At 43.1% G+C, this 52,453-nt stretch overlaps 1 protein-coding gene across 4 annotated transcripts; it reads left to right on the top strand.

Annotated features, from left to right (window-relative positions):
- The first annotated feature begins 7,527 nt into the window (after positions 1-7,527).
- LOC129640320 (four and a half LIM domains protein 1) lies at positions 7,528-48,979 on the top strand. Of its 4 annotated transcripts, XM_055565566.1 has the most exons (7): positions 37,169-37,324; positions 44,406-44,587; positions 44,744-44,918; positions 45,508-45,677; positions 46,106-46,292; positions 46,861-47,060; positions 47,415-48,979. In XM_055565566.1, the coding sequence occupies exons 1-7, from the start codon at positions 37,303-37,305 to the stop codon at positions 47,496-47,498; spliced, it is 1,020 nt and encodes a 339-aa protein (XP_055421541.1). In that variant the 5' UTR covers positions 37,169-37,302; the 3' UTR covers positions 47,499-48,979. The 4 variants fall into 4 exon arrangements, with proteins under 4 accessions (XP_055421539.1, XP_055421541.1, XP_055421538.1 ...); XM_055565564.1 differs by lacking the exons at positions 37,169-37,324; positions 46,861-47,060 and adding an exon at positions 7,528-7,576; XM_055565563.1 differs by lacking the exon at positions 46,861-47,060.
- The last annotated feature ends 3,474 nt before the right edge of the window (positions 48,980-52,453 follow it).

Genomic DNA, 52,453 nt, shown 5'->3' on the forward strand with positions numbered 1-52,453 from the left:
GCATATGATAGTTACTATTATGTGTATATGGTACATATATTTATACTGTATAATTGTACTGATTACACAACTATCTTCCCTGGTGGCTCAGATGGTCAAGCATCTGCCTACAGTGCGGGAGACCCAGGTTCAGTCCCTGGGTTGGGAAGATCTCCTGGAAAAGGAAATGGCAACCCACTCCAGTATTCTTGCCTGGAAAATCCCATGGATGGAGGAGCCTGGTAGGCTCCAGTCCATGGGGTTGCAAAGAGTCGGACACGACTGAGCAACTTCACTTTCACACAACTATAGACTAGCATTTATCAAAGTGGTGTCCTTGGACCAGCAGCATCAGCATTACCTGGGAGCTTGTTGAAAATGCAGATCCATGGGCCCCATTTCAGACCCACTGAATCAGAAGCACTGGGGATGCAGCTCAACACTTTGTGTTTCAGTAACCCTCTCCCCCGGAGAAGGCAATGGCACCCCACTCCAGTACTTTTCCCTAGAAAATCCCATGGACAGAGGAGCCTGGTAGGCTGTAGTCCATGGGGTCGCTAGAGTCAGACACGACTGAGCGACTTCCCTTTCACTTTTCACTTTCATGCATTGGAGAAGGAAATGGCAACCCACTCCAGTGTTCTTGCCTGGAGAATCCCAGGGACGGGGCAGCCTGGTGGGCTGCCATCTCTGGGGTCACACAGAGTCGGACATGACTGAAGCGACTTAGCAGTAGCAGCAGCAACAGTAGTAACCCTCTCCCCCAGGAGACTGGGACAATTTTTCTTAAACTTGGCTCCACATTACATTCATCTGGGGGACCATGAGGGCCACTCAGAAGTTACTAGTTGCTTTGGCTTCCCAGGTGCAGCCAATTTGAGAATCTCACTGATTTAGGGAAGGTGACATGCATCAAAGCACCTTTTACTCTGCAGTGGTAACAAAGCTCAGAGGCATGGAGTCAACCAAAGCTGAAGTTGAGTGTGGAGGGATGGGGAAAAGTAGATTTGAATATGACTGGGAGGCCTTGAGTTTCATGCTAGAAATTTGGCGTTTAGATTGAAGGAGAGGAAAGTTTGGAGGAACGGGAGTGATCCATTCAAGGTGGTACATTTGAACAGTTATTCTAGCAGCTCTATGAAGACAGGAAGTGAAGTGAAGTGAAGTCGCTCAGTCGTGTCCGACTCTTTTGAGAGCCCATGAACTGTAGCCTGCCAGGCTCCTCTGTCCATGGGATTTTCCAGGCAAGAGTACTGGAGTGGGTTGCCATTTCCTTCTCCAGGAGATCTTCCCGACCCAGGGATCGAACCGAGGTCTCCCGCATTGTAGGCAGATGCTTTACCGTCTGAGCCATAGGAAGCCTGGTGAAGTAAGTAGTCTAGGTCTGAAGTAATCATGAACCAAATTAGGATTGTAGAAATGTGATTATAAGGAAGAAAAGGTATGAAAGCTCTTTGTAGGACAAATGGCTAGGATTCAGTGATAGCTCTGTGGGGAGAAGGTAGGGTTAGAACTAAGCCTTTGGCTCAGGAATTTCTCTTGTTCTGGGATAACCTGGGCCCTGCAGAGGCAGCTCTCAGAATTGTCAGGTTTTATGCATCTGTACTCATCCTTTGTCCATCATTGCTTTGATTTTGGAGTTCTAATTGGGTAGGTATTCCCCAATGAGTTATAAAAAAACACAAATTATAGTCACCCAGAAAGCTACCCATGATCATCATGGTGGGGTGGGAGGGGGGAATCCTGTTTCTCTTGACAAAAGAATGCTTGGAGTTGTGGGAAAGTCGTAAACTTGGCAGTGACTAATTCAAGCCTATCAGTCAATTAAGTGAATTTTTATTCTATCGTTTGTTTTATTTGGGAACTGTTGTAATAGTCATTGAAAGGACATCAGTCTTCATATTTTTAAAACAAAAATACCATTGAACATTAGGGCAAAGGACAGGATCTCAAGGTTTTACCTTTTAACTTGAGCAAATATTTGCTGCTCCGTTTTTTTTGCTGGATTTCGCCATTTGTTGTTCTCTTTTGGTGGTGGTGGTTGTGGTGATGGGTTTTTTGGCATTGTTCCTACTTGTTCCTCATGCCTCATAATTTTAGTTTATTCTGTTATCGATGACTTTTGTATTCCTAAGTATTCTTAATGTTTTATTTGTTTTTCTACGTTTCTTTAGTCTTATAAAGCTCATTAGCCAGCAGTTATGTAAAAGCATATGAGGAAAATACCTATAGTGTGTTTTTTTAACCTTAGACCCCCCCTTCACCCATTTCCCCAACCCCTGTTCTTTGTATATATGAGCTTTTTAAAATAAAAATTTTAGATTGTGTATATGAGAAATCATACAGTATTTGTCTTTGTCTAATTTCACTTACATGATGCCCCAGAGGTCCATCCATGTTGTTGCAAGTGGCAAGATTTCCTTCTTTTTATGTCTAAGTAGCATTCCATTGTATATACGTGTACTACATCTTCTTTATCCATTAATCTATTGATGGGTAAGAGGGTTGTTTCCATATCTTGGCTATTGTAAGTAGTGCTGCAATGAATGGGGGTGCAGATTATCTTTGGGCTTTTCTTTGGATAAATACCAAGAAATATAATTGCTAGATTATAGCATAGTTCTGTTTTTAATTTTTAGAGGAATCTCCATACTGTTTTCTGTAGTGGCTGCGCCAATTTACATTCCCACCAACAGTGTAAGAATGTTCCTTTTGTTCTACATCCTTGCCAACACTTGTTATTTGTAGTGTTTAGATGATAGCCATTCTGCGGGTGTGAGGTGATTTTGTGGTTTGGGTTCACATTTCCCTGATGTTGAACCAGGGAAATTAGTGATGTTGAAGCATCGTTTCATGTACCTGTTGGCCATGTGTTTGTGTTCTTTGGGAAAATGTGTATTCACTTCCACTGCCCATTTGTTAATTGGATTATTTATTTTGCCATTGAGTTGTATGAGTTCTTTGTATATTTTGGATACTAGTTCCTTATCAGATATATGATTTGCAAATATTTTTCTCTCATTCCATAGGTTGCCTTTTCACTTTGTTGATCATTTTCTTTGCTGCACAGGTGCTTTTTTATTTTATATAGTCCCACTTGATTATTTTTGCTTTTGTTGCAAATTTTAGTATGCCAATTAAAAAGGAATGAATATATTTTTATTTTTCATCCACCCTTTGTGACCAAAAACTCTGTAAATTTGCATCCAGAAATGGCCTGTCGAAAGAGCTCCTTAGTGCTTATTTGGGGCCTGGTGGACACACTGCTTACCTTTCCTCTTTTATTAGTATACACGTTGTGCCATGTCTGGAAGGAAAGACCTTTTATTACTAGTTGGAAACCAGTACAAGCAAATTCTATATTTAAAAAGGTTCCATATATTCCAATGCAATATTTTTAAATGGCTTACTACTCTAACTTTGGAAAAGTTGTGCATAAAAGTCTAAGGATGAATCTAGCAGGATCACAACTTAAAATGTATAATATATCTAATAGATATCTTTTAAAAATATAACCTCTCTTTTGCCAGGTTGAATAAAGAGAAAACATTTCTCTTTCCAATTTCTGAAGAATATTATATCATATAAAGTAAATGTAGAAACTTGTGTGGAATAGATAATCTTCCAGACATAGAGTGTATTATATTCAATCTAAGGACACAAAATTGGATTTTATTTTATTTCTATAACATAATATCCTTTTGGTTTTTGTTTATGTATTAAGTTAATGTGTTGGTAAAGATTTGATTATGATGTTATAGATCTTGATTATGTTGAAATTATTAAAATGAGGCATCTTTTATCTTAACTGTTTGTTTATACCAACACATAATTTTACTGGGTAAGAGCCGCTTTATCAGTTCTTCTGAGGAAGGAAAGAAGCCAGTGGCCATCTCATTTGTATTTCTTATTGCATATAATGGTAACATTTCAAATGTGTTTTAGACGTGTGTATGCTGATGTCTTGACAACCGTAACAGTGTAAGCATTTGAATCAAAGCAGGATAAATAAGTCTAAGCTGCTGCCTGGTACCATCACAAGCATACCTAATTAAGAAGGTATTTGGGGTTCACTGCTCTTTGGTTTCTAAGGTAGGAGAGAATATTTGGAAGGATATGATTAAGGAATGGTTACCATGACAATTGAGGAGACAGTGATTCTATGGAGTTCATTCATTTTGACTGATTCAACTGGTCTTTAGGTTCATTCAGACAGCTGCTGTTTCTGGATCTTATGTTTCCATATAATTCACTGAGTTGATTAGTGATTTGGGGATCATTTATGCTTGGCTGTCCATAGTGATAGGATCATCAGTATCTGTAACCAAAATACCCTTGTTAAACCTGAAGGAGAATGATTGTGTATGTTGAATGTCACTAGAATGTAGCTTCTGGCTTCTGGAATAACATAAATAGTTTGTCTAACTTCACTTATTAATTCTGTCAGGGTGGGATAAGATTAACGTGATTTATTTGAAAGCATGACTGACCCTAAAGTGTTTGGGTTTTATTTTGGATTACTTCGCTGTCATCACATTTTACCCAGTATGTTTGGCCGCTGTCCTGTTTTTACTCTTTGACTTGCGCAATATCATCAACACAATTTGTGTTATGTCTGGTCAGGGCCACAGTTGCACACTGCAGATTGAAAAGTATACACAACACTATCGCCATGAGTGCCTTTATCCCCCCAACCCCAACTAAATGTTCAGGGCACTAGCCCTGACAATAAAGTGAAATGGAGATACAGATGCTGTTAAAATCTTGCTGTACATTTTTATCTTTCTTTGTGGGGTAGTTCTTGAAGGTGAAACCATCAACTCTGCAACCCAAGACTCCTCTGGCAGGGGACCAAGTTGGACCCCGGTGCAGAGAGTTCTGTGTGCTCAGCCTTTGGGCCTTTCTCTCTACTGCCCTCTGGAGGGTGTCAGGGAACATAACACTCAAGGACTCAAGAGAGCCGGTGACTTGGTGTGGTTACTGGAAAACAAGTTCTCTGGCCCCACAAGGCTCCTTAGAGCCTGAGCTTGTAGAGGTAGGGAGCAGACAGAGAGAAGGCAGGGAAGGTACTGGCAGTGTTGGGATCTTAGGGAGGAAGCTATTCTGGTTGTTTAGAGAATGGGATTCCTTCAAATAGAGCCCACTACATATCGAATCTATCTCTAGGAAAAACTGGTTCCAACAAAGTGAGTAAAATGGACTAGTATCATAAAGCTAGACTGTGATGGATTCAGATTCAAAGTTTAGGTTGGGTTGGATCTATGTAGGGGTATGCTTGGGGCCAACTGTCTGTGGCAGAATATGAAATTATTATCCAAGTTTGATAACATTTCATTCTCTGACTGCTGTAATCATCGTGATAAATATATATGTGTATGAGTGAGGCCCTGGTTAAGTGCTTTACATGCCCTGCCATCTTGCCAGTGTCCAGTCCCTCTGTGAGGTCACTTATCATGAGGCTAGACTGTGATGGATTCAGATTCAAAGTTTAGGTTGGGTTGGATCTATGTAGGGGTATGCTTGGGGCCAACTGTCTGTGGCAGAATATGAAATTATTATCCAAGTTTGATTATATTTCATTCTCTGCCTGCTGTGATCATCGTGATAAATATATATGTGATGTTCACTGAGTACCTTGTGTGAGTGAGGCCCTGGTTAAGGGCTTTACATGCCCTGCCATCTTGCCAGCATCCAGTCCCTCTGTGATGTCACTTACCATTATGAGGTTCCCAGAGGTTGTACAGCTGATATGAGGCGGGGCCAGCACATGAACCCAGCCAGTCTGACTCCGGCGCCCTTGCTGTGAACAGCTGTGCCATGCTGCATTCTTCCCACAGCTGCATGAAAGGGTGTGGCACCTTTTAGAAACAGTGAGTTCCGTATGATTGGGGTGCGGGTGGTGGGAGATGAGGCTGAGCCAAGCCTTTTGTACATACATACCATGCTAAGTCCTGGGAGGTAGAAAAGAAATCAGGGATTCTTGTCCCTGTCCCCAAGAAATCGGGGATTTCTGTCCCTGTCACCAAGACACTTAAAGTCCTGTAAGACAAATGAGGTAGAACATGGAACCAATGAGACATTGTTCATATGATAGAACAAGAAAATATTGTCTCTCCTTAAGTGTAGGTGGGAAGGGGACTAGAAGGCATTTCTTTGAAGTCAGTCAATTTAAGCATTCACTTTTGAAAGTTAACAAATTTGTCTTTAGATCTGGGGCTTTAGATCTGGGGCTTTAGATCTGGCAGACAAGACCCCTGTCCCTATCATCAGCAGACTTGTCCATACCGAATTTGAAGAGTTGTCTTCAACAGTTGTCATTAAGGTCTCTAAATAGATGAACCCATTAGCCTGTTGAACTAACTGGATTTATTTTCCCATTCATTAACATTAAAAAGAAAATCTCTAACCACTGCTTGTTTGATGATCGGCTTGAAACAAGTTGGTTGTGGAGGGTGGGGAGTTTTGAGCCTGGTTATAATCTTTGGTTTTTGTTTGCCTTATTTCATTCAATGGATGCTTCATGAGTGCCTCCTGTGTGCCAGGTACTGTTCTAGGTGTGGGAATGGAGGAGTGAACAGAACAGGTGGGCCTGAGTTGGTGGGGAGGAGGGCCTTCTCTCAGGGAGCTGTCTTTTCCTTCAAATTCTTTCACTCATGTACATTTCACAGTTGACATAAAAGAGCCTTTGGTGTGGGTTTTAGGATTTCACATGTTGGGGAAGATACAGTGATCACACTTCCTTTCTCCTTAGCCCCAGCCAGTCCTTTCTGAATAATGGGGGGCGGGTAAGGTGGTGATGTCAGCGCTGCCTGTGGGGAGGCCTGGAGGGTGTGGAGAGGGCAGCATGTCAGAGTGTACCATCTTTGTGTGTCAGTGGGAAAAGCACAGGGCACACCTGTTTCCTAGTCAGGCAGAACCATCCATGCGGGGATGAGCCTGCCCACCAGCCTGCTGCCTAATCCTGTTGTTGATTGGAGATAACTTTAGCACTCACAAAGCACCTCATCTCCATGGCAACACCTCTAAATATTCCTCTGGTGACTTGTGCTCTACATTCTGTCTGGCTCTGAGCTCTCCTGTGGCAAAATATGCTAGAGATGTTAAAAAGGGGGGGGGGGGACTCAACTAATAAATCTATTCTAAATGACTGAGTCATTTGTTTTGATTACCCGGGTGATTGCCAAATGTTAATTTAAAACTGAAATAGGCCATGAGCTCACTCTGCTAACAATGCTGAGTGTTTGAGCTAATACAGCTTGATAATGAGGGGGCCAGATCCATTGCCGGTGCAAATGTTATATGATAAACAGACATTTGGGGAAATATGCAGAACATCTTGGCAGTTTTCCTTAACTTCAAGAGTTGTAAATATAGAGAAGAAGGTGTTACCGTGAGCCATTTCAAAGGAAGTTAACTTTTGGATCGTGAGGGTTTTTTTTTTTTGTTTTTTTTTTTAAGAAACTTCTAGCTTTTCTCCTGAAAAGGTAACTTGACCTCTTGCTTCTCATTTTTTCCTAACTTAGGCACATCAGAGGTGGTTGTTAGCGGTGTCCCGCCCTCACCGAATACATCCCGTTCTGCACACATCCACTGTGAGGTAAGTTTTCCCAATTGCCACACATTATTACACCAGTCTCCACCTTCTGGTGTGTGGCATTTGCGTCAACACTGTCCAGAGATCTTTATCTGTGTGGTAGATTTTAAGCGCGTTTGTTGTAATTGAGCTGACCAATGTCACTGCTTACCCTAGATGCGAGGTCTCTGGGGATTGCCTTTTCAAGGGTGAAAACATCTCATTTGCTTTTAATTTGGGGGCATGAGAAGTGAATGTGCCAAGCACAGCAGAGTAGAAGGTCGGCCTGAGGCTACAGATCTGCCTCTGGCACCCTGTGGACAGTAGGGAACAGGAAAGCTGCGTGGAGCAGCTCCTGGGCCGCCCAGTCAGCTGTCAGGACTCTTCAGGCCTGGGGTGAGCTGAGCCAAGGTGTGGGGCAGCCGCTCACAGTCTACCAATTAGGAGCATTTCCGTGGGGTCACCTTAATGTGGGTTGGCAGATCATCTTCTGACTAGGACTGAAGTTCTGAGCACAGCCGCGTGGGTGTGAGCAGCCGGGCAAGGCCAGTCCTTCCATTTCACATACCCTGGAGAGGCATCCTCCATCCGCCTAGTCCTAGTAGCTTCGGCAGCTTCTGGAGACTCTGTGATGATGCCAGGTTACTCTTTTCTGTCTTTTTTGAGAGATAGGGGATGTTCACCTTTGCAAAAACTGGAAGAAGGGACTCTGCAAGACAGTTCATCTAGACACAGTGTACGGAGCCGCAGTCTTGCTGCTCTTTGGGCCCCAGTCTCCTTGTGTTTATAAGAGTGGTAGTAACATTTGCTGGCACCAGACCACTCAGAATTTCTAGTTGCATCCATTCAAAAGGTTGCTGCATTTCTGCCTTCCCCTCCACCCCGCCCCATTCCATGCTCTGTCCCACATGCAGTGTAGGGCCTGTCATTTCAGTTAGGGTAGTGGCCTTTGTTACATCTATTTGATACAGAATTCTCCAGAGATTTTTTAAAATATAAATTTATTTATTTTAATTGGAGGCTAATTACAATATTGTATTGGTTTTGCCACACATCAACAGGAATCCGCCACGGGTGTACACATGTTCCCATCCTGAACCCCCCTCCCACCTCCCTCCCCGTACCATACCTCTGGGTCATCCCAGTGCACCAGCCCCAAGCACCCTGTATCATGCATCAAACCTGGACTGGAGATTAGTTTCACATGTGATAATTTACATGTTTCGATGCCATTCTCCCAAATCATCCCACCCTTGCCCTCTCCCACAAAGAGTCCAAAAGACTGTTCTATACATCTGTGTCTCTTTTGCTGTCTCGCATACAGGGTTATCGTTACCATCTTTCTAAATTCCATATATATGTGTTAGTATACTGTATTGGTGTTTTTCTTTCTGACTTACTTCACTCTGTATAATAGGCTCCAGTTTGATCCACCTCATTAGAACTGATTCAAATGCATTCTTTTTAACGGCTGAGTAATACTCCATTGTGTATATGTACCAAAGCTTTCTTATCCATTCATCTGCTGATGGGCATCTAGGTTGCTTCCATGTCCTGGCTATTATAAACAGTGCTGCGATGAACATTGGGGTACACGTGTCTTTCAATTCTGGTTTCCTCGGTGTGTATGCCCAGCAGTGGGATTGCTGGGTCATATGGCTGTTCTATTTCCAGTTTTTTAAGGAATCTCCACACTGTTCTCCATAGTGGCTGTACTAGTTTGCATTCCCACCAACAGTGTAAGAGGGTTCCCTTTTCTCCACACCCTTTCCAGCATTTATTGCTTGTAGACTTTTGGATAGCAGCCATTCTGACTGGCGTGGAATGGTACCTCATTGTGGTTTTGATTTGTATTTTTCTGATAATGAGTGATGTTGAGCATCTTTTCATGTGTTTGTTAGCCATCTGTATGTCTTATTTGGAGAAATGTCTGTTTAGTTCTTTGTCCCATTTTTTTATTGGGTCATTTATTTTTCTGGAATTGAGCTGCAGGAGTTGCTTGTATATTTTTGAGATTAACTCTTTGTCCATTGCTTCATTTGCTATTATTTTCTCCCATTCTGAAGGCTGTCTTTTCACCTTGCGTAGAGTTTCCTTTGTTGTGCAGAAGCTTTTAATTTTAATTAGGTTCCATTTGTTTATTTTTGCTTTTATTTCCAATATTCTGGGAGGTGGGTCATAAAGGATCCTGCTGTGACTTATGTTGGAGAGTGTTTTGCCTATGTTCTCCTCCATGAGTTTTACAGTTTCTGGTATTATGTTTAGATCTTTAATACATTTAGAGTTTATTTTTGTGTATGATGTTAGAAAGTGTTCTAGTTTCATTCTTTTACAAGTGGTTGACTTGTAAAAACTGACTGAAGTGGTTGACTTCATTGATATTCCTTAAGTATTTTATTCTTTTCGTTGCAGTGGTGAATGGAATTGTTTTCTTAATTTCTCTTTCTGTTTTCTCATTGTTAGTGTATAGGAATGCAAGGGATTTCTGTGTGTTGATTTTATATCCTGCAACTTTACTATATTCATTGATTAGCTCTAGTAATTTTCTTGTGGAGTAGTTAGGCTTTTCTATGTAGAGGATCATGTCATCTGCAAACAGTGAGAGTTTTACTTCTTCTTTTCCAGTCTGGATTCCTTTTATTTCTTTTTCTGCTCTGATTGCTGTGGCCAAAACTTCCAAAACTATGTTGAATATTAGTGGTGAGAGTGGGCACCCTTGTCTTGTTCCTGACTTTAGGGGAAATGCTTTCAATGTTTCACCACTGAGGATAATGTTTGCTGTGGGTTTGTCCTATATAACTTTTATTATGTTGAGGTATGTTCCTTCTATTCCTGCTTTCTGGAGAGTTTTTATCATAAATGGATGTTGAATTTTGTCAAAGGCTTTCTCTGCATCTATTGAGATAATCATATGGCTTTTATTTTTCAATTTGTTAATGTGGTGTATTACATTGATTGATTTGTGGATATTGAAGAATCCTTGCATCCTGGGATAAAGCCCACTTTGTCATGCTGTATGATCTTTTTAATGTGTTGTTGGATTCTCTTTGCTAGAATTTTGTTAAGGATTTTTGCATCTGTGTTCATCAGTGATATTGGCCTGTAGTTTTCTTTTTTTGTGGCATCTTTGTCAGGTTTTGGTATTAGGGTGATGGTGGCCTCATAGAATGAGTTTGGAAGTTTACCTTCCTCTGCAATTTTCTGGAAGAGTTTGAGCAGGATAGCTGTTAGCTCTTCTCTAAATTTTTGGTAGAATTCAGCTATGAAGCCGTCTGGACCTGGGCTTTTGTTTGCTGGAAGATTTCTGATTACAGTTTCAATTTCCGTGCTTGTGATGGGTCTGTTAAGATTTTCTATTTCTTCCTGGTTCAGTTTTGGGAAGTTGTACTTTTCTAAGAATTTATCCATTTCTTCCACGTTGTCCATTTTATTGGCATATAATTGCTGATAGTAGTCTCTTATGATCCTTTGTATTTCTGTGTTGTCTGTTGTGATCTCTCCATTTTCATTTATAATTATATTGATTTGGTTTTTCTCCCTTTGTTTCTTGATGAGTCTGGCTAATGGTTTGTCAATTTTATTTATCCTCTCAAAGATCCAGCTTTTGGCTTTTTTGATTTTTGCTATGGTCTCTTTTTGTTTCTTTTGCATTTATTTCTGCCCTAATTTTTAAGATTTCTTTCCTTCTACTAACCCTGGGGTTCTTCATTTCTTCCTTTTCTAGTTGCTTTAGGTGTAGAGTTAGATTATTTGTCTTTTTTCTCGTTTCTTGAGGTATGCCTGTATTGCTATGAACCTTCCCCTTAGCACTGCTTTTACAGTGCCCCACAGGTTTTGGGTTGTTGTGTTTTCGTTTTCATTCATTTCTATGCATATTTTGATTTCTTTTTTGATTTCCTCTGTGATTTGTTGGTTATTCAGCAGCGTGTTGTTCAGCCTCCATATGTTGGAATTTTTAATAATTTTTTTAATGTAATTGAGATCTAATCTTACTGTCTTGTGGTCAGAAAAGATGCTTGGAATGATTTCAATTATTTTGAATTTACCAAGGCTAGATTTATGGCCCAGGGTGTGATCTGTCCTGGAGAAGGTTCTGTGTTCACTTGAGAAAAAGGTGAAATTTATTGTTTTGGGATGAAATGTCCCTAGATATCAATTAGGTCTAGCTGGTCTGTTGTATCATTTAAAGTTTGTGTTTCCTTGTTAATTTTCTGTTTAGTTGATCTATCCATGGGTGTGAGTGGGGTATTAAAGTCTCCCACTGTTATTGTGTTATTGTTAATTTCCCCTTTCATACTTGTTAACATTTGTCTTACATATTGTGGTGCTCCTATGTGGGGTGCATATATATTTATAATTGTTATATCTTCTTCTTGGATCGATCCTTTGATCATTATGCAGTATCCATCTTTGTCTCTTTTCACAGCCTTTGTTTTAAAGTCTATTTTATCTGATATGAGTATTGCTACTCCTGCTTTTTTTTGGTCTCTATTCACGTGGAATATCTTTTTCCAGCCCTTCACTTTCAGGCTGTATGTGTCCCTTGTTTTGAGGTGGGTCTCTTGTAGACAACATATATAGGGGTCTTGTTTTTGTATCCATTCAGCCAGTCTTTGTCTTTTGGTTGGGGCATTCAACCCATTTACATTTAAGGTAATTATTGATAAGTATAGTCCCGTTGCCACTTACTTTGTTGTTTTGGGTTTGAGTTGATACCCCCTTTCTGTGTTTTCTGTCTAGAGAAGATCCTTTAGCATTTGTTGGAGAGCTGGTTTGGTGGTGCTGAATTCTCTCAGCTTGTGCTTGTCTATAAAGCTTTTGATTTCTCCTTCATATTTGAAGGAGATCCTTGCTGGGTACAGTAATCTGGGCTGTAGGTTGTTTTCTTTCATCACTTTAAGTATGTACTGCCATTCCCTCCTGGCCTGAAGAGTTTCTATTGAAAGATCAGCTGTTATCCTTACGGGAATCCCCTTGTGTGTTATTTGTTGTTTTTCCCTTGCTGCTTTTAATATTTGTCAGACATTTTTAAATATATTAAACCCTAGATAGAAAATATGAACCCTGGCACCCCACTGCAGTACTCTTGCCTGGAAAATCCCATGGATGGAGGAGCCTGGTAGGCTGTAGTCCATGGGGTCGCTGAGTCGGACACGACTGAGCGACTTCACTCTCACTTTTCACTTTCATGTATTGGAGAAGGCAGTGGCAACCCACTCCAGTGTTCTTGCTTGGAGAATCCCAGGGACAGGGAAGCCTGGTGGGCTGCCGTCTATGGGGTCGCACAAAGTCGGACACGACTGAAGCGACTTAGCTTAGCTTAGCTTAAAGATATTAAACCCTAAAGAGTGAACAAGTAGGACAGCTTTTTAGAAATGTTTAATCTGAATTTGATCAATTTCATTAGTTTAGTGGTAGTCAGAGATCCTTCCCTGTTTCTCTCAGCTGCCAGCTATGATCACCTCTTCCATTTTAAGGTTAAAGTCCTGGCTTTACTATCAGCCCCAGCCTTTATCCAGAAGGGTTGTTTTCAAAAATTTTTTTAAATGATAAAATCCTGTCCTCAAATATAGCTTTAGGTCTTACCACAGTCAGTTCGGTCGTGTCCGACTCTTTGCGACCCCATGAATCGCAGCACGCCAGGCCTCCCTGTCCATCACCAACTCCCAGAGCTCACTAAAACTCATGTCCATCGAGTCAGTGATGCCATCCAGCCATCTCATCCTCTGTCGTCCCCTTCTCCTCCTGCCCCCAGTCCCTCCCAGCATCAGTCTTTTCCAATGAGTCAACTCTTCGCATGAGGTGGACAAAGTATTGGAGTTCCAGCTTTAGCATCATTCCTTCCAAAGAACACCCAGGACTGATCTCCTTTATGATGGACTGGTTGGATCTCCTTGCAGTCCAAGGGACTCTCAAGAGTCTTCTCCAACACCACAGTTCAAAAGCATCAATTCTTCAGCGCTTAGCCTTCTTCACAGTCCAACTCTCACATCCATACATGACCACTGGAAAAACCATAGCCTTGACTAGGTGGACCTTTGTTGGCAAAGTAATGTCTCTGCTTTTTAATATGCTGTCTAGGTTGGTCATAACTTTGCTTCCAATGAGTAAGCGTCTTTTAATTTCATGGCTGCAGTCACCATCTGCAGTGATTTTGGAGCCCCCAAAAATAAAGTCTGCCACTGTTTCCACTGTTTCCCCATCTATTTCCCATGAAGTGATGGGACCAGATGCCATGATCTTCGTTTTCTGAATGTTGAGCTTTAAGCCAACTTTTTCACTCTCCTCTTTCACTTTCAAGAGGCTTTTTAGTTCCTCTTTACTTTCTGCCATAACGGTGGTGTCATCTGCATATCTGAGGTTATTGAGATTTCTCCTGGCAATCTTGATTCCAGCTTGTGCTTCTTCCAGCCCAGCGTATCTCATGATGTACTCTGCATAGAAGTTAAATAAGCAGGGTGACAATATGCAGCCTTGACGTACTCCTTTTCCTATTTGGAACCAGTCTGTTGTTCCATGTCCAGTTCTAACTGTTGCTTCCTGACCTGCATATGGGTTTCTCAAGAGGCAGGTCAGGTGGTCTGGTATTTCCATCTCTTTCAGAATTTTCCACAGTTTATTGTGATCCACACTGTCAAAGGCTTTGGCATAGTCAATAAAGCAGAAATAGATGTTTTTCTGGAACTCTCTTGCTTTTTCCATGATCTAGCAGATGTTGGCAATTTGATCTCTGGTTCCTCTGCCTTTTCTAAAACCAGCTTGAACATCTGGAAGTTCACGGTTCACGTTTTGCTGAAGCCTGGCTTGGAGAATTTTGAGCATTACTTTCCTAGCGTGTGAGATGAGTGCAATTGTGTGGTAGTTTGAGCATTCTTTGGCATTGCCTTTCTTTGGGATTGGAATGAAAACTGACCTTTTCCAGTCCTGTGGCCACTGCTGAGTTTTCCAACTTTGCTGGCATATTGAGTGCAGCACTTTCACAGCATCATCTTTCAGGATTTGAAATAGCTCAACTGGAATTCCATCACCTCCACTAGCTTTGTTTGTAGTGATGCTTTCTAAGGCCCACTTGACGTCACATTCCAGGATGTCTGGCTCTAGGTGAGTGATCACACCATCGTGATTATCTTGGTCATGAAGATCTTTTTTGTACAGTTCTTCTGTGTATTCTTGCCACCTCTTCTTAATATCTTCTGCTTCTGTTAGGTCCATACCATTTCTGTCCTTTATTGAGCCCATCTTTGCATGAAATGTTCCCTTGGTATCTCTAATTTTCTTGAAGAGATCCCTAGTCTTTCCCATTCTGTTGTTTTCCTCTATTTCTTTGCATTGATCACTGAGGAAGGCTTTCTTGTGTCTTCTTGCTGTTCTTTGGAACTCTGCATTCAGATGCTTGTATCTTTCCTTTTCTCCTTTGCTTTTCGCTTCTCTTCTTTTCACAGCTATTTGTAAGGCCTCTGCAGACAGCCATTTTGCTTTTTTGCATTTCTTTTCCATGGGGATGGTCTTGATCCCTGTCTCCTGTACAATGTCATGAATCTCCATCCATAATTCATCAGGCACTCTATCAGATCTAGTCCCTTAAATCTATTTCTCAATTCCACTGTATAATCATAAGGGATTTGATTTAGGTCATACCTGAATGGTCTAGTGGTTTTCCCCACTTTCTTCTGTTTAAATCTGAATTTGGCAATAAGGAGCTCATGATCTGAGCCACAGTCAGCTCCCAGTCTTGTTTTTGCTGACTTGTATACAGCTTCTCCATCTTTGGCTGCAAAGAATATAATCAATCTGATTTCGGTGTTGACCATCTGGTGATGTCCATGTGTAGAGTCTTCACTTGTGTTGTTGGAAGAGGGTGTTTGCTATGACCAGTGTGTTCTCTTGGCAAAACTCTATTAGTCTTTGCCCTGCTTCATTCCATATTCCAAGGCCAAATTTGCCTGTTACCCCAGGTGTTTCTTGACTTCCTACTTTTGCATTCCAGTCCCCTATAATGAAAAGGACATGTTTTTTGGGTATTAGTTCTAGAAGGTCTTGTAGGTCTTCATAGAACCATTCAACTTCAGCTTCTTCAGCATTACTGGTTGGGGCATAGACTTGGATTACCGTGATATTGAATGGTTTGCCTTGGAAACAAACAGAGATCATTCTGTCGTTTTTGCGACTGCATCCAAGTACTGCATTTCGGACTCGTTTGTTGACCATGATGGCTACTCCATTTCTTCTAAGGATTCCTGCCCGCAGTAGTAGATATAATGGTCATCTGAGTTAAATTCACCCATTCCAGTCCATTTTAGTTCGCTGATTCCTAGAATGTCGATGTTCACTCTTGCCATCTCCTGTTTGACCACTTCCAATTTGCCTTGATTCATGGACCTGACATTCCAGGTTCCTATGCAGTATTTCTCTTTACAGCATCGGACCTTGCTTCTATCACCAGTCACATCCACAGTAGAGAACACCAAACCAGAACTGCCTTGGCTCAAGTAGGAGGCTGCAACTCTTCTCCTCCAAGGAGCCCTAGGGCAGTTGAAAAGCTCTGTTTAAGGAGCCAAGGTTTTTGCTCTGTGCCCTTTCACAGGTCTTACTTTTATTTTTCCACAGAAACAAACACTGGATTGTTTACGGACATACACAGAAAAGCTAAAAACATCCTCCCATCAACTGAGTTGGAAATGCTGGCCAGGTGAAACTTGGCCTGTCAGATACATTTTTTGCTCTTACCACTTCCACTGTAGTTTGCAGCCCTGACAAACTTTGTCAGTAAGAAAACTTCAGTAGAAACTATGTGTACAAGACTGTATTCTTAAAATGGAACATTTTAGTTTAAGTCCTGTGAAGGCATATTTGAAGTGGTTTTCTGATATTAACAATACCCCTAATGACATCTTTGCCTAAAACTTAACATCTTTGGGTTTTCTTTGAGAGCAGTGAACTTCTCAAGTGAGTTAATGAAATAGAATCCATTAAGTTCTGCTTCACTGTGCAAATCTGTGGCATTGATTTTAAAGTAATAGCTCAACAGTCACGATGCTGTGGTGTCTTATGATGTGTTGATGTGTTTTCCTTTCTTTATTCATTCATTCAGCCCTTCTATGGACTAGATGAGGAATATAAGAGTGAGCAAAACAAAAAGAATGATACATTTTGGTTTAATAGTCTTCAAGGGTAGGACATCCCTAGATTATTTTCCCTTGTGCAAATGAGGAAGCTGAAGCTTGATTTTCCTTTTTAAAATAAATTGCCCAGCATTGAGTAGACCAGTATGGGTTCAGGGGTGCAAACCAAAGTCCCCATCTCCAGTTTGCTCCTTGAGCCGGTGAATTATGTCACCTCCATATGAGCATGTGCAGCTGTGTCTGGGACCCAAATGCCCCCAAAATGAAAACAAATGTGACTGTATTTCACATTCTTGTTTTTAAAAGTTATTTGGAAAAACTGGACAGTTAAGGAAAATGGACTTTGCAATTTCCACATGAGGATATATTTTGTGTTTCTTTAATGATAATGTATCCTGTTTTATGTTTAGCACAGAATTTTTCACAGGTAAGCTTTATAATTGAAGAACTTGAATTTGTTCCCTTTGGCTGCCCAATAGGTATGGAATTACTTGGAACAAAAACTTGAATACAATGTAATTCTTAATGCATACTTGAGCTGGGTATTCTATGTATTAGTTTTTGTAGTAGAGATTATTTTGTCAATTAAGGAAACATTAATTTCACTTCTAGGAAATATTTGTATCATTGACATATGGTCACTTTCATTATCGATTTGGCAGTTTTTAATATTCACAAAACAAAATTTGTAAGAGTAGTAGTCATGGTGATTTGATTCGTACCATGTCTATTCATGTGACCGCTCTTCTTGGTGCACTAGTAGTAAGCAGGAAAAGCAGCCCAGATGGGTCACACAGGCTTAAAGACTTTGGAAATCTTCTGTCTAGAGCCAGGGTCTCAAGCTGGTGGGCTGGATCTGGCACACAGAGGTGTTCTTTTAAAATTTTAAGTGAATTGCCAATCATTTAGAAATTGAGAGATTTCACATTTTTTTAAAAAAATCCAGATTTTCATCTTCTCTTGAAATATCAGAAGATCTGGCAGCATTGAGCCTGCATTCCTGTTGAGCAATGCTAGGCTGGAGCCAAATAGCTGCTGTATCTTTAGATAGAACATGAGCTCTGAAACTTGCCACAGTGTCCACCACTCTGTTATCTCCTTGACACTAAGGACAAGGGTCGGGTGCCATTATCTGAATGTCTTACTATTTTGTAAGACCTGCTTGGCTTTTACACACATGTGACTTTTCAACCCCAGGTCTATTGCACTATTGCGACTACAAAGTTAGAGCCATCCTTCCTCTCAAAATAGCAGTGTGTGAATTTTCAAGTGCATACTAGGGATGCTCATTTGAAGGGAATACCTTAAAAGGGTTGAGGGTAAACATCTGATAGGAGGGATAACTTCTGATGGGACCTGATTCAGAGCAGGAGCATCAGTACCACGTCTTTGTTTTGGCATGTGAACTTTTAGTTGTGGATCTCACTCTGTGACTGGGGATCGAACCCAGGCCCCCTGCACTGGGCAAGTGAATTCCTAGCCACTGGACCACGAGGAAGCCCCAGCTTTTATTTTGTATCTTGTTTTTTAAACTAAGGGCTTCTGTTGAAAGAGAGAGATATGTTAAAGGTCACAAATCATGAAGTAGAAATTGAAGCTTTGAATTTTATAATTACAGGATATATTTATGAGACTCTTATAGAAACTTATAAAGAAGACCACAGAAAATAGTGTAATTATCAAATCCCTGGAAATATGATAACCTTGTAAACCATACAATGATCAAACTCTGGGGACTGCCCTGGTGGTCCAGTGGTTGGGACTCCATGCTTACACTGCTGTGGCCCCAGGTTCAATCCCTGGTTGGGGAATTAAGATCCTGCAAACTGTGCCACATGGCCACACAAATAAATTGATAGATTTCAGAAAGGAAGAGATCAATGGAATCAAATGTATAAAAATGGACTGACAGAGTAGATCTTAAGTATTCTCACCACACAGAGACGAGGTGGTAACTGAGGTGGTGACTATATTAACTTGATAGCAATAGTCTTTTCACAGGGTATGCATGTCAAGCCATCACGTTGTATTGTATACCTTAAATATGTACAGTTTTTGTAATTATGCTTCAGTAGAGCTGGGGCAAAATATTGAAAAGGGAAACAGGCCAGGAAAAGTTCATAGTAAATATGAAAGGATAATTGGTTTCCATATTGTGCACGGAGTTCATATAGATTGTAAGGCCTGGCATATCAGAGAGTCTCCATCTCTGTTGGCTAAATGAATTCTCCAGTAGGGAGATGGGTAAAAGACATTCACGTTCTATTGCAAAGTAAATGAACACATGGAAAAATGTTCAGCATCACAGATGTGCAAAGATGAGCATATTCAAATAGCAACGAGGTACATTTCTCATCTGTTAAGTAAACAAAAACAAAAAGAAAACCTGATGCTACTATGGTTACCTTGGAACCAGTAAACACTTACTCATTGCTGGTAACATTGTAAGTTGGTAAAAAGCTTTTTTGGAACATTATTTGGCAATATATGGCAAAAGTCACAAAGATTGGTACCCCTTGATCCAGTAATCCTATCTGGGGGAAATGTGTCCTAAGAAACAAGCTGTTCTAAGAAAAGAAAAAAGCTGTATGTTATGGATATTCATCACAGTGTTGTTTATAAGGACAAAAATTAGAATTTAAACATCCAACATTAGAGAAATGGTTCATTTATTCAACAAATAGTTTTAGATAAATAATTATGATACTTCTAAGTAGTGGAATTCCATGTATCTGTTTAAAATTTTGACACTTGCAAAACAGTATGAAAGAATTTGTATAATACAACCTGATTAAAAAATGTAGAATGCAAAATGGTATATCTGCTGTAGTTATAACCTTGTCAAGTGACGTGTACATATGGAGAAGAACTAGAAGGCACCTGGACAAATGTAAGTAGCACTCTGTTTGAGGTTTTATTTGTGTTGTTATCCTGTTTGTACACGTTAGACGTTGAGAGTCTTCAGCTTTTACCTCTTAAGTCAACGCCACATCACAAGCAGTGTTGTGTCCATTGATCACACAGTAGGTGTTTAGTACATAATTGTGAAACACAGTGAAGACTCCTGCCCAGGACCTGAATGCCAAGCTCTGATAGTCTAGTTCCTTCTTGCTTGCTTCATTCCACCATCCCAAGCCTCCCCCTTTTCTTCCTGTGGTCTGTGGCAAGGCATCTTGGTGTCCCATGTGACAAGGTGTAACTGTCTCAGAGCTTCTCATTGGTGTGCAGCAGGGCCGGGGGTGGACCTTCACGTGTCTGGATTCTGTGTTCACTGCAGTGGAGCCATGATGAAGGGCAGCACCCGTTTCAGCTCCTGGTTTCCATCAAAGAAGCAGCAAAACCCCACCTCAGTGTCCTGAGCTTCTCACAGCGCCCCCTCCCCTCCAGCTGTGTTCCCGTCTCCCTGCTCTCAGTATACTTTTCTCCTTTAATTAGGTCAGTTACTTCATGTCTGTTTTTCTTTTTTGACATGGTTTCCTCTGGCTGTAGGGCCACATATTTTCCCCATATGTCATTGCCTCTGGAGCTTCGTGTTGCAATCGTTTTTCAAGGGGAACAGAGAGCACACTGCTGAGGGGGGCTGCTGTTGACTCTTTGCCTGCCCTTTGCCGGCATGAGCATTCCTATTTCTTTTGGGCCTCGTTCTGTTTGGTTTCATAGTCTTCATCGTCAGTTATGTTTGGACTGAAAGATACTTAAGTAAAAATAACGGTAAAGTCAGAGAGATGTCTGGCAAAGGTGCAGCACATTTGTTAAGGTTGCTGGTTTATTTATCTCCCCTGTCTCCATGGTGACTAAATCCAGGGCTGGGATTTAATGGACTTAATTTTGACCTCTTGTACATCTCTTGACTTTCCCAGCCTCTGATATAGAGAGAATTCATTTTTACCATAAGAGAGAAACTGCCTCACTTAGAGAAAGTGTCCGAATTGGACTCTGGAAGAGTGGTATCTCCAGAGTCTTCGATTCTTCTGCCATGTTCAATCAGAGTTCATGGAGCACTTGTAGAGAAAGTGAAGTCTTTTAGATAAACATATACATACACACGTAAACATGTGCAACATTACCATTGGCCCCAGGAAATACTTTTTTTCAATTAAAATAAAGTATTGTTAATGTGAATTAACTTTCAGTGAGAACTTTTTAAAAGTGAATCTTTTCTAAGAATATTAAATCAATTGGAACATTGATTGGATATTATAATTTTTTATTTTAAAAAAGTATCTCCTTTATCTATTACATCATTCCAAGTCTCCATGCATAGAAATGTTGAAACCATATTTCAGAGTTCAAATGTATTAAACTAGAAAGGTTAGATTTGACTGAGATTCCCACAGAAGAAGTCAGGTTTGGACATTGGAATTCAAATCTAGTGCTCTGTCCATACCCAAATGATGTGAAATGAAAACATGGATCTCTGAGCAGTGAGGTAGGTAGAGTCAAACCATCTTGAACTTGAAGTTGGTTCAAATCATTTTGTAAAACTTTTTATCCTCTTCCGTATGATATTTTGAGACTTACAAGAAAGATACTTCAGTTTTAGGAAATTTAATAATATATCACAAATCGAGTCAGTGCCATATTTAATGCTAGTGTGTAGTGTGTTAGTTTACTCATGGATAATTTATCTATTTGCAAGTCCTTTCATCTTCTCTAGGAACAAACTCACACGTGTTAATTTTCTTTAAAACCAAGCAAAGGAATTAGTAAATGATTCATGAGGACTGTACAAAGACTGAGACAAGATAAGCGACTTAAGTGCCCTTACATCCTTATTCCTCAATAAAATATTAGTGTTAAAGTCTGTCATCAAGTTCAGTTCAAGTCTGATAGGAACTCGTGAATACTTAATGTTTTTATTACAATTTTGTAACATCATAAAACTCAATGGATATGGAAGTTGTTTTAAGGTTTTCTCCATCATCAACTCTTCTATTAATAGTACAGAGATTTGAGAAGCCAACAACAGATGCTCACTTGTGAAAGAAATCCATACTTGTGAGACGAATGTTGGATACTCAGAAGTTCTGGGGTTGAAACCTTGCTCAAGTGTCTTACAACTGTGAACTTAGAAAATTTATGAGATTAAGGTCATAGTCATATACATTTTATTATGGTCAGTACAGTAAGCATAGCTGAGGTCAAAGCTTTTACAGAAGTTAAAACGTCAAGGCCGAAAGCTGTTAACAGTGCTTGCGGAAGCATAGCAAGCACTTTTATCCTCATCGCTATCCACATCAACATCATTATCATCATGTTATCCTTGTGTGTTGAAAGCCTGCTGTGGAGAACTGTGCTTATTTCCTCATGTCTTTAATTTTTAATGTTTTACTTTTGTTTTAATAGGTCTAAGGATGAAATCAATTTAAATTTAAAAAGGATGACGTATATTAAAATGTGTTTAGGATAGTAGTCTCATTCTGCTTTCCTATCAGCCAGATAATTCCTTCTTTGTATAGCATGTCTCACTGAAGGATCTCCATCTGATGGGTGAACATTTAGTTTCTGTACCAGTTCTTCACCTAAGTAGGAAAGCAGTGGTCCTTAGGTAGTTTGGTGAGAATTTGTGGTCTTTCCAAGACTATGGAAACCTCTTAATCCACACGATATGTGTGTGTGATGACCATTTTTATACCTGCTTTGTGCATGCCTGCTAAGTCACTTCAGTCGTGTCCAACTCACTACGACCCTGTGGACTGTGGCCTGCCAGCCTTCTCTGTCCATGGGATTCTCTAGGCAGGGATACTGGAGTGGGTTGCCATTTCCTCCTCCAGGGGATCTTCCCAATCCACGTCTCTTATGTCTCCTACACTGGCAGGAGGAGTCTTTACCACTAGCGCCACCTGGAAAGCCCATACTTGATTCAGGGGTATGAATTAATAATTTCCCTAAGATATTCCAAGTGTTTCTTTCCCAGAACCAGTGGAGTTTTTCTGTGGATTCTGGTGAGGAGTTTGTATGTAGTATCAGTGTACGTGGCTAGGGGATTCATAATCCATAGTGTGTTATTCACTAAAGTAGGTTCAGATGCTCACTGAGAGCAACCTGCAGGTGTCCATATAATATACTTCACCCTCAGATGCTGCAGCATGCATATCATTATGTGGTTGCAATTTTGAAATTCTTAGCCCTGCTATCAGATTTGCTAAGATTCTGACACTTACTTTGGTGGTGGCTAGGAAAAGATGTAGGTTGAGTGTGAAATAAGCTCCATTTTCAGACTCGGGGGACTTTTTGTTTATTTTTCACCACCAGCAAGTGAAAAGCACTTTATATTGCTGCCCTTTATCTCCCACATTACATGGTCACGTTATTTGTAGTGTTGAAACTTGAAAGGCCCGTGTAGGAAATAAGAATTGAGGGTCTTGTTTATAGGTGTAAAACTGGAGAATTGGTGTTGAGGATAGTGGGGCAGGGGGTTTGAGTTAAATACTATAAGTGATGAGGAAACGGATTCCAAAACAGGAAGTTACCAGCATGGTAGCATTATATAAAATCTTGAGAGGGTTCCATGGCTGTTTATATTACCTAAGGATGGTAGATTTTATAAACACTGACCACAAATAGAGGGTCCTTCTAACCTATTGGTTTTCACATTATATTCCATGGAACCCTATAACTCATAGAAATGTTTCAGAGGTTTCACCAACATTTGAATTAGATTTTTAAAGTGCATCGAACTATTTTAAAGACAATAAAAAAGCAACAGACACCCTCAACTGTGTTTCATAGAAAATTTTGACATACACGAGAACACTTACTGAATGACTTTAAAGTAAGTAAAGGTTATTAATGTCAGCTTAAAATAAAATTTTGAATAACACTTATCTGTCATCCATCAAAGTCAGGATAATATTTCTGTTGTGGGAATAAAGACAAAAGGTCTTCAGTGAGACCATTACACTAAAGCCATGTGTTAGGGCATCGGCCTGCAAAAGCTGAAGTTACATTTTGGTTTCCAGTTACCGTGAGCACTTATCCATCTGTTATATTTAGATTTTTTTTTTCTAGTACCTTTAGGAATCTGGAAACAGATGAGTATTGCTTTCAACTTGAAACCACCATAAAAGGGGAGAGGTAGTCAAGAGGCTGGAGGCGGGCTCCAGTGTCATCCCTCGGATGGGGCCGTGTGAATGGATTAGGGAACCTTGCGAAAGGTCTGTCTCTTGGCCCATAGCTCCAAGTGTTCAACACAAGTCTGAAAATGTATGGGTGCAATAGTACAGTTCGTTAGGAGATTTTCAGGGCTGCTTTGATGATGCTCGAAAAGCCTTACAGTGGTTCTGGCTTCTTTCTTTCACTTGGAGGACGCCGTACTCACTTTGGTCCTTTCGTTCTGGGTTGGACCACATTCTCTGCCTGTAGTCTAAGCCAGTACCTGCCTTGTTTATCACTGAAGTTGATTTTTTTTTAAGTGTTTGCTTATCTATTTTTATTTTCTGCTAAAATTTTATTATGAAGATTTCCAATTTGCAATGATGGTGTGAAGAACACCTGTATCCCCAGCCTCTGGAGTGTCCCATCAGCATTTGACTCTGCTTGTCTGATGACATATCTAGTCATCCCTCTGTCTGTATCTATCAGTCCAAATGACTTCGGGATGCATTTCCAAGAATATGTGGTAGATTTCACCAGTCAAGTAAGTTCATGTATTTTACATACTTTGAGTCTGGCTTTTCGAACAATATACACATATGCCTAAAATGGCATAGGGTCCCGTGAAAGAAGATGTCAAATAGATGCCCCACTTTTACTGGGCAAAAAAATTAGGAGCCTTACTTTAAAAGTCGCACATTTTCTGGAATTCTGGTATGGAGTTGGAAAAGAACACTGGCTTATTTTTAAATCTGGACTTTTTTGTGACTCAGACATTGCTGACCCCTGATAGAGAAGGGGGGGTATGCTTGTAAATTTTGTTTTCATCGTTGAGACAGGAGCCAAATAACTTCCAGTTCTTACAGAGAGGCAGGATGTCATCTTTAAAAGTGTTTTAAAAAATACATCAGTGTTGGTCAGTCCAACAAAATCTGTTGCATTTGGAAAACAGGGAAACAATTAACTAAGGACTAAATTTGCTCTCTGCTAGATCCTGTCCCAAACCCTGGTGTCAAGGTGTTAAGTGCATTAAGAAACACTCTTGTTACAATTGGGAACACTGAGACTGGGATGGAGATGAGAGGTTTTCAGTGTGGCTTTTGTCCCCTTGATGTGGAAAGCACGCCCTCTGTCCTTGCAAAGCTGCATTGTTGTTCTTTTTATTCTCAATCCCAAGAATCCCATCCAAACATTCTCCCTTGGCCCCAGGGTTGGCTGGGTATATTTCCTTCTGGAAGTCTTCCCTTGCACTCCTGAGTTAGCTGGCTGAAGAGCCCTTAAAAGCATTTCCAAGGAGTTGGGCCCCCTCCCTATAGGGGCTAATCCCTCAGTTTCCACTTCAGTTCCAGCTGCTGTTGCCTGGGTAGAAGCAGATCTCTTCGATGCTTCCAAGCTGTGAAGCTTCTAAGAAAAATTTAATGTTTAAGAATAAAAAGTTAGGATTGGGGATATGGGTAAAGAACTGGGTGGTTAGATATATCTTAAATGTGTCAGAAGAACATGGATTTTAAAAATTACCTATAGGGAGTTGTAAAAATTTAAGCAATGCCCTGAGACAGACACACTACTTCTTTAAAACCTATTAGAAGTCCTTAGCGCCATGAAAGGATAATGCCCTTTGGTCTTGGAAGAGACTTATTAGGTTGCAAAGGTTTTGATTCCTCTACTACTTACTTGCTCTTTGATCTGAGACTTGTATAAGCTCCGATAATAAAACGAATTTACTGTATATGGTGTAGTAGAGAGGTTTAAAACTGTGTCTAGTTTCTGTTATAATTCAAGTTTTTGAATAATTACTATTAACCTGATTTGATTTTGTTTGAAAACTGTTGTTTTGTATATGAATACTTTATATTCTGTCATTCATATGTACAGGGCCACCCTGGAGTAAACGACATGTCCACAAAACAGTTTAGAAACTTCACTTCCTGACTGCAAAACAGATGTTCAAACCACGTAGAAATTGATTAGACTGTGTACCTAGTAGGAAGGCGGAAAGCTTCTAGATTTATGGGGACAGGTGACAGTATGAGCTTCTATTCTTAGTTTGCCCTTGCTCCCCTCTCTTAAGGCAAGACAGTTAATCTTTTTAACATCTCAGTTTATCCATCTGTAACACCTGTACTCTTCTTTCATGAAAACAGTACCTGGTTTATATTTGATAGCATCTGAGGACTTGATATAGAAAGTGGCATCAAGGCACAATTACTCTGTAGAAATTATTTGTATGTTGAATGATAATCTTGACAAATTACTAATTACTACATTTAGAAAGTTACAGCTCTGGAGGGAATTGATATTTGATATTGTTGTCCTGTGTGTTCTAAGTTACCATCATAACAGTAGGAAAATAAACCCTGTTTTGGCTGTGTTACAAAGGGATTAACTCACTTCTTCAAGTGGTTACTAAATCTCCAGCCCTCTGACAACAAATAAAAAGTGCTGCTTGTTTTATTTAATTTTTCTGGGGAAAAAAGTCTTCTGACCAACCTTGGCTTAATTTTTTCTTCTGTGGAGAGCTTTCCAAGTTGTTCTCTTTGTAAAGAATGAAGGATAAACCATACTTAAAGCAACTTAAAATTACCCTCTACAAATAGGCAGAGGAGTATGCTTTTGATTTTTAGATCAAAGCAAAGAACCAAGATTGTGTGGAACTTGTTTATTATATATTTGTTCCTGCTGCTTGTGCCTTTGCAAAGAATCAGATATTAACGAAATAGCAAGAGGATTAAATAATTAGACCCTAAGGAAAACTAGAATACTCGTATGCCTGTTTTCTAAATTCTGTATCCTTGGAAGTTTTGGGCTAACATGAGAGAAAGAGAATCCTTGCCAGTCCTTTCGCAGTGTTCTGCTACTAGATTTTAGTGGTATATAAATGTGTGTGTGTTTACTATGAAATTGTGTTAAGTCGTGTGAAAAATGAAATCCACTTGAAAAATTAAAAGACACTATCTACTTAGATCCAAAGCCTGATTTTTATATATATTTTTCTTTTCCAGATTTTTTTATACTACTTTTCAGTTCATATAGTACTTGGACACACAGGGTTTAATTTGGTTCTTTAAACAATCCTATAGGGAAGGCAGGTCAGGTATTCATGTCCCCATTTTATTGATTAGGAAGAAAAATTAAATTGGTTTGTGATCAGGTAAACGGGGTTTTTGATTCCATGTCTATTGCCCATTCATTGAGTTACAAAACAATGAAGCCAACCAAATGTTCACTGTTCTGTGCATTAAATGGAAGCTAAAAATGAATTTAACTTTTATAATGTCTTCAATTACTTTGACAAACATAATTTGTAATTGATTTTGCACTTGCTACAAACTTTCCAAATTAAACATCCTTTTCCACAGTTCCTGAATTCATCTTTTCTCTGTCCACTCCCTTGTCCAGTGTAGTCATTTATATAACATATTTTAGCATTTATTTATGACCTTAAATGAGTAGACAGCTTGAAGAGAATTAAAATTAGTTTGTTTTTGTGATTTTTAGTATACTCCTGGCCCTCTACACTGACCTGCCACAACACCATGACTGAGGATCCCTGTTTTAACATCTAACAAAAATCACTGGTAGACGTATGTTTTAACCAGTTGCATATATTATGCTGATTTATAAGCATTAACCCCTTTTCCTGAAACCCAAAGAGTTAATTTTGTAAATGTTCACTGTGAGATTGGAGTGGGAGTGGGAGGGAGATTTCTTTTTCTTGCTTGTCAAAGAAACAGGGAGGAACAATCTAAGTTGGTTAAGTCAGTGACAGAGCAGGAGTCGCCTGGCTTCTAAAGTGAAATTTAAAAAAGCAAGTGCCCATTTCAGAAAAGACTGACTTTTGAGATAATAGACACTAAGTTGCTCTTCTGCTTTACAAAAGGAACACTCACAGGGTCCATTTAGAGCTCTGATGCAGAACTGGAAAATCCCTGACAGGTTTCCATAAGGAAGGTGTGCAGTGTTGCCCTCCGGGCGGGCAAGGTGAAGGTCAGCCGTGTGACTCAGCCACACCGGCTCTGGCGCAGTGCTGAGCATGGGCTCCTGTGCCCGTCCGCTGGCCTAGGAGGTCCTGTGCCCAGCTTAGCTGGCTCCAGTCCAGCTTATCCCCAACTGAGAAGCCACCTTTTATTTTGTTCAGTAGATAAAGAAGAGAACGTGCACCTGTGAAAGTCAAATACCATATATACTTTATACCTTTTCTGCCTAAAGAGTTGATGAACACTAGGCGCCTCCTCAGTCTCGAGGGATCACATCTCAGTTGTCCCCGGTGCCTCACGGTGCGGCACTGCACCGCGATGAGCACGTGTGTATGTTGTCAGGATAAGTGTTTGACTCAGTTTATTGTCTTGTAACTCATTGGCCAAGCATTGTGGTTTGGTGCAAAGAGCACTCAACTTGGAATCAAAACCACTTCCTGTCTGGGTGGCTTATTAGCTGAGGGTAACCTTAACGTAGTTGGCATGGGATTTCCAAGTGGTATCTTCTTTGCCTGAACAAAAATAATCTGCCGTTTCAGTAAGCTTTGGTGGGTGCTGCCTGATCCACTTGAGATCTCTTCAGCCTTTTCCTTTCTGTCTCTTTCCTTGTAAATCACAATGCTGCTTCTTTTAGTGCAAGTTGACCCTTGGTATTAGAGAAAGGCAGTCTGATCAAACTCACTGACTTTTTTAGTTAATACATCCCATCATTTTAAACTTTATATATCTCTTACATCAGTGTTTGTAATAATAGACTTGAAATAACTTATATGTCTATCCATAATGAACTATAAATTGTGGTCCATCTTCACAGCTGAATACCATATACATGTTACAAAAGTCAAGGCTCTTGAAGTACTAACATGAAAACTCTAAGATATATTGAATAGGAAAGGTAAGGTGTAGAAGAGTATGTGTAGTGTATCATTGTTAGGTTTTTTAAAAAGAAAACATGTGCATGGCTGTCTGTGTTTCATATGCCCAGTATCTCAGGAAACATAAGACACCAGTATCATTGGTTCCTGATGGAGAAAGGGGAATAGGTGTCTGGAACAGGCAGGGGAAAGGAATTTTCACTGTATACTCTCTTCTACCTTTTTGTCTCAATATGTATTTAAAAAAGAAAATAAATCCACATGCAGAAACAACGTTCACAGCAGCATTATTCATAATAGCTAAAAAATAGAAGCAGTTCATGTCCATCAACTGGTCAAAGAATGAATAAACAGACTATAGGAGAAGGCAATGGCACCTCACTCCAGTAGTCTTGCCTGGAGAATCCCATGGATGGAGGAGCCTGGTGGGCTGCAGTCCATGGGGTCGCTAAGAGTCGGACATGACTGAGCGACTTCACTTTCACTTTTCACTTTCATGCATTGGAGAAGGAAATGGCAGCCCACTCCAGTACTCTTGCCTGGAGAATCCCAGGGACAGGGGAGCCTGGTAGGCTGCCTTCTATGGGGTCGCACAGAGTCGGACACGACTGAAGCGACTTAGCAGCAGCAGCAGCAGCAGCAGGATATCCAGACAATAGGGTATCATTCAGCAATAAAAAGGAATGAAGTACTTAAACATCCACAACACGCAAGAGCCTTGAAAACATGCTAAGTGAAAGAAAGCAGCCACAAAATTTTTGGTCACACATCATATGATTCCATTTATATGAAAATACCCAAATAGCCAAATCCCCAGAAACAGAAAGTAGATTAGTGGTTGCCAGGGGCTGGGAAGAGAGGGAATAGGGGGTGATAAAAATGTTCTGGAATTAGATAAGGGTAATGGTTGCACCACTTTATGAATATACTAAAACCCACTGAAGTGTACACTTTTAAAATGATTAATTTTATGCTGTGTAAATAGTATCTCAGTAAATAAAATAAAAAACAACTTGGTGAAGTCATGAACGTGGAAACTTTGAGTCACTGTGAACATATAAAACAAGAAACTTTCAAGTTTGCACCAAAGAAATCTTTCTGTTGTAAAATATTTTACGTAGCATTGCTGATAACACTGAAAAACTTCATATCCTTAGCTACTTTCACTAATACCCACCAGTGAATTTTCTGCTTTCTAGTGGAACATTGTTAACTCGATGAAGTCCTGGTTGATAGAATTTTAAGCAAAATTACCAAAGAAAGGATTTTCAGTTATAAGGGATTGAGAAATGGTGGCTGCAGGCATTCCCTACTCCCTGCCACTAAGAGAGAAAGTGATGGGAGGTTTCAAAGAAGCCTCAGAATCTTTGGAGAAGTCTGCCCTTCCTCTCCTCACAGCTGACCTCAGGGCAACCCCTGCCCATAGCCTGCCTCATCAGTGAGCCACTGAGCCACCACTTCCTTGGGTTCTCCGGGTCATGTTGAGTCACAAGGTTTGAGAAGCCCTTCCTAATAGGAGGGGCTTAGCTCTGGGGCTCTGGGGTGAGATTGGTGGACCTGACAGTGTGACCTCTCTTCCCCTAGTCACCAAGTGTTCATAGGTGCTGGGCCGTTGCCATCGCAGCATCAGCCTGTCCATGGGTTGGTCAGAGAACAGTCTCCTGTCAGTCTTCTGCACTCCAGGTGCTTACACCTGAGCTCATCTTGGGTTGGGCACAGCAGGGTGACCACAGTGTATCCTGGCTCAGGGATGGGTTAGACAAGGCACAGTCTCAGCTCTGCCACTTCTGAGACCTTCGGCCTGAGTGTGCTCACTCAAGTGAAGTCTCCCCACAAGCAGCCTTACCTCATCTTGTAAGTGGCCTAAGAAGACCACGTCTTCAGATGCATGTCCTTGACATTCTATTCTGAATGAACTCACATGATCCAAGACTAAGCTATGGTTCCTGGAGTACAGGCAGCCTCTTCTTGTTCATCTTCATAGGCAAACTGAAGATCAGAGGTGTGAGCCACAGGGAGCATACCTCATTAATTCGCCTCATCAAAGCAAGGCCTTTTTGATCATGTAGGAAGGTCTGATCATCCACTGGGCTCACTAGGCCCTTACATGTAAGAGGGACGTGGGGAAGATCCTTCCCCAGCCCAAGACTGAGCAGGGGACCTAGATCTAGTAGGTCCTGTCTTTTCACTAGAGGATTAAAAGAGCAGAGTTTCAATCTCCAAAGGTTTCTGTCATCTGTAAACCTCCTTGAAAATATGGGAGGGACAGTTCTCCCCCTGGATGGTCTTGCTGCCAAAGACTGATTTCTCTGAATTCCTAGGACTTTCAGAATTGCTCGTGGTGGCCCCAGTCATTCTTGGGCCCAAAATCCTTGCAGCTGGGCTCTTGGCCAAGATTCTGAGTTCTTATCTTTTTTTCCACATATCCCCTGTGAATTGAAGATACATTCCTCTTTTGCAGGAATTTGCTTCTTGGAACATCCATATTTTTAGAGTGAAATTGAATAAATAAAAATAGGTTGTACTTGCTGTGTGCTAACCGCTGTTCTAAATGTTGCCAGTATTTACTGCTTCATTTTTCATGACAGCCCTGTTAAGGTTAGGTACTCTTGTTACCTCCATTTTAAAGATCAGCAGAGTCACAGAGAAGTTAACTAATACGTGCTCGCAGACAACCACTAAGTGGTGGAGGAGGCAAGAGTCAGTTCTAGACATTCTGGCTCCACAGCCCATGCTCTTAGCTTCTATGCTGTATTCCTTTGAAACTTTATAAAACATAACCCCATATTAAACTCAGGGAAAATTCTATGTTATTTGTCTTAGAACAACGTTACTTGCTCAAACAATCTCATATAAAATTGAGACTTGATTTTCTTTTGTGGAAACCTTCCAAAATAGTTACGGTGCGGTCTGAACCATTTCATCTCTGAGTCCTTGAGTACAGTGATCGCCATCATCATTCGCTTGGGTTTTCCTGCCTCTGACACCTGGTCTTGTTTACATTCAGTCTGTATTCATATGCTTGTTCTCTTTGATTAACATACCCCCTGGAAAACTAACAAGAAGGTTTGGGGTTTGAGGCAGACGTGATGGAGGCTTCCCGAGTGTGTGACCTGTGGTGGCTTCTGCCGCTCTAGCTGTGGACTCCTTCTCGGGCTGTGTTGGCTGGACCTCATGTCACCATCATTCTGTTTGTGTGCTGGCCGCCAAGTGAGGCTTTCAGTCTTCTAGAACCCCATCTGGCCCTATTGCCTGACAAACTCTAAACTTCCTGAGTGATGCCCAGATCATGGCTGGATGCCTGTCGTGCCCCTGTGCTCTCACACTCACTTCTGGGCACCATGACCAACTCCAGAGAACCACTCGTGTTTGCAACTTCTACCCTGAATTGTGGGGCTTCCCCTCTTGGGAGTTGAAAGCACCGATGCAGAATGAAGGCTTGGAGTTATTCCAGTCCTTTGATGCCTGAAGACAGGTTGTATGTTACTAGTGAAGATATCACACCCTGAAGCAGGGCTCATAAGGTATTATGATCACACCTCTGGTCCCATGTAGCAGAGTTAAGAGTAAGGAGATGGAAGCTTATTTGATTTGCTGTTCTTTCCTGTTACATATATTAATCAGCTGGCTAAATTATAGGCTAGGTTCATGGAATGTTTAGCTCTCAAGCATCTATCAAAGGCTTGAAATGTCCATAACAGGTGGGGGCTTGGTAAATGCCAGGACTTAGCATGATTGAACGGGTGTTTTGAGTCATGGCACATGGCAACATGGAACTAAAACAGATCACAAGTGGCTGGTAGAAATAGACTGGAAGAGAATTTTAACACCTAAAATATGACAAAGATTTGTCCTTACGAGCTTCTCAGTTTCATGAAGTGTTCATTTTCCTCTAATCAAAACTCTGTGTTTGTATTCTATATTTCCTTCTAAAACTCTTTCTGATTTTTCTCACTTCCTCTTTATTTCCTCTTTTAAGTGACACTTCAAATATATATATATTTAAATCTGAGATCATCATAGTGGCTCGCTTTGAAAGTCATTTCTTCACTGTTGTCCTGATGGTGATTTCTGGTTAGAAGGCCACAGAAACATCTCTGGGATGTGGTTAGGATAGTTCCTACATCTTGGTGAGAATGTAGGAGCAGTATGGGAAGGGGCAGACTTTGGGGACAGGAGACATTTAAAACTGTTACTAATCATGGAGTGACATTTTCAAAAATCAAATGGCAGAGGCCATGGCATGTGTTGAAATGCTTGATCTGTGAGTCTTACACGGAAATTTTCTGAGCCCTGGTGAACTGTGAAATGAACAGGCCTTCGCAGGAGTGAATGAACATTTTCAGGGTGCTCTGCTGGTGCCAGGGTCTTTGGTTCCATGTATTTTATCTCACTTGTAACAGATCTTCCCCTTTGATAGCCACCCTTTCTTGAGCGAAAGCTTCCCCTTTGGGGAGGAAAAATTCCAGGTTCACTTTCATTTGGATCTTACCTGATATAATTGCCCCTTGTATGGTTCTGGGGGTCCCCTTGTTTTATTCTTTGACCGGTTGTGACACTGAAGCAGTGACTTTGCAAAATTTGGCTTGTCAGTAAGAAAAAGTACTCTTCTCACCCTAAAGATTGACAGGAACATGAGATGGCAGAAGTTGTCCTGGCCTTTTTCTGGCAAGAGCACTTAGGACAAGAAATACTCTGGAGAGTGCAGCATTGAATCACACCATGTCTCAGAGCATGACTGGGTGCCTTAATCTCACGGTTGGAGTCGCTCGGGAAAATTGTTGGCAGAGGGACTGGGGAGCCTGATAAAGTTAAAACTTGCAGTGTATTAATGTCTTAGCAGCAGGCATGAGGAGAAGAATGGAAGAGAAAAATTAAGGGGAAAGTAGTGATAGGTTCACAAATACTCCATTTCAGGTTGTTATCAGCCTGTTGTCTCTGGCTGGACTCACGGCCAAGTAGCTAAACCTGAGTAAGTTTTCCGATTTCTTCAGTAAAAGAAAACTACGGTAAAGGGAGAAGGGTCACCACAAGCCAAGCTGTGAGTGAGGAACTCCCAAGGTGTGGGCCAACTGGGTCACTGAATTTGCCATGTTTGACTCTTAGGTTGCACCCCTTTGAACTTTGGAAGTTTGATCCTCCCAGAGTTGTTTGTGAGGTAGAGATTCTGAGGTTCGATTGCAGGGTGAGAATCCCCATGAACATGATTCCACCCGACCTTACCCTCATCCCTATTTCTCTCTCAGCTTGACATGTGGGAACCCATTAAAGGGACTTAGTTGTTGACATCTCAGAAGAACCTTGTTATAAAGCTCCACTCTTCCCTACACTGGCTCTGCCTCCCAAGTGCCCCATCAATTCCCTGATCACCCAGAATCACGAATGACCTCAGAAGGGCGGTGACCTCTCCCATGCAGTGCACCTAAGCTGTCCTTTCAGTCCTGGGCCACAGTGGCCCTTTCAGCTCTCCTCTCCATGCCCACTGCCCAGGGCGCTTTCATGCAGGTTGTCCTCCTGACATCTCAGGGGAGAACCACCGTTCCCTGTCAGAGCCCCTCCCTGCTTCTGGAGTGAGTAAGGAAGAGAGGCGGTGTGTACTATGGCTCCCTTGGCTATACGCTCCCACCCACTCTGGGCTGCATTCTGCCTCTGGAGCGTGCCTCAGTCTTCTCATACTTTTGCTCACACTGTCCCCTTTCTTGGAATGCTCCCTCCCCTTCTCTGTGCGCTGCAGTCTCCCCCATTCTTCAGGGACCAGGGCGCATATCACCACAGCCATCTAGCCTTGTCCAGTCCCCCAAACCCGATGTGATCTCTGACTGTGATAAATCTTGATACCACTTTTCCATCTGTCTTGTCGTACTCAGCGTGCCACGCCTGGCCTGCTAGTCATCTGTATGTTGATCTTGGTACACTGCAAAGGAAGGGCTGTCTCTCATTCTTTGTGACCAGCAAAATATTTTGCACTGTGCAGTGAGACACGTGTTCAGGAAGTGTTATAAAATCAATGAATGGATGGGGTGGTGTTATCTATAGCTGGAGCCAAAGGTAGGTTAAATGTAAATGCAGAGTGGTTGGATGACAGGAGTGTGTAGCTAACCTCTGAAATGGTTCTCGGGTTCTCCTGTGAGAGGAGACTTAGACGTTGTGATACCCAGCACTCACCAAAAAATCATCCTGATGTTTGCTGGAGCAGGTGAGGCTGAAAGGCCTGAAACGTGGCCTTCAGACACTAAAGAGATTTGTTCATCAAACACCAACCAGCTCCACCAACAGTACATGAAGGTGCTTTGTAAACAGGGCAGTGATTGTTAAGGATGTTGGCACACATCATGCTGTTAATATGTAACAAAGGTGGCTCAGACGCTGAGTAACCGCCAAGGTTTCTGAACCACCGAACCACCTGCTCTTCTTACTGAGAAATTGATTTTCACCCAGCAAAAGGCCTTCTCTGTTTTGGTTTTGTGAAAGTTGTAGCTTTGTGACTTGAGGACATGGGCAGTGGGGACAGATGTCAAAGCAGATGGTGGTCATACCTCATGAATTTTTTAAGAAGGCAGAGTTCACCTCCTTGGTGTAAACTGCGACATAAATGCTGTTGTCATTGCCCGAGTTCCCAGCTCACTCTGGCTTGTTGGAGTTGACTAATGAATGGTCAGAAAGCAGTTCTCTTGCTTCTGTGTTTTTTCTTGTGTTTCAGGCAAAAGAGATTTAGGTGTATTTGCTTATTTTATATGGCTCTTGGTCTGTCTGTATTGTGTTGCCACCTTTGATGAGGATCAGGCGGATAAAGGAATTACTCTTCTTGCCCAAGGTCCTGGGGGCCCAGTGCCTGGGCCTCTGAGCTTATTGTTCAGAGCAGGCCAGACAGACATTTAAAAATACCTTAGCTCTACCTAAAAATACACCTCACTAAAATCGAAAATTTAGAGCTTGTAAAGGTTAATCATCTGATAAAATAAGAGCATTTCCTCTGAGTGAAAAGTTTGAGTTTGTATTAGGGGTGCGGCATAGTTCAGCCTGGTCAGTCTCCCTGCCAGAATGCAATCAGCTGAGATAAGGAGGCTGTGGAGGCATGGCGGGAGGGCAATGTCACTTCCTCTCTTTCCCCGGGCTTTTTTTTTTTTTTTTTGACACTAATGTGTAATAAATCTGCCTGTACCATCATGTCATTTGACAGCCAACTAGGAATTATTGATAGTTTTTGCTAACTTTTAGAAAAACTTCTCTTTAAACATTTGAAGAGCATAAGAACCACGAAACCCATTGGTTCATTCATCATGAAGCATGAATTGCTTACCTGTGGGATCTGGGAACAGGAAGCCAAGTAAAGCATGACCCCGGCCCTCAGCCTGTGGGGAGGAAGGAGGGGCTGCGGAGGGGATGTGTGAATAGGGTGAAACCAGTGACAAGCACTAGATGAGACGTGGCATGACCCAGAGTGACGGTTATCTCCTTTTCTTAAACTTCAATGGCTAAGGCCACTTTTTAGGAATCCAGGTGGGACTATGTCTCCGTTTCATATGTGCCTTGATTAATGCTTCTCATCTTTAATTTCACTTTTTCAACACACAGCTTTCATGGGGAGCAAATTGGGGAAGAGAGTAGGGAGAGTGGGGTGGGGAGCATGGTTGCTCTTTTAAACAGGGTGGCCAAAGAAGATGACACTGCAAAAGGGCCTTGGAGCAAAGCCTTGAAGGAAGCAGAGGAGCAGCCATGAGAGGCTCTGTGCTGAGGGAATGGCTGTGGGGATCTGAAGTGGGGTGTGTCTGGAGGGCATGAGGCTGAGGAGGGGCAGGGATGAAGCCAGAGAAGGGTCAGGACAGAGGTGGGGGACAGACTCACAGGCCATCCTCAGGACCTCAGCTCCTCCTGGAGCTCCATCCCAGTGACCAGCCTCCAGCCAGCGTCTGGCCCGTGAAGCCATTAGAGCGTGCTAGGACGCCATGTTTTTGTCCCTATTTCTACTACTGTCCCTGGCAGTGAAAAGCAAGAGATTTTGTTTATAGGACAGTGTCTCTTCCTTGGCGTACATAGTAGGTATATATGTGTGTATGCCGCTCCCTCCTGCCCCACGCTGACACTAAGGAGATATGTGGCTAGAATTGCCCTCTTCAGTATTCTGCTGATCTCTAGTGCAGACCAAGGAGGACAGAGATAATGCCCTTGATCTGTATATTCTTCATGTCTAATCCCTTTTAATTATACTGGTAACAGAAGTTTATCTCTTATAGTTACTTTTATCATTAACAGCACACAAACTCTCCAGAAGACCAAGTGCAAGCTCTTTAGGCATATAAAGTGGATTAATGAGGGTGGCTCAGCGTTAAGGTATGCCAGGGCTGAGTCTAAATTTTATTCCGGTACAGGGATCACTTTCTATGTGGCCTCTCTGGCTCTGGAGCTAATTTGGATGCTGAGTAGCCCCACAGGTATTTATATGTAGTGTTTGGTATTTTTACTGGGTCCTATTCTTCTCCCTTGGATCACCTAAAATGGTTAAGAATTTTCTAGTGGGATTAAGGTTGTGATCTCTGGGGAGGGGTGGGCCATCTGCTCTTGGTTATTTTTGTGTTAGCCACTTCCCCTTAAATGTATGTTCACAACTGAGCCGCAGCCTTATCAGCTGGGCTCGAGGGAAGACTGGCGTAGGTGCTGCTCCTGAACTTGGTGTCTGAGCCATGGCTTCCCATAGACACTCAGGTAAAAGCTTCATATTCTTTATCTTCTAGCAAGCACAGTTTTATTCAGGCACTGAATCCATCATTGGTCTAAAAGATACTTTTCGATGAAATTATTTTAGTCTTGTCTAAATAGTAAATAAGTCTAACTCATCTCTGTTCTGTCCTTGCCTTCTTTAACTGCTGTTTTCAAGACAAAAGATTATTCTTACTCAAGTAAAATCATCAGTTTGAGTAGTTTATTTTTTAATACATAAATATACTACTATATCGTACAGTTTCCAGGACATCTTATGAAGCTGGAGGAGACTGTGTGAGGAAGGAGGTTTTCTTTGTTATCAGGATTTTTTTGTTGTTATTTATAAGACACAAATCTTCATCTTGACAGTGCTATAAATCGAATTTAAAGTATTTGGAAAAGGTCAATCAGATACAGAGCTGGAAGGAGGAAGATTTATAACTAAGAAAGTCCATACTGACTTAACCATACCTTCTTTTCTGAGCTGTGTTTTGAGTCTTCCCGAAGAAACAGCTATGATACTTTTGATATGACATGTAGATTTTTTTTTTTTAACTTTACAATATTGTACTGGTTTTGCCATATATCAACAAGAATCCGCCACAGGTATACACGTAGATTATTAACTGTTCCCATCAGAAAAGGGGTCAAAGCTTCAGAACCTCTGGAGCATCATTATCATTACAATGAGAGTTTTCCTGACATTGAGAAAGCCCTTTGGCCATGGACAGGACTCCCGAGATAGAGCCAAAGACCTGAAGGGGGGCCAGTTTCCCCAGAAAGCCCAGTTTTCTGGAGTTAGCCTGCTGCCTCTCTCTCCTGCAAAGCCAGGAACGTCACTGTGGTTCTGTTGCCTTCTGCCTAAGTAACAGTTCCCTTTCTTAGCAACCAGGCACTTTGTGCCATCTCCCAGCTCTCAGATTAAGGGGCAAAGTAATTATCAGTGGCAGTCTTTTGGAAAAGACATTTTTGAAAACTTGTAATTGACTGTCAATATTTAAACAATGGAAATACTTTTAAACTTCTCTTTTGGTATTTAAAACAAATACACTATAATAGAATGCACTGCTTTAGGGAATCAGCATGCAATGTCTTCCTTGTTCCCGAGTGTTCAAGAGCAGTCTGTTTTTCTCCCCACCCCCAGGAGCCCCTTTACAAACATGGCACCACACGCCTGAGATTGTGGTAAGTGGCCAGCATACACTTTCTTTGGGTGTAGACAAACTAGTCAGCTGTAGCAGTTGTTCCAGTGGACCTTGAACATGTGTTAACTGGTAGAGTAACTCCCTGTTTTATTTACTAATTAAATGACAGAATAGGGAAATATATTTCAAAGGTGACACGTTTATAACACACCCAACCTTGGGTTTTTAAATGGCACCAAATCCTGACATTGCTTTTATGTAAATCTGAAGGCTCTAACTCTGACTGGACAAACTACTGACACCGTCTAGATGATTTTTTAAATCAGGAACTATTTTAATAGTTTATTTTAATCAGAACTCATCTTCTGTTGCATTAGGTTCATAGGTCTGTGAAAGCAGTTGAGAAAGAAGTGCTCACAGAAAGAAGCCCCATAGTGCCCTGAAAAGGACTTTGTGTGGACAGAGTAGAGGCTCTGATGACTGGATGGATCTTAATCCATTTTTAGGGACCATCCACATACTGAGAGGACCTTTCAAGGACAAGAACTGATGCTTTTGTATTCAATACTTACCGTTTGCAAAGTTCTGCAGGTTTCATTCCTTACCCTTTGGCCTTTAAAGTTGCAGATGGGGCAGATGGGAGGGCAGTGAAATCATGTAGCTCCCTTTCTAGGCCGGAATATAAAGGGAACAGTGGGCAAGGGGAGAAGACCCAGTGAACTGGCTTCCAGAAATCACAGGAAAGTGGTAGTGAGAAACCTTGTTCAAGGGTGAGACTGAACGTTTTGTACTTTGAATGACTACCAAACGGCCGCCTGCTACTTTGCTACAACTAGAGAAACGGAAAACACACGTTCTGTTGGCTGCCAGGTCAGCGGGTCTTTCTCTCCGGTGTGGAAGGCAGAACGTGCTGCACGTATTGTGTGCGACGTTCAGAAAAGCTCTGTGTCAGAACAGAGCAGTTCTGGGAGAGGATCTGCCCAGGGAAGGTTCGGGGCATGGAATGCTTCATTGGATCGTCTCTACACAGCCCCCCCTCCCCCGATCCCAGGTGTCATCTAAACTGGGTTACCTGTGACCAATGAGCCGAAAGAGAAATTGCAGGCAGGCCTCCTGAACGTGGTCTGTTTGTAGGGTAAAAATGACTTTGGAATTGTCTGTGAAATTCTCTGAAAGCCCACTTCTCAGTGGTGCCTCAGGAGCCCGCCCCGCGTGGGGGGCACCTCCAGGTGTGCAGGTGTGGCTGCTGCATAAGCCTCCCTTTCACCAGCTGAGGCTTCGCTCTGTTGAATGTTCTCAGGAAAGCAGTATACTCTTTCTTTAGAAGCCAGCATTTATACATGGAGTGACTAATATCCTGTCCTGGACTTAGCAATTAACAGACCAGAAATAACCTACATTTTTTCCCCATTTGAGTTGCTGTTCATTGTTTATACTGTATATTATGCCACTCGTGGAAAGCACATAGTTAGAAAAATGCTACCTAGTCATAATATTCACTTTTTCCTTAGATATTCTTATTGTGGGCCACTTGGGCAGGAGGGGGAGAATGCAGATTAGCAAGAAATCCCTGAGAGAATATGTATAAAACAGAAACAAGATTATTAAATACAAATTGTATCTTCTCTAATGAGAGGTTTATAGTAAACAAATGTTGTGTAATGTTGTATTTCTTGTATGTGTACATAATTAAATTGAAAGCCCAAACTTTTTATTGAGATACTGAGGTTTATATAGGGCCCTCTTAGCATGTTGGATATAGCTCAGGAATTTTCTGAAAGAGGAAGCTTGTTTATTAAGTGAAAAATGATTTGTCTCTTGAAGCAGGCATAGCGAGAAAGTTAGGCTACCATCTTGGAATAAATACTAAAATTTGATCACCCAGTCACATTTCTAGCTGCATTCCAAGTGGCTGAGTCTATAAAGGACTGTCACCTAGACATCAGCACCTTAGAGTCCCATGAGCAGTCCCTTGATTTTCTAAAACAGAAATATTTGTTATTAAATGTTTTTAATAAAAGAGGTTTTAAAAGCTGAACAGTGATAACTCACCTCCACTCAATCCATAGGCACGAACTGTGGGACCCACGTCGCCCGGGCCCTGGATCGGGTCTCCAGGGCTGCTAGTGTACTTGCAATCGTTCCTGTGATAGAGGAACCTCACTAGCACACAGGGGTGAGGGCCACACTGTGAAGTAAGATTAGTCAGAGATCTCCCCTGGGGCACACATGTTCTGGACAGGGACAGGCAACCTTGAAGGAAAGGATTGTTCTAATGTTATGTATCCAGTGTTTCATCTTTTGACTGATGACCTGCCCTTTCCTGATAATAGCAACAGGCCAAGGCAGAGAGATCTGGAAATTTTGGAAGGTTAAAAGGTTTTGTATTTCACAAACTTAGAAATTGCTAAGGAGGTAGAAAATTGTTCCCTAAGAGCTAAACGCCTAAGTGGATCTCATTCACTAAGATTAAAGAGGAGATAAAAATGCCATTTTCACCATTTTTTCCCTCTAGTCTCTTATTTCTAGCAAAGGGGAAAAAAGGAAAGTGTAGAGATTTTCTCTCATAAAGTCAGATCTTCACGGTGGATCATTTTGGTGGAGCCCACAGATCAGAGTGTTTGCTGTCTTTTAGGAACTTCTGTCTGTCTCTGCATTGTCATTTATAAGCCATTTTCTTAGAGTTGTTGATCTATTTGATGACAAGTAGTAACAATATTTTGCTCTTGTGCACATTATCCATATTTTATGCAGAGTTCTGTTGTGGTAACTATTTCTGCAGCAGGAATGTATTACCCCAACTTCTACCTAAGTATTCTGTATGAAGGTTTAAAATGGTTTTTGACCAAATAATCATAAAGTTAGAAAAACACGAGGTAATCTCATTCAGGTTGCCCAAGTTCCACTTATTTGGATTTATTGCAGAAAAGTACTAAAGTTCATGAATTTGACATCGACATTGTTAACATGCTTCAAGTATTTCCAGCCTGTTTACTTATTAGGCAATAAAGCTTGCATTCCTAGAAGTGCCTATTTTATCTTGACAAATAAGTGTTTCCACACACATGAAAAAGGCTCAAGTCAGCTGTGGAAATTGTTCTAAAAGGGTATGCCCTTTGAAATCTGTCACTGCATCTGGATACAAACTCTCTTAAGTATACTGTGGCGGGACATATGAAATAACCCTGGACTTTTCATCCTACAAGAAGAAAAAGTAATGCCTATAGCAGGGATTCAAAAACACCAAGTGGTCGGACTTGAGAAACTTAGTGGTTCCATTAACCAGGGGTTGATTCACTGAATTTTCCTTCTGCTTGGTTGACAACCATGTACTGTAGGTGTGAACAGTTTCACTGGCAGAGTCTGTTTTCAACATACTCTTGTTCTGCCGTGTTCATTGCTGAGCCATGGATTATGGATTAGTTCATTGGGTGCCTAGAAACTCTGAGCAAGTCATGTTCCAGAACTGTGAAAATTAACCAGTGAAGAACTTGGCATTGGTAAAATAGTTATTTGAAAGTATGTGGTTTTAAGCTGGGAAGGGCTTGGCAGGTAAGATCTTATGGTACTGTGGACCACAGTGGTTTTCCTTCTCTCAAAAACCTCTACATAGAATTCACTGTGTTTTCTGGTAGTCTTTTTTGGTATGACATGAATTTCTGTATTTTTACAATAAAGGTAGGACTCAGAAATACCACGAGATAGACCCAGCCTTTAGGTGGGTCTGTGTATGGTACTCTGGGATAGAAATATTAGAATCCATTTCTATTTTGGATGATATCAAAAGAGAGTGATATATATTAAAATGAGTTGGGTTCAGACTTCTATAGACTTTGGTAAGAGAGAAGGAGGGATCTTCAAATATGGTCCAAGAAGATAGTCTGTGAAGGACTAAATCCGCCATGGTTACTAGCCACACAGGAAGCCAGCGCCGTCTAATCTTACAAATTCAGATTACCTGCCAAATGGCATTTAGGAGCCACTGATAATTTAATTTCCTGGCGCTTACTGTTACTGGAGATTTATTTGGTTTCTCCATGAAGCTCTTAACAAGAAAGTAAATCTTTGTTGAGTGTACAATTTCAATATGGAAAAGCTAATAAGACAAGGATTTTATGTGGCATGTGAAAGGCCAACAAGAATGAATTAAGGAGAGCGATTGTCAACATTCTGTCCCTGTGACAGGCACTCTGTCCCATGTACACAGGGGCTGAAGAGAGTTAAAAGCTCCCTTAAGTACGCAATGTGTGGTTCAAGGAGATAGACCTGGTTTCATCATGGCTCTGCTTTTCCTTTCTAACCCAGTTATGTAGGGGGGCACCCCAGTTTTCTTTTGGGGGGAAAGCACCAGTAAGAACTTTTCTCGGATCTCAAATCTCTGAACTGTGACACAACTGTCCCAAGCCCTTGTCTTCATAGAAGAATGTCACTCCTTGTCTTCAGTCATCAGGTGTCTGGAGAGGAGGGTCTGTCTGTGGGAGCTGTAACTGATGGGGTCGGGGTGGGTGGGCGGGGGAGACGAGCACCCGCCCTTGTCTGGAGGCTGCTGGTTCTGAGTGAGAGTTCACTGCCTTCCCTGGCGCTGCTCAGACACAGGGTGTGGTTTCCTTAGCTCACTCTGCTGTTTGGTTGCCTGCGGCAACAGGATCCAAACAACGTGGACATGTGTTTGTATTAAAAAAAAAAAAAAAAAAAAAACTGGGAATGGGACCCAAAGTGGGAGTCTGGGGCTGTTCAGTTAGCGGAAGAGCTACGGTGAGTACCAGGCAAGTGCTCGTTCCTCTTCCCTCCTTTCTCTCTAAATTAGTCCTGGGATGTTGGCTCACCCAGTAACCATGTTTGTGGGTAGCTGGAGAAAATAGTGTCTGTTTTTGTGTTTCCTGGGCAAAGTAAATAATCATTGTCTATTTACCAGTGTAAATTTCTTTTTCAGGGAGAGAGGAAGAAATTAGCATATGCTTACAAAAGTTGGGAGCTAATAGAAACTCACATTTGATATCTTTTAAGTAGCAAGATTCAGAGTGCTTTTTATGGGCTGTGACTTTGGGGTGGGGAGGGGGCAAGGGGAGTTGTTCATAGGAACAAAGTGGAAGGGGTTCTTGGAATAATCAACTTAAAATCTTTTAAAAGTCTTTTTCGCCCAGATTATACTTTACAGTTGCAATTTTTTTTTTTAAAAAAGCAAATGTCCTAAATCGTATAGTTTATTAACCATATTGATCTTCTCATGCTCTAATGAAGGGGAATTTGATATTGGCTCATCTCAAAACCAAACGTCACTGTGACAGATCGTTTTCACTTGCAAAACTGGCTGGTACCTATGGAGATGCCATTTTAATAAGTCCTCTTTTGCCTGAATGCTTGGGCTTCAAAAGTTAGTCAAGTAGCTTGTAATAATTCTTTAGGATCTTTGTAGGGATTAAAAAGTGCTCTGGCATGTTTAAAATAAATGCAGACATTTAAACTAAATGACTAAGTATTGCTTCCATGCCTAGCGTGGTCCAGAGTCAGCAGTAAGTTTTTGTTCAGATGAACTGAGCTTTGTAGCTAGGAGAGCGGGGCCTCCAGATGATACTCTCTGTGCTGAGAAAGTTGGGGAGGGTGACGGGGCTCCTGGTTGGGTCTCTAGTGAGGATCTGGGCACCTCCTTCCTGTGAAGGGGGAGCCCACGAGCTGCCACCTGCAGACTCGACCCAGAGCAGCATGTCCTTTGGTGTAGACCAGCGTCCCCTCTCCAGCCTGCCCATCCCAGCCCTGCCCTCGCTCACCAACCGCACCCCCCCTTCAGGGTGCCAGGGACTCATGGCAGGATGCTTTTGTCGCGGGTATCTTGGTGAGGTGCCTGTTGCCTGGGTCCCGGGGTGGCCTCCCTGGAGCCCCTCAGGCACACTCTCCAGCCTAACCCTTGGCTCTTTGTCCCTCCCGTTCACCCCTCACAGGTCCTTCCAGCTATAAAGTAGGCACCATGGCTGAGAAGTTCAACTGCCACTACTGCAGAGACAACCTGCAGGGGAAGAAGTACGTGCAGAAGGACGGCCACCACTGCTGCCTCAAGTGCTTCGACAAGTTCTGCGCCAACACGTGTGTGGAGTGCCGCAAGCCCATCGGCGCCGACTCCAAGGTAGTGGCGGCTGTGGGGGGCAGGCGGGCGGGGCCGGGGGGGGGATGTGGATGGGGCCCTGGCCCTTCTGCTTGGGCTCTGGGCAGGGGGGCGGGGGGACTGTGTGGTCTTGTGGGAGGTCTTGCTTACCATGCCCGGCTACTGCTCGGTTCCCAGGAGGTGCACTACAAGAACCGCTACTGGCACGACACCTGCTTCCGCTGCTCTAAGTGCCTCCAGCCCTTGGCCAGTGAGACCTTCGTGGCCAAGGACAACAAGATCCTGTGCAACAAGTGCACCACTCGGGAGGACAACCCCAAGTGCAAGGGCTGCCTCAAGCCCATTGTAGCAGGTACCAGCCACACTCAGCCCCGGGGCAGCCAGGGAGGAGGCCCTGAGGGCAGACGTGGCAAGGGGTTGCTTGCGGGGATGGGGCTGGAGCCGCGGGGAGCTGATGCTGGAGTTCAGCGTATATATGCACGCATATATATACCTGAATATATGTGTACACATATATGCTTGCACACACGCACACACCTGGCAGCTAAAAGAACACTGGAGAGAACTGTCTGTGGCAAGAGAAGGAAGTGAAAAGTATGTAGCGCTTTCTCATTTGGGATAGTAAGTGATCGAAGCATGCTTCTTCCTTAAGGTGTAATTCCGGGTCACATTGCATCTCTGTATCCACAAAGGCCATGGGGGTGGGGGAGTGGGGATTCAGGCATCTGACCCTAAATCACTACGGCCGGGGTTCCCTTCCTGCGAGTCTGGGTGGGCATGACCACATGCAGGACATGGTGGAGAACTCCCCGCATGGGGCCAAGCACTGCAGGGCCTGCATTCCATCCACTCTGGAGGGCCCAGGCCGCACCCCGAGTGGATGCAGCCCCCTGCAGGGCACTGCCAGTGGGGCTACCCCTTCGCTTCCCCCCCCCCCACAGGAGATCAGAACGTGGAATACAAGGGCACTGTCTGGCACAAAGACTGCTTCACCTGCAGCAACTGCAAGCAAGTCATTGGGACAGGAAGCTTCTTCCCTAAAGGGGAGGACTTCTACTGCGTGACTTGCCATGAGGCCAAGTTTGCCAAGCACTGCGTGAAATGCAACAAGGTGCGTGTCAAGGGAGTTCTAGCAGTGTTTGACAGTTTGCAGAGCACTGGCACACACACTCTCCCATTCCATCCTCACGACAGCCCTGTGACGTAGGAATTGTCATTCTCGTTTTACAGATGAGGAGACTGTGGTAGTAGAAAGCAGTGCCCAGGCCAAGGGAGGCTGTCCAAGGGCACGCTGGCTCTGGAGGCCGGCCTCCTGCACCCAGTTGCTATGTAGTAACCTTGCACAGGGGCTCATCTTCTCTGAGCCTCAGTGTCTTCATCTGTAACTGGCGGATAATAATAGCACCTGCCTCTCATGGCCGTTGTGGTGATTCAATGAGATACTATAAACCAGAGCGCCCAGCACAGTGCCTGGCACGTAGTAGGCATTCAACAAAATGGTTGTTGAATCTGAATCCGGTGCTACACTCCCTGGTCTAGGCCATCACATCTGGAGGAATCACTTACCAGGATCAGCCCTGGCATGCCGAGTGCTTTGTGTGTGTTACCTGCTCTAAGAAGCTGGCTGGGCAGCGTTTCACCGCTGTGGAGGACCAGTATTACTGCGTGGATTGCTACAAGAACTTTGTGGCCAAGAAGTGTGCTGGATGCAAGAACCCAATCACTGGTAGGCTAAAGAGTCCTTGCTAAGTCTGCCAGGCTAGGTTTTGCGCATGGTAACCATCTCTCATTTTCCTACGTCGTCGGTTTCATCCACAAAGGCCCGAAAGAATGCCCCTCTCCCCCTGCCATTGTGGTCCCAAAGGCCCCCAAGTAGTTTGGATTCTCCCCCAGGCCAGGTTAGCCTTTGCAACACAGAACACTCACGACTACTGCTGACTTACGCTGCTGCCGGAGATCACGAGCCTGAGACCCACGGCCACGGGCAGGCACTGCGCGGAGCGGGGGGTGCTGGGGGGAGGCGGGGGAGAGGAGCACGGTGGGCTTGGGTGGGGGAGGCGGGGAGGGGGGAGGCCAGAGAGCGAGAAGCTGGGATGAGAACACCCCGTAGCAGAAGGCTAGCTCAGAGGTGCTGGTGGGCAGTTCTTTTGCGATCAGGAGCCGAGCTAATCACTTCATTCCTCATCTCGCGGCCGCGGTCCACGTGCCCTGGGCCCTCTCCCCCCCGCCTCCAATTTTCCCATCTCCCGGGGAGCCTTGAAATGTACATTTGAGAAGACTTTTGCCATCCTCAGGGAAAAGGACTGTGTCAAGAGTGAGCCACCCAGTCTCTAAAGCTAGGAAGCCCCCAGTGTGCCACGGGAAACGCTTGCCTCTCACCCTGTTTCCCAGCGCCAACCTCCGGGGCAGGCATCCGGGTGGAGAGAGGACTTGTCCCTCGTGGGTGGTGGTTCTTTATAGAAAAAATCGAAGCTTAGCAGCTCCTCGAGGCCCGGTAAGTGCACACCCCACAAACAGCCCAAGTTTGCCTCCTGGTGGCCACTTTGATGCCATGGCCCTGACCTAAATCAAAGAAACTGGTTGTGCTGGGAGGTCGGTGCGCGTCAGTCACAGGGCGATGGCGGTGGCTGGGGATGTGGGTTCTGGAGAGCAGGGGGCCCTCGGCGGAGCTCTGGCATCTTCTCAGGTCCCGGCGGCGTGGGGGACAGTGCGCGGTGGAGCGGGGGGCCGGGCGCCAGGCGGATGCAGCCTGCGTGCTTGTCGGCTCCATGAATGGGCAAGGCGGCAGCCTGGCTGCCACCTGTGTCCACTCAGCTGTCGCTCTTGTCTGCTTCTGTTTCCTCCACAGGGTTTGGTAAAGGCTCCAGTGTGGTGGCCTATGAAGGACAATCCTGGCACGACTACTGCTTCCACTGCAAAAAATGCTCCGTGAATCTGGCCAACAAGCGCTTTGTTTTCCATCAGGATCAAGTGTATTGCCCCGACTGTGCCAAAAAGCTGTAAAGTGACAGGGGCTCCTGTCCTAAATTCCTTTCCTAAATGGAATTTAGGAAATTCCTAAAATGGAATTTGAGTCTTGTTCCTTGTGTCCTTGCCCTCTGCCTGGCACCACCCATAGGGCAAGAGCGGCCTTTCACCTCTTCAGAGTCGCTCCTTCTGTCTTTTCTCCCATTTTACAGTTACTACTTGAGTTAAGGGCACACAGTGATCATATTAGGATTTAGCAAAAAGCAAGCCTGCAGCAAAGTTTATTTCTCTATGGCTGCAATTAGGAAATAAATACTTAGGTAGATTGATTCTTCTGCATGTTTATCATAGAGCAGAAAAGCGCTGACCATGTAGCTGCTTAGTGATGTAAGCAAGAAGCCTAAGAGATAAAGCCCCACTGAGATACCTCTTGTGGCTCAGCTGGGACCCACATTGTCATCACACGACACAAGAGTTGCAGCGGCTGCTCCAACTCAGCTGCTCACCCTGTTCTGTGAGCAGAAAGAACTTACTGAAATGCATGGTTTAAAGAACTTCCTTATCAAAACCTTCCTTCTGTTTTTTGTGCTTTCAAATAACTAATCCGAATTTCCAAAAAATTAACATTTGAATTTAGCTGTAATTCTCAACTGACCTCTTTCCCTGTACTAACGTTTGATTTCCCTGTGTGGCGTGTTTTCTGAGCGTTCCTACTTTCAAGCATGGAATGTGCAGGTGATTTGGAAAATGTAGGCAGATCTGAGAAAACGAGCCTGTTTCAGAAGAACGTCATCACAGCGAATACTTTTGGAAGCTTAACAAAACTAACCCAGCTGTCTTTTTATCTTTTTTTTTAATTAATAATTCCTTTGTTTTAATTAATAGCAGCATAGTTTATGGGTTTGGAGACTTGCATGAGAATATTTTAGCCCCCTTATACGTTCCTACAGTTTTGAATTCATCCTACAGAAGTAACCATTAAACTCAAGAGGGGTAGGTGAACAGGCGCCAGAACTGTCATTGACACGGATATGACATTTCCCAGCAGTGACGAGTGGAATCCCTTGTAACATAGTACTTGTCTGCTCTGTGTCGGTGTGTTAACCAGGCCTGCCAATTCCCTTCTCTTGTGATTCTGAGGACTGTTCCTCCAGAGCTTAGCTGGCTCTAGGGGAGCATGGAGGCCACTGTGCCCACAGGCAGAACCAGAGTTCCACGCAGTGCTCACCTGAGTCGCAGGATCCCCTATTACTGTATTCTAGCTACAATGTTATATTACATAGTATAATGAGACGATATCAAGAGTACACATGTAATGATGATGCATATTAACATTCTCGTAGGAGTGGTTAGAGAAGCCGATGCCTCATTTCTACATTTTGTCATTAGCAATGATCATCTAACGGTTCTGTGTATCCTTACAGAAATAAAGCAGCATATAAATAACTTGCCTCCTGACTTCTAATTCTGCTGGGTGGAATTGTTCTAAGGTGATACTGCAGATCCAGAAACCTGAATGACTTTTCCTTCCTTCAAGGACGTACTCAGTTCAGTTCAATTACATGAATTATAAACAAGATACAAGAAACCCGTAAGAGCACTTGGATCCAGTTAAGAACGATAACAATGAAAAACCCCACTCGGACCCCAAATAACATTTCCCAGATGTTGATCACCTTAAAAAGAGCACATTGCTTTCCGTTGACCAGGGGGTCGGCCAGCAAGGGAACTGCAGCTGAAGTGTGTCGAGAAGTCATCCCGTCTATGCTCTGACTGCCCTTCTCTGTGCCCTGTGGAGCCCTGCTGTGCCTCAGCGGCCGCTCCACTGCCAAACCTTCAGAAGAAGGTGATCTTGCTCAAGCACACCAGTCATTTGGGAGACTGCTCACTGGGGCCCCTGTCTCGGGTCGGGGAGGTGGAGATGGTGTGGACAGAGGTAGAGGTAGCTTCTAGATCATGGCTCATGACCACACCCCGAGGCTCCGGTTCTTGGGGCATCCAACCTGCCCACAACACGTAGTCGTTTCAGGATGGTGCCGGAGGCCCAGTGACACAGGTGTCTGCTGCAGGCTCCTCAGGTGGACGGACATTTCGGCTAAAGGCGGAGGTCTCTGGAGGAACTCTCACACCCGGGGTAGTGAAAGGACAGAACATGTTTGAAGCTAGCATTTGCCACGTTATGAATCAAGACCTGTTTGTAGCAAGTTATTTCTATGAATGGAGAACAGCCTCTTGTGTGTTTCCCTAGAGAAATTAGCAGTTAAAATCATTTCAACTCTGTTTCTAAGAGTCGATTGGGTCATCTCCTGGGGCCCCAAGAAGTAGGGGTGAGGTGGGGAGTTGAGATGGTGGCCCTCTGCTTCCTAAAGGAGCTGGGTGATGGCAGTGGCAAGGGCGGGGGCCCCAGGGGGAAACCCTGACACAAGTGCCCCCACCTCTGCTGCTTTGGCACAGGGAAATCCTAGGCCTTCGCGGCACTGGGACCTGCATCTCTGATGGCATTCCCTCCCTTCCTGTTCTCTCTCCATCTCACTGAACTAGTTTTTAGCTCTCCGGTCCACTGATGGCTCAATTACCTCTCAGCCCTTCTCCATCTTCACCTCCCCGAGATGCTACACCCTATCACTGACCCCATCTTGTCGTCCTCAATCCCGTCACCCTTTGCTTCCCATCCCACTCGGCATGCAAAACCCTGGCCTATGCCAAGGCTAAAGAGCTCTGCGGAGAAAAAGCTGTACGACTCGACTGCACAACCCTGCCTGAGATCACCTGTAGCCCCCTCCACCCTTCCTGCCATTCCCAGGCTCCACCTTTGTCCCCCAGCAACAGGCCTGCCAACATTGGGCCCCCAGATATTGCTTAACACTTGAAAAGCACCTTATACAATTATACCAAGTCTTCACAGCCAACACTGGCACTCATGCCCCAATTTTCCACGTGAGAAAACTGAAGGTCACACACACCCCTGGGCACACCTCTAGCCCAGGCTATAAGGCTTATGACACTGCCTTGTCATAGGGGAGAACACTGTCCACTACATCACAACGAGGGAAGCATCACGCTCAGTGCTCAGTAGTCAATTGTAACAATGACAACCTAAGACTCAGGACGAAGGAGGGGAAATTCTAGCTACAGAATTTTCAGCCGAGAACCCTCTTCTCCCTCATCATGAAGGGGATCAGAGTATCAAGAACATAATCTACTTTTCGGTAACAAGGTCAATTCTGCAGCCATACTGCCTGGATTCCAATCCCGGCTGCACTGCCACTTCCTAAGTAGGAGGCCTCGGGCAGGTCACCTAACTTCTCTGAGCTGGCTTCCTCGCCTGTGAAACAAGACAGAATTCCTACCTTGCAGAGTCACAGGCACATTACATGGTTATACAAATGCTTATTTATTAAGCATGGCAACCGACTGGCATGTAAGAAAAGCAACATCCAAGAAAACCATTCAACAAACATTAGCAATTATTTTTATCTCTAGCACCAAAGATAGTGTATTACCCACCACAAAAGCCAAAAGACTTTTAGAGTCAGACTTGAATTTGAGCACCAGATCTTCCTCTTTCTAGTTGTGTAACGTTGAATCAATACCCACCTCCACGAATCTGTGTCCTAGGTAAAAATGAATACCCACACTTCACAGGGTTGTTGTGAGGGTTTAAAATGATGCCTCTAAAGTACCTGGCATATAGAACATGTAACGACGGTTATTACAACAGTCTGAGAAATTATGAGACAAGCCTATCCAGGAACAGTCAAAAGTAGACTGGTGGGAAGGGAGACGGAGGTCAAAGTGGTCTGCAACCAACCAGGCCTGTGGAACAGTGGGGGTGGGGGTGGACCTATTGGATATTCCCTGGTAAGACATGCTTCAGGCTTGTGCTTCTTGGCACCAGCTGCTGCTACAGTTCCATGCCCATTTCTCAACCCTCTAGCTCCTGCCGCAGGGAGTCAGTGACTCCTGAGAACTGAAAGCCTTCAGTGATTGGAGCCCAGCCTCCAACTTGCCACAGCAGAGGGCTCAGAGGTCCATGACGTGTGCAGTCACCCGGTGGGCCTGCAGCCACCTCAGCTGGGATTCAGGTCTTCAGACTTGTCCAGCATCCTTTCCAGTGTCCTTACTGCATTTTTGTGGTTGTTGGGGATTGAAACTGTTGCAAGGCTTCACTGCACACTAGGGAGGGGAGAGGGGTGCCACTGGGAGAGGCCAGGGGCCTATTGCTCAGGGGAGTGGGCACCAAGAGGTTCTCCAGAGAGCAAGGGAAACGTGAGGTGACCGGCGTATCCCCAGAGGACACCAGCCTATGGCAAGTGTGGAGGCTGGGTCAGTGTCAACACCTCAGAGCTGTCAGGAGGGTGCTATATTGGTGTTTTAGCTTGCGTGCATACCAAGGAATGCCCTGGTTCAACAATCCTAGTGCATGGCCCGGCACGGAATGCCAAGTGGGCAACGGCTGCCACTCTTCTCAAAGCACCAGATGCCACAGATCAGGGATAAACAAGGACCGCCCCTTTGCCCAACACAAAACCCAGTGGAGTGGAACATGTTTCCAGAGTAGAAGCTAAACATTTACGGGCAGATCCAAACGGCGGTTTGGCCACACACAGTAACAGTGATGTCCTGAAGTGATGTCACGTACGGGCAACGGAGCACAGTGACTGCCAGAGCACATGCGCAGACTGTCAAAAGCAACTGTGTTTCCGTGTGGCCAGCACCAGATGTGAGCTTTAAAAGGGATGCGCAGGGGGGAATGGGGAGTGACTGCTTAAGGGTCCTGGGTTTCTTTTTAGGGTAATGAAGACATTCTGGAACTAGATAGCAGTGACAGTTGCACGTTTTAAATGTACTAAATGCCACTCATGTAAATTTTACCACAGTGAAAAGAAAGATACTTTAATTACTGGCCTCAAATATAAG

Source organism: Bubalus kerabau, chromosome X (assembly GCF_029407905.1).
Source record: "Bubalus kerabau isolate K-KA32 ecotype Philippines breed swamp buffalo chromosome X, PCC_UOA_SB_1v2, whole genome shotgun sequence".
Lineage (NCBI taxonomy): Eukaryota > Metazoa > Chordata > Mammalia > Artiodactyla > Bovidae > Bubalus > Bubalus kerabau.

Coding starts and splice junctions, on each gene's coding strand:
- LOC129640320 (XM_055565566.1), top strand. CDS start 37,303: ATGGCTTCCCATAGACACTCAG. Junction 44,588..44,743: donor CCATCGGCGCCGACTCCAAG/GTAGTGGCGGCT, acceptor CTCGGTTCCCAG/GAGGTGCACTACAAGAACCG. Junction 44,919..45,507: donor CCTCAAGCCCATTGTAGCAG/GTACCAGCCACA, acceptor CCCCCCCCACAG/GAGATCAGAACGTGGAATAC.